Genomic DNA, 72,089 nt, shown 5'->3' on the forward strand with positions numbered 1-72,089 from the left:
CAAGATGGCCAGTCTAGCCACTCAGACCAGGGCACATGCTCTCATGCAATTCTCCTGTCCCTCTTGGACTCTGTGCCTTTTCCTGCAACTAGTCCAGTATGGACGTAAGCTGACACAGCCAGATCTGGCATGGCCCTGCATGAAGCGGGAGATGATATCAAATCAGAGCCTGAGACTGTCTCCCATTCCCCATGCTATAGTCTCACACTATAGAGAGGCCAGCTTCCAAGATGAGACTGTGAAAGCCCATGTTCCTTTGAGCATCCTGGGAACTCAGCAGGGGCCACACAAAGGATTTGGCTTCCTGCCACCCATCACCCATTGAACACCTGCCACATGGCGAACAATGTGTCTGGGTAGGTTTAAGGATGGACTGGGCACAGCTCCCACTCTGAAAAGGTTCAGGCCAGACACGGGTCTTTTAATAACAGCTGTTTGCTACTAGATAGGTGGGCGGTAAGTTTCCTCAGGTCTGCCAGCTCTAGGCAGAGACCCATACAGGCAGGTGGAACTGAGCTGCCCCTATCTGATCTGAGGAACCTGTGAGAAGACAGCTCTGTGCATCGGTCAGAACAGTCAAGGAATCCACCCCAGATGTGGGAAATTCCTCTCTTGTTATCCGTCTTCCATGCCAATAGCAGATCACTAACCACCATATCCAGATGAGGCCTCAGAGCACTCAAGGCAGAGTCCTAGAAATCACCAGCCCCCTTGAGAGAGATGAGCTGAACCATACAGGAAGGCCTTTCTGGGCATGGGAACAAACAAGAATAGACAAACATAAAGGGAGAAGAAATAATCTGGAAGGCTTTCTGGCAAAAGATTCCAGCCAGCTGAACAGACTCTGAACAGAAGGGCTATCCAGGACTGCAGTAGGCAGTCCATATGAAGGCCTACAGTTGGCTTCCAGGCCCAGCCTTGGAATTCCTATATAAGGGCCAGATCTAAGCCTTCTACTGGAACTGCAGAGGCCACACAGCCAAGGACAGTATTGTTGGGATAGCAGGATCTTCTCCTTTATTACCTCTAGGACATGGAGGTAAGTTACTATGTATCCTAGACTGAGGGTCAAATGAACAAGATGTACTCAGGGAGACAGTAAGATATACCCAAGTGTAGACATGGGCTCTTCAAGGGAAAGTTGGAGTTGACTGCCTAGGATAGACAGAATTAACTATCTCTTACTGGCCCAGGACCCTATGGAGATGCTCCAGTTACAGACTTCTAGGTGGACATTCAGACAATTCTAGAAGGATGCTACAAGTTTGGGTCCTAGGGCCGTCCTTTAATGGGACTGGCACATTCAGCGATGTTTCTGAGGTCCACATGCTGGGGATACCAGACCAGAGTCTTGCAGTATGCATCTATCCTGGCCATTCACACAGTTACTGCCCAGATGTCAGTTCATCCACCCACAGCAGCTGAGGCAAGATTTGTGTATCTTCTAACAAGAGGAGAGATTCAGCCATCGCCCCTGAGGAAAGAGTTTTTGGCTGTTCTGCTCTCAGGCTTGGACTTGCCCATTCTTGGATCCCCAGTTCTATGACTTGAGCCCTGTACTCACTCTGGTTCACTGATAAGAGGTCAACTCTTCAGAAGGCTGGTCACTCACCTGGAGACCACAGCTGCTAGGAGTGGGCACTGGGAGGTGCTACAAGTCACTCTAGCCTCCTAAAACATCTCCAGTGCCATGTTTCAACAATGTCTTCCCATGGAGGAAAATGCATGGGTGTGAGAGCTCTGACCCTCTAGCCTGGTCTTGATCAGACAGTACTGTGTTTTCCAATCACTGTCTTCAGCATTAAGGTGAAGAAAGCTTGTGGGAAAATAATAGAGTTTATCTCAAGCAGATCGATCAGCTCCATCTATCTGGCTAGAGCCTCTTAATTCTCCATAATGTCAAAGCAATTTTTGGTTAAGTACACATTCTGTCCCCTACTAAATTAAACTAATAGATCTAGCGGGAAATAAAATCCCAAGTGCATTGAGAATATTAAAAATAAAAAAATAACTCTCTGCAGGTCTAAGGATTTATTTATTTTGGCAAATGCTTAAATAACACACACACACACACACACACACACACTTACACACACACAGGTGGGGTGGCTACAATCCATCCATGGATGCTCAGATCTCCTGGTCACTTCTTGTTCTGATTCTGCCTCTCCCCAGCACCCAGGTTCAAGATCCACTCGGCAATGACTGCAATGCCCCACCCTACATCCCCACAGTACCAAAAGCCATCAAGTGCAGCTTTACAATGTAGACTGTGCTGTCACTTCTATTCCAGCAGCTGAGTCATGAGCCCTCATAGTTGCTCCCTCCCCCTTCCAACTTGGGCACTGTGGGCTTTTACATCTAAGTCTTCTTGTAGGTACTGCTGCTTGCTAGGACCTGTTCTAAAAAGTAAGAGGAGTTTGAAGCTGAGAAAGATGGCAAGCTGGGGACTCTCCTGAGAGATCAGTTCAAGAAGAGCTATCTCCAGCATTGACCTTGTCATTCCCCCCAACTGTGAATAGATCTGCTAATGTTCCCGCTCCTATCTCCAGCGTCCCTGCTACCTCCTTGTCACAAGTCCAAAGCCTGCCCTGTTTCTTAACTCTACTCATGACTTTCTTACTCTGGACTTCTTTCTGTCTCACTTACATCACCAAGTCTCTTGGCCCAGCATGCTTTCTTGGGCAGCCATTCACTTAAGATGGTGATATACCTTAACCAGGCCCACAGAGCATATTTCACTCACACTCTGCATGCAGGCTCAGCTCTGTCAGGAAGCCCACCTAAGGACCTTCAACTTTCCTCTCATGACTACTGCCAGACAGGGGTGTGACTCCATCACATGCTGACCTGTTCCTTGCCAGACTCTCACCCCTGCCACCAGGATCTAGACTATACAGCTCTTGACCTCTCTTTTCTAGGCATAAAAATCCTCACCAGATATTGGTGTGCAAAGCCTGTGATCTCCAAACTCAGGAAGCTGAGGCAGAAGATGGCAAGGTTGAGGCCAGCCTTAGCTATGAGACTCTTGACTTTTTAAAAATTGGGCCAACTGCCTCTGCCCACTCCTACGTCACCACCACCGATAGGCCTCAAGTGTAGAGGCCTTGTGCAAGGCATCTCTATATCTTGTTTTTTGAAATGTTCCCAATACTGGAAAGTAGTGAAGTAGATTCTGCCCAGGACTTCTTTACATAACCCTTCTCTAGAAAGTTGCTAAGCCCAGTAAACTGTGGCTCTGACAGACTCACAGAGATCCCCAGTTCTGTAGACCTGTGGAGGGCCACTGTTACTGAAGAGGGCGATAGCAGGCCAGACCCTGGGGCCTGACAGGTGTGGGTCCCTTCTGTAAACCAGCTGAGCTCAGACTGAAAGCTATTCCTGATTTGCAGAAGATACTAGGACAGTGCCAGGCAGCCTCGGTGACAGCCCATGGTCTGACGAGCATACAAGAACCTCTCTTGTCCCCATGCAAGGCTGGGGGTGTCCTCCTCCTGGAATCTGACACTCCAAGTTGGTCATGAGGCTGGACCGAAGAGAGCAAAAGGAACACAAAATGAAAGCATTTTCACTTGCCTTCCTCCTGGCTCAGAAGCAATGTTCACACACGCACCCACCCTTTCACTTTCCAGCAATCCTTGTGGATACTAACCTGATGTGTATCCTTGCAGTGGGGGAGCCCTCGAGGCCAGACTCCAAGCCTTTCTCCCCTGACACTGATGGCAAATAAATGACTACATTGCCCAAAAATAAAATTCCCCATAAATCTGATATCATGCTTTAGTCTGTCTGGTACCCAGAGTATGCTGGGGTTATTGATAGGAAAGTTTATGGATGGGCTGCATCTTAAAATCAAAACACATTACCCAAAATCAATGTTGCTGCACGTGGCAGTAAAAGGACAGGAAAGGTCAGCCAGGACAAGAATATCGAAGCCTCAACTCCAAGATGGAGCATTAAAATAAATAAACAGTGCGAGTGACTCTAGGAGGCACCGTTGCTAAAGCTGTATTAAAGATATTTTCACAAGCAGCTGGAACAGATCACTGTCCCTAGAACGGAACTAGCAAAGGCTTCGTGCCCAGCTCACAGCTTAGCTGTAGCAGAAATAATGGAGGCAGGTATAAAGGGCACCCAGGGCAGGGCAGGCGGATCTGGCAGGAACAAGCCCAAGGACACAGTCAGTTCAAAGGTCACCAAGAACATTACAGGAGGCCCCAATACTGTGGCCCCCACAGACACTTCAGATCTGGGGAAGGGTGGGGAAGGAATCTGCAATTCTCTTCTCGACTGGTGAAAAATCATGGTGGGGAACTGAGCTTTCCTGAAATGTTCTCACAGATCCATCATCTGTAGCGGGAAAGCACTTCTCTCATACAAACAGTATGCATGCGAGCAAGGCATCTCTGCAGGTGCTGGAGGGACATTTGCAGTGGATAGGGCTAAGTCTCTGTGTCGCCAGAGAGAAGCAACCGCTTAGAGAACACACTGGTGCGGGCTTTAGTACTTTGGCCCACCAAGGACAGGAGAGGAAGAATCGGGCTTTCTTTTCACAGGTAGTAGCCAAACCAGAACAAGGTAGGAAATCCAGAGACACTGCCTATCACCAGGAAACTCCAGCAAAGGAGGCCAAGTGCAATCCTTGGCTCCTGAAGGTGTTCATTACTGACCCTAGCACTGCTGCATGTTCAAGGGAGCAAGGAAGGTCCTGCTCTGCCTTCCACCTACACGGGCAGGCAAGCGGTTTCTTTCAACACAGAGCTGAATGAGCTGAATAGGGAACTCTGTTCCTTCTCAGGAGCTCCAGGTTTCCTTGACATGGAAGAGAGTTGTATATGTTGGAAAGAAAAAAAAAGAAGAAGAAAAGGAAAAGGAAAAGAAAAAGGAACCCAAAGTAAGACAGACCTAGGGTGAAGCCTCACTTGTCCACCTACTAGTTGTGTGATCTCAGGGAAGTTCCACAAGTTCTCTGAGCGTCAACTACCTCACCCAAAACATGTATGCACTGAAACCACATTGTCTAGCTATCCTGTGCTAAAGCCAGAGATGCCCCAGTGACCAATGTAGACAAAAGCTTTACAGACATTAACCAAGGGAGGCAATAAGACATTGAATCATATAAGGGAAGGTGGTTATTTCCAAGGAAAGGAACATAAAGACAAACCAGGAGTGCTGGGGAAGGGGAGCTCCAGACTGCAGAGTAAAATAAGAATTAGAGGTAGGTGGGTCTAGCTATGACAATGCCTTCCTGAGGGAAATCAGAGCATGCACATTAGGAAGTAGAACATCCTAGTCAGATAGCAGAGGGGCAGCAAAGTCCCTAGGGCGGGCCTAGTGTGTTGCATGACATGAGGGAGGACCTTGTCCAGAGAGGAGACAGGGGAAGGACAGAATGGAGGAGAAGGTAAAGATGACGAAGACAATCAGGTGGCCTTGGGAGGCTACTGGTATTTGTCCTGACTGGAGTGGGAGCCACTGTAGGCTTCTGAGTAGGGGAGAGTGATCATATTTAGATTTGATAAGGAACTCTTGGTTGTCATGCTGAGAACTGATGCACAGAATGTGTGCAGCCAGTGTCTGCTGTGTGACAGGCACACAATGGCAGGCAGCTATTACTATTATTCTCCTACTATAGTAACATCAACTCATGACACAGGGCAAGAATTCCCACCAGAAAGAATGGGTGGAAAGAATCCACAGACCGACAGAATGACCAAGGTGTATCTCCCTCTTAGCTGCAGGCATCCCTCCAGCAAGCCTGGTCACTGGCTATAAGTACTTGATGGGATCTGGTACTGGGACAGAAGCTCACTGCCTCTCCACACATGTCATCATATCCCTGCCTGGAATCAATTCTTCAACTGTTCCCTTAGAAACCTGCTATGGTCCTTCTGTGTAGCATGATGCAAGTCTGCCCCCTCCCTTCACAAGCTGAGGACGGCAAGAGGCCTGGAAGGTCTTGCATTCCCAAACCTACAGTGGTTTCTGAGGAGTGGTGGAATGTCCAGGGGGAGGCAGGCCAATGGTGATGATGTGTAGAGGGAACAGGCAATGAGGACCCTGAATGAAGGGTCTACAGGCCTTCTATTCGTAGAGCATCAGTGAGAGACCAGAGGCTGCTCACTGAAAGTGATCCACTGGCCACCTAAGGGGACAGAGGAGACAGAAGGATGCAGTGCCTGTGGTCCTCACTGGTGAGGGCAGAGCGTCTTAAGGGCTACGTGCCTCTTCTATGGAACTGTGTCCCTGCAGTCTTAGACAAGGGTGGCCACGGGAAAATTATTTCCCTTTGATCTTCCCTCTTCACTCGCCCGCCACTAGCTCACTGGCAGAGATACTAGGAGAGCCCCAGCACTCAGGGGAAGTTCACTGGGATGTGCTACCATAACTTAAGATAGAGCCAAGTAATGAGACCAGACCAGACCACTAGCTGGGAAATCCCTTGAGGGGGAGAGAGAGAGAGAGAGAGAGAGAGAGAGAGAGAGAGAGAGAGAGAGAGAGAGAGAGAGAGAGAGAGAGAGACCCAAGGAGAGCTCTAGGGCTCTCCCAAGCCCTTGTGCTTGGACTGAATTATTTCATCCACCCACACACCCCTTAGGAAGGCAGACTGCACTCTCTAGGTGGCTAACGATGTGACCCATTCTAGGTGAAGGCCAGGGAAGGTTCAGGGTCACGGAAGATGCAAGCGTGGGGGATGGGCTCTGGAATGTGTGGCTGTGTACTCCATCTCTGCATGCTTCCACCTCTGGGCACGGGGCGGGGGGAGGGGGGTGCGGCTTTTGCAAAGGGTACAGAATGGAAAGTGGCCAGGAAGAGCTTGCTTGCAAGGACACAGGGACCAGCTCTCTCAGAGCAGGAAGATGGTCCCCACCCAGAAACCTCCGGAGCCCTGAGTCGTGCCGGGAGCTCCCCATTTCACCCCACCCGCACCGCCTCTGCTGTCACTCACGGCCACTGCCTGCTGGCTCCCTGGTGCGCTCCGCGCCACAGGCACCTGCTCGCCGGGCGCTGGACGCTCAGTTCTTGCTCCCACACTGCGGACTCCTAGTCTTCACTGTCACTTGGCCTTGCTGCTGGCCGGACACAGCACTCCGCCCTTCTCGCAGTTCCCAGGAGCCCACCCACCCGTCATGGCCCGGGTCTGGACCAAAGAGTGCTGTGGCTCGTGGCCCAAACCTGGGTAAGGAGTTTAGGCACTGGGGTCTGCGGAGAGGATGGGGGGGGGGCACACAGAAAGCAGGGTGGAGCAGCTGACTCCAGAGATCGACACTGGGAAGAAGCCAGGAGTTTGGGTGGGAGGACCCCCCCCTAAGCAAAGCAGACGCGGGGTGGGGCTGCGCTGCAGCTAGAGAGACGGTGGTCGCTCCGAGTGACCCCGCGGCGGTGGGGGCTGGGGGAAAGACGAGGTAGGGGCGGGGAGGATTCGGAGGGAAGGGCGGGGGTGATGCTGTGGAGGAGGCTGCTCGCCACCCAGCCACTGACCGCCCCCTTCATTCCTCTCCCCTCCCCCCTCTCCCCGCCTCTCTTGGGCTGCGGGTCGGCCACGCCGGACCCGCTCTCCCTGCGCTGCGCTACGGTCGGACGCCAGGTCTTCGCGCCGCGGCTGAGCGCCCACTCGCCTTGCGGAGTGAGCGGCGGAGAAACCGGTGGGGGCGGCGGCGGGAGAGCTCCGCGGGAGTCGGAGGAGGTGGCAGTCGGGAGCCCAGCCAGAAGGAGACCAGGAGGCAGACTCTGGTGCCTCTCAGGCGCTCACTTCCTTCTCCAAGGATGGATAGTGGCACAGTCCGGCCGTTGCCCGGCCCGCGGGCCAGAGACTGAACTGCAGATCCCCATTCTCCTGTGGACCACCGGACTGAAGGAGGTACCGACCGAAGGATCCTTCTGGAGGGACCAGGTCTCCTGCGTCCCCCGCGTAGCGCCCCCCGCCGGAGCCGCGCCGGGCCAGCCGGCAAGGAAGCCGGGCTGATTGGCGGCCGCCGGCGGCCAAGGGAGGGGGCGCCGTGCGGGGCCATGGCAGGCTCCGAGGCGTCCTAGCCGGAGCTCGAGCCGGAGCCAAGCCCAAGCTGCTGCCGCCGCCGCCTCTCCGCGCCGGGCCCCCGCCGCCGCCGCAACCCTGCGGGAGATGGAACAGCGGAACCGGCTCGGCGCCCTCGGATACCTGCTACCTCTGCTACTGCACAGCCTGCTGCTCTTCGTCGCCGACGGTGAGCGCGGGAACTTCGCAGCCGCGATGGGCTCAGGGGACCCTTTGCTAAGGCCATGGAAGTCTGCCAGTTGGTCACAGCGGAGGAGGAAAGGAAGCAGCAAGCTTTACGGTCGCAAGTGATCTGGGTGTACAAGCCAGGCTGGGAGTGGGTAGGAGCACCAGCGCAGATAAGGGTCGCCTCAGCTGTGGCATCTGCTTAGGGAGTCCTTCCGCCCTGTCCCCGCTAAACAGGGGAGGCCTGCAGCAAGCGAGAGTTGGCGCGTCCCAGCCCGACTCCAGTGCTGCGGCCCTACCTCCCCAGCACACTGTGCAACCTGAAGGGGAGCAGCCTGCAGCAAGTGGCGGGTCCCCGCTGCCACCTTTGCAGCTGCTCCCTGAACTTTGCTGATGCCTCCGGTCCAGGGTCGCTTAGGAGCTGGGGACAGGAGTGGGGGTGATCCCAAGGCCAGATAGCAGGAGACCTACCACCTCAGCCTCGGGTTGCCCCAAGCCCTTCCAACACCCCCCTCTGCCCCCCCGCCTATCAGCTGGTCACGCCTCTCTCTCCCGCCCCCAGCCACATTCACGGAAGTCCCCAAAGATGTAACCGTGCGGGAAGGTGACGATATCGAAATGCCCTGCGCGTTCAGGGCAAGCGGAGCCACCTCGTACTCACTGGAGATTCAGTGGTGGTACCTCAAGGAGCCACCCCGGGAGCTGTTACACGAGCTGGCGCTCAGCGTGCCGGGCGCCCGGAGCAAGGTAATCCGCTGCCCTTCGCTGCACCCTACTTCTTCCAGTGAGGGGTACCTTCACAGGACATTGCCCTGTTGTCCAGCCACCTCCCATCCTCTGCACCTCCATAGCATTGTTAAAGTAACCGGATGGCCCCAGATCCTATAGGTTCTTTTCCACGGTTTTTCCTTCTCACCCAGCCCCTGAAAACCCACACTTGGTCCAATTTTCCTGCTCATGCTTACTAGTTTTGGGACTATACCCTGATGGGTGCTGGCTTGAGAAAAAGGATCATTTGGTCTGGCAGGCTTTCTTCTGCCACTCTGAGGTCTTAAGGCCAAGTAGTTCAGTTCCTTCAGATTGCATTTAAGTGGTAGAGAACAGGGTACTAGAGCAGCATCCTAGCCAGCAGGTCACCCACCTCTAGCTTCCATAGGGTTTGAGGGACTGCCCCACCCTCGGTGGCTGGAAAACCTTACAGTCTGACCCATAGCCCACACCAGCAATTACACACTTACCTACCTACATTGTCCCCAGAATCCCACTCGGAGTTCCTATTCTCGTCCTCCTCTGGCACATATCCACATACCCGGCTGTCAGGGCCTCCACGATGTTGGACCCTCTATCCAGTGTTTCCGTTCCAAGTGGAGGATTTAGAGGAAGTGAGTGCGAAAAGAGGTTCCCTATGCATCCCCTTGGCCGTCCAGCATTCCTGCTCTCCCAAGCAGACAGGTGTGTATCAGGGTAGCCACTCCTTAGTCAATGGTTTTAGCCAGGAAACCTACTTCTCTCTTGGTGCACTGCAGGAATCCTAATTTGGTGCCCTTCACCATGCCACAGCCCAGGCAGTTCAACTCCCAGCCCACCTGCAGAAAGTATCTTTGTCAAACACAGGTCAGAGTTTACCGTGTACAAAAATGTCAACAGCTTGGTTTCAAAATCAATCAATTAATATCTCTCTCTCTCTCTCTCTCTCTCTCTCTCTCTCTCTCTCTCTCTCTCTCTCTCTCCCTCTCCCTCTCCCTCTCCCTCTCCCTCTCCCTCTCCCTCTCTCTGTCCCTCCCTCCCGTTCTCCCTTGCTCCCTTCCTCTCTCCATCATTCCCTCCTTCTATTCCTCCCTCTTCCTCCCCCCTCCTTTCCCCCCTTCTCTCTCTCTCTCTTCATTTTAGGTAACAAATAAGGATGCAACTAAAATCAGCGTAAGTGTGGAGACCAGCGTGGGCCGTGGGAGACCCCTTCTGGCCGCTTCGCTCCCCGCAGCTCCCTCCCCTTAGAAAGCTTCGACTGATGAGCCATGCACAGCTCTACCACCACTGGGGTGTATTGTGGGCTCCTTGGTGTATCTGGGCGCCATCGGTCGCTGGTAGAGGGATTAGGCTGTCTTTTGTGTAAAAGAAGGGTCCCACAACCGGCAGGATACTCGCCAGTAAAACTCAACTTCCTCTGCACCAGCGCTTAGGGCCCTGGAGCACATCCGCCCTTACCTTCTCTGCTCTAGAGAGCCCGTGGCTCTTCCCACCCCCTTCTGCCCCACCCCGCACACCTGCTAGGCTTGCCAGGAGCACTCTCCACTCAGCCATCTCCTCCTCCTCCAGTGACATTGTTATATGCTTCTGGGGTGGTTGTCTTCTGCAGTCAAGGGGTATGGGTTTGGAAGGCTGGAGCGTGGAAATGGCAGGGCCTGAAAAACAAAGCCTCTTCGAGGGTCCTGTTTAGAGGTGAGGGCTTGTCCTGGTGTTTGGTGGCGCGAGTTTGCTTAAGATTTGCACCATGCCTGAGGTTGTTGGGGCTATTAACAAATGGTCAGTTCTAAAGGACAGGGCAGGACATGTGTAGTTGTGCATGTTGTAGGGAAGATGGACACATCCCAGGTGCTCTGGGCTCTAAATAAACGTGAGTGGGATTTCTGGTATATGTAGGATAACCACAGAGCAGTTAGCTTAGGCTTTGAGGTATAGGAAGGATGTGGATAATTAGCCTCATATAGCCCCAATCTGACATTTCTTGCCAGTAGTGGAAAGTTACATTCCGTAGGGGCAATAAGCAAGAGTAAATGTGAGCTGAGATGGCTGAGAAATTGGGACCCAACACAGTGCACTCTACAACAAGGCGTCCAGGCAGACCTGAGAGCCACGTGCCTCTATCAAGAGGCATTGGTGTTTAGGAAATGTTGGGATGGAATGGCAAATCGGTACAGTGATAGTGGAGCTAAAAGCCCAGTTACCAAAGGTGTGCTGCTCAATGGTCAGACCTCTAACAGGGCTGTCTTGCAGACCGTGCGTGTCCAGGGCAATGACATCTCACACCGGCTTCGGCTGTCCGCCGTACGATTGCAGGACGAAGGTGTTTATGAGTGTCGCGTTTCGGACTACAGCGACGATGACACTCAGGAGCACAAGGCCCAGGCATTGCTGCGTGTGCTATCGCGCTTCACGCCGCCCAACATGCAAGCTGCAGAGGCAGTGTCCCACATTCAGAGCAGCGGCCCGCGTCGCCACGGAGCCTCCAGTGCTGTCAGCTCTAACAACGCAGGCGCTGCTCTCCTCACCACCTCTGAAACCAGCCACGACGACAAGAACCCACTTCCTGCGAGTCCTCCCTCTGGATCAGGAGTTCCCGAGGCCGCCGCCGCCGCTGCCGCCTCCGCGACCCACAAAGCCACCACAATGGCTTCTGCAGCTGCTGCTTCCTCATCAGCGTCCCCGCCATCCGGGCAGGCTGTCCTTCTGCGCCAGAGGCACGGCTCAGGTAAGAGCAGTCCCTGAGGGGTCTTGAGTGCAAGGGAGAGGGAGGGGAGCAGCCTAGTGCATCAGGCAGCAAATCTCATTGTACCTGCGGTTGTGTGCACCAGGAGTAGCTTTTCTGCTGCTCCTTTCTTGTGTTATCTGGGCTTTTTCCCAATTGTGGTTCTAAAGGGGTTGGAGCAACCTACTAAGTGTATTCGTAACTCAGCAGGCTGCCCTGCTTGGCACCGAGACGTGTTGTGAGGCATCCTCTCTTGGACAGCCTTGAGAACTGAACTCCCGGATACTCAAGTTTGGACAGATATTCCCCAGGTGGGGTACTCCTTTTGAAAGAGGATGAAAACAGTGATAACAGGCTGTTGTCCCTCTTTGCTGATTGGTGACTTTGAACTGTCATATAAGGTTCAGGAAGTTTGGCTGTGTAGTCGGACTTAGCCTTTGCTATGTGGTCTCTAGGTGTGGCTTTACACAAGCTGTAAATTTTGTGCGTACCTCAGAGTTCCAGTGCTCCTTGGTTCTGGAGGGGGACAGAGTTGGGGAATGCAGCCCTGTAACACAGTTATGAACGCACATGGAGGCTGATACCTATTTACCTAGGAAGCTCAAGACTAGGGAGGCAAAGAGAGGAGGGGAGGGGTAGGGGTTGGGGATTTAGCTCAGTGGTAGAGCGCTTGCCTAGCAAGCACAAGGCCCTGGGTTCGGTCCCCAGCTCCGAAAAGAAAAAAAAATAACAAGAGAGGAGGGGATTATTAGAATACAAGACCAGAAAAGTGAATTGCTACCCTGGTAACAAGACCCTGGGGGTGTTTACATAGCAGTAACAAGGAGTTTAGAATGCCGAGAAAAAGTAGAAACTTCTGTGCCAAATAGCTTTTTTCTCAGGATACTCCCACTCTTCAACCCAACTCAGAAGAACACTATCTTCCACATTCACTCCGTGTCTGATTTTAAATAATTCACCCCCTGCCCCAAACCCCCTCCTCAATATTGTATGATGCATATTTCCTATGAAAGAATTCTCTACTGGGATTACAACCTGGAAGTCTAGGGGAGTCACGCATAGCACTGATGGGATTGGGCATACTGTCATGGCGCCCACTTGGCTGTTCTCAAAGTGCATCCACTGCTGCTAAGAAAAACGGTTCTTGGACTGTCCTCACTAAGTCCAAGGTGACAGGCCTCACATCATCATGTATCTTAACCTCTTGCTGACCCTTAAACATTTGAACATTTGGAAGTAGCTGGTCGATTCTGAGGATCATTTCAACCTGGTTTCTTCCTTAGTTACTCCCTGCTGTGGGAGTATAGCACTGTATCCTCCCCTGCTTGGGAGACAGCATTGGGTATCTCCCTTATGAGAACTTGTGCTGTGTTTACTTCCCCTATTTAAGAAACTGCACTGTATCTCTCCCATGGGAGTTTGTTCTCTCTCTCTCTCTCTCTCTCTCTCTCTCTCTCCCCCCCTCCCTCTCTTTCTCTGTCTCCCTCCCTCCCTCTCCTCTCCTCTCCTTCTCTCCCTCCTTTCCTCCCTCTCCCTTTCCTTCTCCCTCTCCCTCCCTTGCCCCCCCCCACCCTGTGACAGTAGCTCATTCTGTTTCTCCCCTGTGGGAGCCAGTTCTGTGTCTTCCCTGTGGGAGTGCACTGTGTGTCTCTCCCCTAAGAAACTTAACTGTGCTTCTATCCTCTGATTTGGAAGACTTTTGTCCCTCATAGTTCCATGGAACTACAAGACACCACACCACCCGACCCCAGCCAATCCATGAGAAAGATGGGCCAGCTCTAAACAAACCCAAGATCTCCCACCTAACATGGGACTTTATTCCATCCGTATTAACTTAAGACAATGTTAGTGTTGTGTGGGGAAAAAAAAAAAGGGCAGAATGTCAGTAGCTCAGCACATTCCAGATTTATGGTCTTGTTTGTATCACATCTTGTCCTAGGGTGGGAACCTCATAGCTCTGTTCACACAGTCATTCATAGACTCTGGATGATGGACTGTACCAGCTCCAGCAAGTGTTTCCAAGTCTCTGGGAAGCAAATATAGCAGTATATAAGAAAAGATATATAGAGATGACCTTTTGACCCAGTTTTAAGAGGGAATGGAACCCTAAGGCTATGAAGCATGTGCAAAACCACAATGAATTCATTTATTCCTCACGTATTTAGAACAACTCTCTCTGTAACATTTGGAGAGACTGAAGAAGGTGTCACCGAAAGCATTCTGTAATGCATTTTCTCTGAGAAAAGTCACTCAGGAATGGCAAGGTGGGTTTCTAAGGTCCAAGCCTAGAGGTGGCAGACATCATGTCTACCTTCATTCAGTGACCACCACACGGTCCCACAAAGATGCAGGAGTTTGGGGGGAATGTACCAGTCCTCGTGACAACTGCTTTCCAGCTCTGTCTCTCTGCAATGGAAGAGGGCACACATTTGGAAGGAACTGTTTCTAAGTAGCACACAGTTGGTATATTAGGAAAATATTAACTCATAATATACTATGATTGGCTGCTGATTAGAGAAAAGACCCCTTTGCCCTTTCCTCTTGGAAAGTAAGAAATAAGGTTGTGGGACAGATTGGAGTGGACCAACTGAAATGTCCTCCAGAGCAGAGGCGAAACAGATAACCCAGAAGCCCAGATAAGAGTTATATCTTTGCCATCTGAGAATTTGTGTGTGACTTTAGGTAAGTGATTTAGCATCTCTGTAAAATAAAGTGTGCTAGTCTGATGTTTTGATTGCTGTGGCAAACAGATTGATTTAAGAAATAACTTGGCTCACGGTTTCAGACATTGCAGTTTGGACTCTTCATTGCTTCTGGACTACAGTGAGGCAGACCAAGATGGTGGAGTACATGTAGAGAGAGCACAGTGTGGGAAGTTCTGTGCATACATGGTTATCATAACCACTGTCTTCTTAGCTGTTTAGAATGGAGAGGAAAGGAGGAGAAAATGAACAAACTGACAAGCTGGAGGGGCCTTAAGAGATAAATGAATGGTACTACTGGGGTTTATTGGAGGCTTTAGCTAGGAAGTAATATGTACCAGAGATTTCTGAGAGTAGAAGAGGCTACACCCATGACATTGTAATGAGACCAAGGACATGAGTTCATCCTGGTCAAAACTCCTCTTCTTTTGGCTCGTGTCTGGGCACTTGAGAACCAAGCATGGCTAATCAAACTTCCAGTCCCTGTGCTAGCCACTGGAGTTGGATGAGCAAGTGAAGATGCCCCAGGACTTTCTACCCGATAACAGAATTCACTGTTAAGATGTAACAGTACTATATCTTAAATGATATAGGGTCCTGGCATCAGAACTCTTACAGCACAGTCACCAGAGCTGTCACAGCAGATGGGGTCTTGAATGTCTGTCAGTCACAGGGTCCCTACATGCCATAGAGGACAGGATGGCAGCCAGGTTGAAATTTCTGTTTATCTTTCTTGTGGGGAACAGTAGCAATTACTGACATTCATAAAGCACAGGGAGCTGGGGTCCCTGCAAGGGGAGACAGTGCTGCCCCATTGCATGGGATATGGTGACTCGATATTTTTAATACCTAGTGACTTTCATCAGCTCCTATACAAGACAAGAAGAGGCATATTTCAGACAAAGCTCTGATTTCTCCCTAACCCCCACCCCTTGAAAATGAAAGGTGATCAGATGGGTCATCAAGCTTAGTGTTGCCCCCATCCCTAAAGCCTCTCTACGAAAGTCTTAGGAGAGCCACTTAGTTGTGACTAGCTGTGTATTCCATTTTGAGCCTAGAGAAGTGAGACATGTGGTCTATGTACTACAAACACACCTAACAGCTTTGATCCCAAGGAGGGACGGTTGAAATATTCAGACCGTATGCAGGGTGGGTATTAACCTTTCTGCAAGACTTGCCTGAGTTCACTGCCAGCTGGGTCTTAGGAATTCCCCAGGGAGGCAGCAGGCTGAGGAATATCTCAGAGCCTCCAATGGCAAGGGATTACAGCATGTTCTGGGCCTCTTCCCAGTGCACAGTTCTAAGCCAGAGTGGCCCATTGCTCTCGGTTAATGAGCAGGCATGTTTGTAATGTTTCTCAATTGGGAGGCCGGTGGAGCAGGTGTCACAGTCAAGCAGAGTCACTGTTGGGCTTTGGAAAACAGTGTTTATGAAGGTAGAGGCAGGGTTAGGCCAGCTAGCAGAGAAAGATTGCAAGTCCCCAGGGACAGCAGCAACAGGAGGTGCTAGTGTCCCTGGGATGCAGAACAAGGGAAAGATAAGATTGGCAAAAGCCAGAGTAGCTGGACAAGGTTCCCAGATCAAATCTGTAGTGGCAAAATCTCAATGGAGGGAATCAGTTGACTTACCATGACCCAGCAAGGAATTGATGCCCCTCTTGCATGTTCATAATATGGCCTCTTATTAGCGAAACCCCTTTGAAAGCCAATGACAAGGGCATCTGGAGAAGCTGTTCCGAGAGGTCAGCCACAGGGCTTGGAGCAAAACGAAGAAGGGTAAATGGAGGACCCAGAGGCAATGGAAGGGTTACCCCAGCCTTTTCAGATTAGCAGCTTCAAGAGTGGCCCAAGTCACCTCCACGTGGTCCCATAGGCAGTTAATCCTAAAAGACCTTCAGATGCCCGTACTTGTGAAGTGAGCTACTTCAGTACTGTCAGGAACGAGTAACAGAGCATTTTGCTCAAACCATTGCCTCTTTCCTACTCCTCAGCCTGGAAAGGAAACCTTTTCTCACTGCTCTGTGCTCAGCATGGCCTTCTAAGCATTTGCACTAAAAATTTGTTTCAATTTTTTATTTGATTCATGTTTCATGTTTTGTTAATAATCATGAGTTGGATTAGCAAAGCAGAGTAGACAGGAGGGGTGGTGTCTCTTTTTCACTGGGTGAGGCAACCTGATTACGCATGTGAATACTGATCCATTGTCATGAACACTTTGTTGCTGGTTGCCACTGAAGGTTGTGGGAGACAGTATCAGCATATCTTCTAAAGACTTCTAATGGAGGAAAGGCATCATGGAACTCAGCACAGCCTCATAAAACAAATATAGTTTGCAACAGAAAGACTCGTTTTTGCACAAGGTTCCCTTCTGGAGGGACCTTGGGGTCTGATTGTGATGAGCGATATCCTCAGAGCTTCAGTTTCAAGGAGAAGCACCACGACCCCTGCTGGGTGTATCTGGATGCAGAGAACTAGCTGCTCCCAGTATTTCAATTAATGGTTAGACAACAGCCAAGGCCATGGTTGTGACTCTGGTGTTTGTGTGGAAGAGTTGTTGTTTCTGCTGGGAGCTATTGGGAGGGGGTGGGGAAATCCTTGGGTGTTGCCATGGCAACCATAAAACCATGACCAGAAGGGGCTTCAGATGTGAAAATACTCTCTCTGCCTCAACCTATGCCCTGGGTAGATGACAAAGCTGACACAGTGGTGCCAGACCCATGATAGAGACTCAAAATGCCACCAAATCCCCAGTCACAAGAGAAAAGCCAGAAACCCTGGCCTGAGGAGGACCTTTAGACCATTGCTGTAAATAATCTGCTCATCCCTAAAGCTCTGATGTGCTATAAGAACTTCAGTTTGGGCAGGAGGAAATCAGCCTGGCAAAGGGTGCCCTCAGAAGAGGGAGGGAATCACTGAACACCCTGAGGGAGAAAAATAAAAAAAAAGGAAAGGACCCTGTGAAAGAAGTTGTGGAGAGTCACAGCTGACAAGAGACATCTACATATTCCCAAAGCATGGTGACATCTTATAAGTGATGGGAGACTCACTTTCTCTCAGCCACTGGGATTCTGCCCAGCCCAGCCTCATGCTTCCTTTGAGTGGGGACCAGAAATGGCAGCCATGGACTGTTGACACAATCAGGAGAAGTTCCCTGTAGGCAGATTCTTTCCAGGCTTGAGTCAGTTAGGGATGGTGTCCTCTTAGCTTAGGTGATGCCCTGACGTGTCCTAGATTCTCCCATAGTTCCCCACCCAGATTCCTGGGGTGGACTATGTAGGCTGCTTGAATTGGAATGGTATTGTCCTTCACATCCACACATAAGCAGCCAGTCAGCTCACAGCCCAGCCTTTCTCTCTTGGCATCACAGATCCCAAGAAAGAGCAGCTTCTCCTGCAGTGTAATGATTATTCAGTTATATCTGTCTTTTACTGAGCATGTGTGCCTGCCACTGTCTGCTCTACTGTCAGCAGCAGTTCTCTCTCTTACTGGCTTCCTTCATCCCCAAGAACACGGTTCTTCTGCCAGTTTGTTGCTGGAGTTCAGACCCTTTCATCCACAGTAATGGCAGCCCCCAAGAGAAGAGCCAAGCACCAGACTTTCTAAATGTCACCAGGAGCCAAACCACGAAGGAACCTCTCATTAAACACACCGGGAGCGCATTTTTAAAGCTCTGAATGTTAAGGATTCTCCAAGCATCCGCAGGGATAAATGAGGTCAAGTGCTTCTGTAATATGATATTGATTAGTCCTGCTCCATTCGTACAGTGGCAAGGCCTTGCTTATGGTCTAAACCCTGCAGCTTTATGGGGATGCTAGCTAGGCTTTAAGATATTTTTTGCACCACAATGTGGTGGTGGTGGTGGTGGTGGTGGTGGTGGTGGTGGTGGTGGTGGTGGTGGTGGTAGTGATGGTAGTGGTGGTGGTATTATCTGTTCTGTTCTCTGGTGCTCTGATGATGTTTCCCATGGAGCTCTTAAATAAACTCCTCCAGAGAAATAAGAAGTTTCACTTGGTCTTCTGTAATGGCTACAGGGAAGTTGAGAATGAGAAAATTCTATACTTCCTCCCTATTCCTATCTATTTCTTAGGGAGGACCTTCCTTAGAGTGGTACCTCCTGGGAAATGAGTCTGATCGCTTTCATAATGTAAGGAAAGAGGATCATGTAAATACCAACGTGGATCACCCCATTTGGCTCCTCCAAGATTAGGGTTTGGCTGATGTGGAGCATTAAGTGATGGGTCAGACTGAGGGAGGCACTTAGCAAGGGGAAAGCCCTCAGTAACTGTTGTGGCATGAGGCTGAAGCCTCCCTATGGCATCCATGCAATGGCCCCTGAGACATAGACCTGCCCCCAACAACATGCTCAGATGGAGACTAATCTTTGAAATGATTGAATTTTCTGTTCTGTCATTATCACCATCTAGGATGAATCATCAAAGTTACTTTAGACAGGCTAAAATTGGCTGAGTTTGCTCCTCTGCTAGTGGACTTTCTCTTAGGTGTCTGTTCACAATAAGAAGCTGTGCCAGTGACTTTTCTCATCACCATCCCAAATTGGACAACAGCATCTGAAAGGAAGGAAGCATCATTCATGTTCAGAGTTTTAGAGGGTTCAGTCAGTCAAGGCAGGGAAGGTGTTGTAGCTGAGGGATCTATTTGTGGCGGCAGTGGATTCTCACACAGGAAGGAAAGAGATTTGATGGGAAGTAGGGCTGGGCTATATAATCCTCCAAGGCCTGATCTCACTGGCTTACCACCTTGAGCTATGCCTCCCATCCCACGGGTTCCATTCCTCAACCTCCAGACAGTGTCACCAGTTGATAACCAAGTTGAGAACATTTCACATCAAACCATAATGGAAGCCAAAGTGGACATTTCAGAAGCTCTTCCCTACTCCATGCTCAAGGGTCCTTCTCCATCCATACCAGAAGTGGCCAGTCATAGAGTCAGAGGACTGCCTCAATGTTCCAACTACTCAGGAGTTTTTGAAGACTGATTATTACCGGACATGTCTTACTAGCATCAGACTTCCCATCCCATGCTCTTTGGGAGTGGGGGCGGGGAAAAGACTTGGATCAGTCGGTTCTTTTGCATGTTGTCCATGATGCTCATCTTGCTTATCCTAGTGGAAGACTCAAAGCACAAACCCAGGAAATGCTAGGACAGCTCGGAGGGAGCGGCATCCACTACCACACGTGACCATTTCATTGGTTCCCCTGACATTTTAATCATTCCCATTTCTTCAGCAACATGTTTCCTTGATATACCCACTTTTGTGGACTGGAATCATGGCTTCATCACTGCTATGAGCAGGTTTCTTCTCTGTTATCCTTCGTGTAGAACCAGGTCCTAGGCTGGAGGGCAGCCGACTGCATCAGAGGAAGTCATCTGTTAATATTCACAATGAGAAACAAGGAAGGATTTATTTTTGGCTCAGTTTCAGAGGCACTGTTTCATGTTCTGGTTTGAATGAAAATAACCCTATAGGCTCAAATATTTAAATACTTGATCCCCAGTTGGTAGTGCTGATTGGGTAGATCTGGGGGTGTGGTCTTGCTAGAGAAACTATGTCACCGGGAGTGGGTGTTGTGGTTCCAAAGCTGTGCTCCAATCTTTCTTAGTTCATGTTCTGACTCCTGCTTATGAATTGGGATATGGACTCTCAGCTTCTGATCTCAGCATCTAGATGCTGCTGCTTTGTTGCCTCCAATTTACCATCGTGGATCATAATCCTCTAGAACCATAAGCCCAAATAAACTCTTTTATAAGTTGTTTCAGTTATGGTATTTTAGCACAGTCATAGAAAAATAACTAAAAATAACTAATGGGTGGGTGTAGAAGCAGAGAAAAGGGGGGATTCTTGTATTCAGATAGGATATTTTTACTCAGCTGGGATTCTTCTCTGCTTATCTCATGGAGACCTTCAGCACACCCACAATTATGATGGGTCTTCTTCTCCTAATCAATCCCCTTTGGAACTGCTCTCGAAGACACATCCAGAGGTTAGAATCAGAAACTTTCAAATGCTGTCAGCAGTGAAGATCAGCCAACATGGGATATTTACAGAGCACCAAGTCCAGCACATAGGAAATACTAGGAGACGTTGGCTTTTGTCATCGTAAGTTTGTGTGAGAATGGCAGTGAGTATCTAGATCACCTAAAATGCTTGAAAGGAACCCCAATGTGAGACTTACCTTATGAGCTTCCCTTCCCTCCTATACACCAGGTAAACTTCATGAAGCTAATGCCATATTAAAGAAAGACCATTAGGAAGACCTTTAGCAGGTAAAAATGTTGGAGACAAGGCTTGATGTTCAGGGGGACAGTTCAAGGGAGAGGCCCTCAGAGATGCAGAAATAAGGATCTCAGTCCTAGAAAGGGCTATGGGAGTGCAGTGAGCTGACTTCTGCATGTTATCCATTCTTGTCATCAGCAGAGTGGGGATGGTGGCTCGAGCTCTGATGACCTTGGAAGACCCTCAAGGAGGAGTAATTCAGGAATGTGCCTGGAAGGGCTTTGTAAGCTAGGCCAGAAGGAAGTTCAACCCCTTTTCTCCAGGCATTCTCCTTTCAAGCACATTATTAATGCTTGCTGTGTTTGAAATTAACACTTGACTTTCTTTGGAGAGTTAAAGATGAGTTGGTGGGGGTACCTGACCAAGCCTTATAAAGGGTTAATTTGGCTCTGAAAAGAAAGCAAAAAGTCAGAAAGAGCTCACTGGTTAAATAAGATCAAACTGTAAGATTTTAGGTTTTTGTATTTTGGGGTTTTTTTTTTGTTCGTTTGTTTGTTTGTTTTTGCTCTTCTCTGAAGGTCATGCAGTCAGAGAAAACAGAGTAGAAGGCAGGGTCCTTTGGAGATTGTGGCTCCAGCCAGTGTGGAGACAGAGCTAGGCAATGCAGCTCAGAGAAAACAGTGCCAAGAGAGAGGACAGTGTGTGGACTAGTTAGAGCAATAGGTAGATGGATGTCTGCACGAGAGGTTGAGTGAGTGGATGGAAAAGCAGACAGATGGCAGGTAAGCCGACGAAAGGATATGTAAATGGGTGCACATGAGATAATGTGGTCATGAGGATGGATGAGTGGATGGAATGATGGCTAGGAGGATGAAATTGGTGGGAAGGGATGATGATGATAATGGTGTGTGTGTGTGTGTGTGTGTGTGTGTGTGTAGACAGATGGGTGAGCAGGAAGGTGGATGGATGGGTACATGGATGGAAACATGAATGGATGAATGGTTAAGTGTATCAGGACTGGACAGAAAAATTAGTAGGTAGTAAAACATGTGAATGAGTAGAGGGAAGATTTATATTTTTTCTTGCCTCAATAAAATACCGAACACAACAATTTAATTAAAGAAATTTCCATTTTGGGCTCACAGTTTCAAAAGTTTGGACTTGTGGGTCCAAAGTGAGACAGAACACTGTGGTAGGAGCATATGTTGGAGCACAACTGCTCACCTCGTGTCAGCCAGGAAGCAAAGAGGCAACTAAGAACTAGGCATAATATATAGTCCCCCCCAAACAACCCTCTAGTAGCTTAACTCCAGCCAGGGCCCAACCCCAAAAATGTCCATAGCCTCCCAATAATACCATCAAATTAGGAATCCATCAATGGAGTAACCCACTGTTGAGATCAGAGCCCTCACAATCTAGTCACCTCTCCATGAATAGATCTACCAGTTGAGGACCAAGCCTTTTCACCCATTGGGGCAGAAACATTTCAAATCCAAAAGGGGGATGTGGTTGTCTCCACGAGGACAGATGAGTGGGCTGAAAATGGATGGAAAAAGTAGCTGCTGGGTAGGCAGGAAGAAGGATGTTGGAAAGGGTGTGTAGCTGGTTGAAAGGGGCTAGATAAAAGGGCAAGTGGACCTGTGAATAAATGATGGATGGGAAGATGGATGATTTGGGGACCAGGTAAACCTTGCTCAATGGGTGCGTTGGGGCTGGCGACATGTCTGGGTGTGGAATTTCTGGCAAACATACCATGAGAGATGCCTTGGAAAGAAAGGTCCCAGGCAGTGGTAGGACCAGAATGCCATGTCAGTCCATGTTCTGTGTCTACCTCTGAACCACTAAATACAGTAGATAGAGCTGAGGCACAGCCAGTCCACAGGTCACCACCAGTTTTCTGGAACAGATGTCATGTACCCTCCAGTGACTGGACACTAAGTTATCTGGGGAACAGAGCCTGGCCTCAGGCTTCTTGATGATCATCAAATTATACTGTAGGTTTTTTCTTCTCAGACATATATCTAGTCTCTAGGCAAATGGATGAACTGCACTTGCTTTAAAAATTAATGTAACAAGAAAATACACAAGGGCATATTTCATGGGGTGTTCTATTTTAGAGTCATATTTTAATGCATGACACATTCTGGGCAGTTCCTTGGCACTGATTTTATTTAATGAACACATGTTATACAATTTTCCAAGCACTATCCCTCTGCAATTAAAATGCATTAGCCATTTTGGCCAAATTGCATTTCTAAAGGTAAAGTTCTCGGTGAGAAATAGTGTTCAGGTATCCTTGAGGCAGAAGACAGACGGGAGTTGTAAATAGGAAGACAGACCTGGTAAGGCTGATTGTTCCGGTCACTGATTGCTGTTCTCTACCCTGTGACCAATACCACATTAGGTGATTATCAGTCCTGGCTCTAAGGCGAAGTGTAGGGAGGCTGGGGGTAAGGACCTCTGCTGTTGCTTAGCAGCCTGGATTGAGCAAGCATTGAGAACCTACTCATTTTGTGCCTGACTCTTAGATAGTCTGACTAAAGGGCCATGAAACAGGAGACAAGAACACCAGACAACTTGAATGGAAATGGGCTTCAGGGAGGATTAGACACTCTTCTCCATCACCCTAGCTCTACTCTGTAGTCAGTGAAATGAGCACGTAAGCACGCCAGAGTCCACAAGTGCACATTTCACATTGGGAAATAGACTCAGGTCACCTAGAGCAGGTGTTCCCAGATCGTTCCCTGAAACCCTATAAACTGTGGTGCACCGCCAACTTCCATTAGTTTTATTTTTAATAAGCATATTTATGTTTGCATGTTTGTTTACTGTAGTGCTGGGATCTAGAGCCTACATTCAGGGTAAGCATTGTGCCACTGAACTCCACCCCTAGCCTTGCACTGGGGTTTTCTAGGCGGGTGCTCTACCATTGAGGTGCATCAGTCTCTTGCCAGCCTTCTGGTTGTTGTGTTTTGCTTTCATGTAGTAATTAGTTTGAGAAAAACAATTCTACTACTTCAGTATATTAAATACAACTGATATGACCCAAATTACATTTAAAATGTGTGCACAAATTAAAATTATATATAATTTATATATATATATCAGGAAATAGACAAAACCTACAAATATATTACACATGTCAATACTTGACGTTCTATTGAAGGGACTTGGAACAGCTTGTAATAAGGCATGTTGCATGATAGGTCACATTAAAGAAAGAAATGAGTGGAAGAAGTTGAAATGAGTCTGAGGAAATTGTGCGAGAGACAGATCTGAGTCCCATTCAGATCCATATTCATGTCAGGTTACTGAGACTGGCTCCCTGAGGATGTAGGAAGTGTTATTAGCCCTAGGTGGAGGCTGTGTATGGGGCATCCAGCCATTCTGCACATTTGGGGAGAATGAAAGTGTTTAACCATCTGCCCTGCAAACACTGGATCTCACGCTGCAGGCAGCATGCAAAGAATCAGGGAGACACACAGCTGAGTCATAGTCTCCCCTCTTTCTGGCTCAGCCTCTGGCATAAGACATAGATGTCGGGAAGTAAATACACCCACAGCTGCCCACTCGCAGCCTAGAGGAAACTGAATTTGTGCTAGAGTCCCTGGGACAAGGGGAGTCTATAACCTGCAACCCAAAAGGAAGTCCTGGGAGCGGGGAGTCAGGTGAGTGTGGGGCACAGAGGATGGAACTAGAATGAGACTGTATCCGGATGAGAGCTGATACAGTGAGAAGCTGTGCAAGGGGGCAGTACAGCAGCAATGCCCAACAAAGGGGAGAGAGTTTTGGAATATTCTTATGGGGCCTCTGGGCTCAGCAGGAGGAGGTAGGTATTTTCTAGAGTCTAAAGGGTGATCTGACAATGAGAAAGTCATTCCTGAGAGGCTGGATGGGGCAAAAAGAAATGAGTGCATACAATTAGTCTCCTTATGGGAATCTACTTTGATCCACGCAAAGGAAGGAGGGGGCGGGTGAAAAACTGTCTCCTGGAGAGGATTCAGAAGTTCTAGCCAGCTAGAGAGCCTGGAATTCACAGATACCAGGAAACTAGTGGCTATAACCCTCTACTGGCATTCTGCAGCTGTGCAATGTTAGTTAAGTCACTAATTCTAGGACTTACCCATAAAAGGAAAAAAAATGGGTTCCACTTACTAAGGCCACTGTGAGTGGGCCAAAGGAGAGAATTCTCACAAAGGGCAGAGTAAATTTCTAAGCACTAAGAATACTGTGGGTGCCTATTAGCATTGCATGGTCCCAAAGAGTATCAAATCAAAACAGATTGGGTGTGGGATCTCTCCAGATGAGGACTGGACCCCTCACAGAAAGGCAGCCCCAGCATGCTCAGCTGCTGAGCTGGTGGTTGGCCACTGCGCATAGCCACCTGGCTATGAAGAAAGTGACTGTTTTGAAATAAATACGCTGGCAAAGGCCCATCAACTGAGTTGGCCATCAGAGAAAGTGTGTTATATGAATGTGTGACGATGCCACAATAAAGCCAGAGGGCTTGGCTCAGTGATAGACTCCACCAGTGAGAGAGGGGCTAGGGTGTGGATTGATGGGTAGAACACCTGCCTAGAAGCCACAGTGAGGGGCCGCAGTTATGGTTCAGTACTAGTGCTCCAGCCTTGAATCCCTAGTCAGGGACTGGAAGTTTGGTTTATTGGTAGAGCACCTGCCTGGGCTACATGTGGCTCAGTGGTGGAGCAGCTGCCTAAAATCCCCAGTGAGGGACTTAGGTGTGACTCAGTGTTGAAGAACTTACCTAGAATGCACCAGAGAGGGGCTGGGGGTATGGTTCAATGGTAGAACACCTGCCTAGAAGCCCCATGTGAGGGGCTGCTGTGTAGCTTAGTGGTAAAGCACTAGGTTCCAATACCGACAATGCAGAAAATGTTAAATGAAACCCATTATTCTGTAAAATTAGCATGAAACAAGAAAACAATGGAAATATGTTAGAATTCAGGAGGAAACACCTCCCAACTCCTGTCCTGGAAGTCAGGCTGGGCTCCCCTTGTCACAAGTAGGGGAAATGACATGACATTCTGTTCTTTGACTCTAAGAGAGGCATAGGTGGTGGCTGTAGTCCACTGTGTAGATAGAAGATATGCAGCCTGAGAGGCCTTCATCTGTATTAAATAAAGACAGAGTACTTTTCATTAAACTTGGGCCTCCAGCAGACAGTTAGTGGTACCTTGATGTAAGGGATAGCCCATGAACTGTCAGGAGTAGCCTGGCACTAGGCACTGCCCACTGTTTATATGAAACTCAAAGTTAACTGTGTAACCTATAATTTATCTGGAAACCTCGAACTTTAGGCAAGTTATTTCTCCTAATTGAATTTTAGTTTCTCCATTCTAAAATTAGTGTGTGTGTGTGTGTGTGTGTGTGTGTGTGTGTGTGTGTGTTACACATCTATAGTCCCACTACTCAGAAGGTTGATATAGAAGGATTATCAGACTAATCTGAGCTACCCAATAAGCTCCAGGCCATGTAGATAGTAGAGATATTAGTGCTTGGCTTCCTGTGCATTAGTGATTGAGGCTGACTCCCTGGCAGAGGCAGCATGCACTCAAGACCTAAAGTATGGATCAGTCCACGAGAAGCAGAAACATTGGTTAATTCATTGGTTGCCTCACTTTGAGTGCTGGCAAGGACAATGGACCAGTGTACATGGCTGGAAGTATGATAATATTGGGATGATTAAAAGAGGTTCTCATGGTGGCACCGAAGTGGTATTTTTTTCCTCTGTAGTGGGGATCTGATCAAGGCTCTGCACCATAGGATGGCTTCTCCAGGTATGCATGAAGCAATTAGGGCACTGGTGGCAATGAAGTGAGGAAAATGTTTCAGAAACCCAAGACCATTAAGCTGTGGCAGAGAAACAGTTCAACCCCATAGTTGTACTGTGCATGTTTCACTCACCTATGATAAGTTTGGGCACTAAATAAAAATGTTCATGAGTTGAAGGTTTGGTCCCCAGGTGGTGACATTGTTGGGAGGTGACTGCACTACAGTCCAACTCTACCAACTCCACCAGTCTAACTGCATCGCTGCCAGCTCCATTGCTCAATTCATAGCTGAATGATTTGTTAGGAAGAGGAAGATCATGGCAGGAGGGAGTCGGTCACTGAGGGTGTGGCATTGAAGGGTATATTTCATTTCACCCAGCACCCTTCTTTGCTCTTTGTTTCTGGCTGCTATGAGGTGAGAGGCATCCCCTACCCCATTGTGCCCTTCTGCCATGATGTTCTACCTCCCCACAGCCTCAAAGCAATGAGCCAGCAGACCGTGGACTGACACCTCTGAAACCACGAGCCAAGGAAATCCTCCCCTCTGTGAGTTGGTTTATTCAGGTATTTTTGTCACGGTAATAAAAAGTGACTCGAATACTCTAGAAGCAGCTTGCCTCCATCCACTGAGTAGGGTGGGGGGCTAGGGGAACTGACTGAAGCAGGAAGCCACCAGCCAAGGGCACAGGCCCACATCTCAATCACAGTCTATGTCTCCAGGTCCCATGCCATTTTGTTTTCTAAAAGATATGTACTTCCTTTAAGACACAACAGCATTAGTTAGGTGCTTCTAGCTTTTGCCATTTACCAGCATATATTAATTTTATAGCAGAAATGAATTCCACCCAAACAAACTCCCTTAGTGCTCAATTATTCCTCACTGGCTCCCTTTGGATAAATATCCATGAAGAGGCTTTAATTAAAATGTCAAAAGGGGAGGCCGCTTTGCATGGTGCCATCTTCCCACTCGGCAGCAAGTTGGACTCATGCAGAGTCCATCAGTGGAACTGAGAACTGGGCATGCCAGGAGGGTCAGCTCCAGGTCAGGAAAGGGGGCTGAACCTGCCCACCACACAGCTGAGCGCAGACCTAGTAGGATCTGAGCCAGACTCCTTCTGGGTTCTGAGCCAGAGCTGGCTCAGACTCTGTGAACTTGGACATTAACGAATGGCAGGGTGTTAGGATGTACTGTGACTGAGGAAGGATATACAGGAACCCATGCACAGAGGCAAGGGTGGTGGCTTGCAGCTCACCTGGGCCCAGGTTGGTAGTCATGAGGTCAAAGACTTGCAGATTCCTGCTGAGAAGGGCAGTCAGACTCAATGGAAAAGTAGGGGCAGGAGTGCTGGTACCTAGGCATTGCCAAAATTGGTATGCTTATAATAGGAGTCTCCTAATTTTCATGTCAGATTAGAATTTACCTTCTGTTGAAGACTCTAAGCACATTGATCTCCATCTCTCTACAACCCGGGCTCGGCCCTCATGTGGCTATGTGCCTCACTTTGTTAATAGGTTCTCCAGAAAATAGGGTTTTTGACCAGAGAGGCCAGAAGTGTGGGAGTAAGAGATTGTGATGAAGACTGAAGGCCAGTCCCCTCAAGTGACAGCCTGCCTTAGCAGCAGCCAAGGTTTCTGGATGAAACATGACATTGACCTTGACCAGGATGCTGCCCGTGCCCTTTTCTTCTTCTTTGGCAGTAGAGGGGTTGGTCTGCTGCTCTCAGAGAGAGCAGAGGTACAGCGAGGAGTGACAGGGTCCTCAGGCAGGTCTTAGAAAAGGAGGGATCTCTCTTTAGCATTGAATGGAGGTTCAAGTTCACGTGCTAGGCTTTTGTTTCATCTACAGAGGCTGCAAAAGAAGAAAGCGATCCAATTGAGTATGAGCGCTTAAGGACCCTCATCTAGCAGACTTGGCTTGGGTCCCAAAGTTTTCTAGCCAAGAAATCTTTGTTCAAAAGACAGGTTAGATCTCCCAAAGTGCATAGCAGCCTTTAGTGGCCATAGTATGCTCAGTAGAAGGGGGCAGGGAGCAGCTGCAAATATACCCTCCAGGGGTTCTCAGGAAATCACAGCCAGGTTCAAGGCTAGAATGACTTTGCCTATGAGAGATTGGGCAGTACCAACCTTTGGACCAGCATTCCTGCTGCCTGCACTATATGTGTGCACATTCTGCAGAGCTCTGCAGAGGGAGACACAAATAGTCAAAGCCTGCAGTTCCAGCCTGCAAAATGAGCTTCAGCCCACTCAGGCCACCCGAGCCAGAATCAGTTTGCTGACCTAAAAATATCATAACTCTGCTTATACTTCTCGGGGCTGGAAAAAAAGAAAGGAAAAGTGCAGTGTTCGAGCAACTCTGAAAAGCCCCTAGCTCATACAATGTGTGTGAGCTGTTGAGCAGATCAGCCTTCCCCAGCCCTACCATAGCTCTCAGCCTGCAGAGACAGGGGGTTGGGCCAAGACGTTCCTTAGTTCCATACAGACCTGATGCCCCAGGCTCACATGTGGGTACCAGTGCCACACCCACAAGGTTCCCTGTTAGGCAGTCTTGTATCACTGTGACAAAATAGCCAATACAAACAACTTAAAAGGAGGGATTTTTACTCTGCTCCATTTCCAAGTCTTCTGTCCATGGCTCTGTTGTTTGGAGCCTACAATGAGGCACAGCGTTATGATGGGGGCACATGGTAGTGTGAGACTATTCAACTCATGGTGGGCAGAAAGGGGTGAGCACAAGGCACTACAAGTGACCTGATTCCCTCCAACTAAGTCCTGACCAAAAAGTTTCCGAGACCTTACAAAATGACACGGTTACCTGTGAACAAAGCTTTCATTCCATGTTGGGGATACCTCAGATCACAACTGTACACCACCAGGAGAGCTTCTTTCCCAGGATTAGATTCTACACAGAGAGCAGAGCATGGATCAAGAGGAAGCTCCGACACAGCCTCCTCCTTTTCTTTATTAAGATATTAAATGACTTCAACAATTCTGGGCACTTTTCTGACAGGTCTATAGAGATCTTTTGTTGCTGGATAAATAGAAAGGAGGAACTTCCCATAGAAAGGCTGCTTAAACTGAGACGCATGCGCGTGCGTGTGTCTTTGTGTCTGTGTGTGTATGTATGTGTGTGTGCATGTGTGTATGTGTGTGTGCGTGTGTTTATGTGTGTGTGTGTATGTGTGTGTGTATGTGTGTGTGTGAGGATGTGTGTGTGTATGTGTGTGTGAGGATGTGTGTGTGAGGATGTGTGTGTGTGTATGTGTGTGTGAGGATGTGTGTGTGAGGATGTGTGTGTGAGGATGTGTGTGTGTGAGAATATGTGCGTGCGTGTGTGTATGTGTGTGTGTGAGTGTGTGAGGATGTGTGTGTGTATGTGTGTAAGGATGAGTGTATGTGTATGTGAGGATGTGTGTGTGTGCATGCACGTGTGCACTCGCCCATATTCACCATATTTTCTTTTTTTTTCATTATTACATTAATTTATTATCTGCACCTCCCAATCATCCTCTGTCTCCTTACTTCCTTTTCCTCTCTATCTTCCTCTTCCTTCTTTTCCCTTCCTCCTCTTCCCCTTCCACAAATGTGGTGTCAGGTCTCAGGGTGTCACCCAGGCTGACCTGGAACTTTCAATCCTTCTGCCTAAGTGTTGAGATTATGTGCTACCACACCTGATTCAGAGTCTCTTTTAAACGGCTCCAGAGTATCTCTTGTCCTTCTCACTACCTAAATGATAAACATTAATTTCTCAGCTGATACCTTCATCTTAAGCCAAAGACACTTCAGCTTCATTAAGAACTATCAAGGTAGCAGCACTGGTTTGAGTTGAAGATGAATCAGCCAGACTGATTCCCAGGGCTTTCCTCACCCTCCCAGGCTGCCTGAGTCTCCAGCTTTATTATGACTAATATGCTTGTGTGCACCCCAGCACTGTGCCTGGTTCTCTTCTGAAAGGGAGGATACAGATGAAGAGGCTGCTAGCATCTGATCGGTTCAGCATTTCAGCCTCATGTCCTAGGAGTGTCAGAAGAGACTAGCGAGTCCATCCCAGCTGAGCCAAACACACCTATCCAGCACCGTGTACCTGTGCTCTACAAGGTCAAGCAAAGTTGCATTTGTCAGACAGCAGTGAACAGTTTTGGCTGCATCTGGAAGTCTGGGAGGTAGAGACTCAGGCCCCAGATGCAGAGTAGACCTATGCTAGACATCACGACAGGAAATCTCCCTTGAAGAACATGACCCCGTGGTCATTAAGATCCAGGGGTGTTTTAAAACTAAGTAGATGAGGAGAGAGTTTGCTTACATTGAAAAAGTTCCCTCTGGGGAAGGCATTCACAAAATTAGTTCTTCAATTCTCTTGAGCTAAGACTGTGCTTGTAAAAGTTTGTTCTTGGAGTTGGTTCTCTCCTTTCCACCTTTACATGGCTGTGGGAATTGAACTCAGGCCACCAGGCTTTCAAGCATGCTTAGGCATCTTTCCAGCCTTAAAATGTTATGTATATTTATTTATGTATTACTGGGGATCAAATCTAGGTCCTTGTACATTTGGATAAGTGCTATCCCTCTGAGATATAGTCCTAGATCCTGTTTTTTGTTTGTTTGGAGACAAGGTCCCATGCTGTAGCTCAACTGGATCCTCCTACCTGAACCCCAAGTATTAGGGTTGCAGGGGTGTCCAACACTCCTGTCTTACACTGGCCTTTTCTGAAACTTTTGCTTGGGTGGCAGTGACTATTTGGGTCTCCTTTGTTTATGTGTTGTATGGTTTTTTTTTTGTTTTGTTTTTTTTTTTTTTTTTTGCTGTGACAGAGGACCTTAAAAACTCAGTGACTTTGCTGTGACAACATAGGAATTTACACAGCTTACTCTGCTGGGCTCATCTAGGCAGTTGGTGCCAATTCACTTGGGTCTTGATTGGTCTAGGGGGACCTCATCTAGGACATCCCATGAGCCTTATCCTTCAGCAGGGTGACTCAGGCTTAGACAGTTCATTCTAAAGGTTCACAACCCTCTGTACACTTTTGTTTATCTCACCCCATGATATTCCACTGTCTACAACAGGAGGTGTGTGTGTGTGTGTGTGTGTGTGTCGGGGGGTGACACTATCACAGGATGTGCATGCTGGAGACTGGAAAGGCTTTTGGTGGCCATTTCTCTAGCTTATTTCTATCATATTGCTTAACCTAGAGCTTGGTCTAGTGACGCCAGCCACACACATACTAATTTTCTGGTATATGCTACAAGAACAAGAGGGGTTAAGGAGGCTGTCTAGGGTCACACCACCAGTTATCAAGAAGGATACGTTTAGGAACCCAACTGCAGCCACCAAGCAGATATCCAGATTGGAGACCCTACAGACCTTGATTGCTACTTTCCATAGGCTATACCCTATGCAGCCACCATGTGATTCTCCTGTCCCCGATGCTCCCATCGTTGTCTCAGCACAGAGTAGAAAGCTGTTTTTTCCATAATGGTGTTTGAACTCAGGCCTCTGTGAATACTATGGACCACGAAGCTATGCTTTTAGCCTGGAAACTTTCTATCTTGAGCATGCAAGACTGTAAGAGTGACAGTGACAGCTAACAGGGTACTTGGAAGAGAGTTTAAATCTCTTTTCCCTACCTGGGCCCCAAGTTCCACCCAGCCAACCATCCCCTGCCTGGCATACACGCCCATGGGCTACTTCTCTGGCTACTGAATACATTGATGGTTTGAAATTCTGTGTACAACTGCACCAGCTTTTAGACACCCCTCATGTTTGTTTCTGTCACCTCTAGGGTTTGTAAGAATGTAAAGATCAAAATCTGGATATTGGAAGGCTCACAGGATGTCTGGTCTCCAAAGCTCTATACACCCAAGAAGCACAGCTGTCCCCTGTTGTTCTATTTGCACCATTGTTTTCCATTAGCCATCCATCAACTCACCCATCCCTGTATCTGTCTTCCTAACAGTGTGTGACAATGAGGAGGTAGAGAGGAGGACTGTAGTCTTCAGAGCAATCGATGCACTGTGATTCTCTCTGTTGGTGATGATCAGAGGCAGTGGCCAGATCATGGGAGGGCAGGATGGAAACTGTGTGGGAAACTAAGGTCTGAAGACCAGTATGTCTGAATGGGGTCCTTTCCTGTACTTGTCAACTGGGGTCAGGGTTGTGCACGGAAATAGAAGCTCTGGAGAGACTGGACACAGAAAGAGACTGCTTTCTCCTCACTCCATAGTGTGAGCCAGTTCCAATCTGTATATGAGCAGCTAGAGTCATGGAGAATCTGACTGGAATCTGTTCAGCTCCTCTCATAGGGAGGATGACACGTTCAGTTGCACACAGAGCAAGATGGATTAGTGAGTAGGGGAAATGGTTTGGACAAGAGAATAATATTACAGGATCCAATTATATCATGCCTAGGTATGCACCTGGTGGCCAGCTGACCACACACACATAGCCATGTTTACTACACTAGCCACAACCACCAAGATACAGTAATCAGCCTCAGTGCTCCGGAGGTGACTAGGTAAAGAAAATGGAATTATATATACAAATTCATTCAGATGGAATTATGATATTTTCAGGAAAGTAGTTGCAACTGGCAACCATTGTGTTAAGCAAAATAAGCGAGACTCAGTAAAACAAGTATTATGTCTTTCTAGATTTTTAAATCTCTACCCCCTCTGTGTGTGTGTGTGTGTGTGTGTGTGTGTGTGTGTGTCCATTTGTGATGAAAATAGAAGGAGCACTAGTTAGAGGAGACCAGCAATAATGAAGACTAGGGTGGGATGGGATAATAGGGCTGTATCAAAGCAAAGTCTGATGAAAAACATGTATGGAGAAGTTAGGATGAAAACTATAATTTTGGATGATAATTAAATGAATGAATGTCATCATCACCTCCTCTTCCTCCCCCCACCTATAATTCAAGACTCAGGGAACATCTCAGAAAAGACCAGAGGACCAGAATGCCTGCTGAGATTATGTCTTCTATACGTAACAAGGAATCGTACCTAAACACAACCTTCACAGTGGCAACACCAGATGACATAGTAACAGAGATCGGGGCAAACTCATAAAGTCTCAGCCTTAAATGAAGAGCTATAATCAATTTATAAAGAGAAACCACTCTTCTCCAAGGATGAGCTCTTTAACAGCTATCCGATCCCACGTGTTCAACCCTAAACATATCACGTTTGAGCAACACAAAATCAGCAGGACACACAGACACACCACATGCAGAAAGGGATAGTGATAGTTGAGGAAGGCATGAATTTGAGGTAGCTAGTTGGACTACCCTGGAGGATTGGGAGGGAGAGAAGGGAAGGGTGGAAATGTTATAAATGTAATTCTCATATATTAGTTTCTATTTAAAAAAAACCCTAATATCAGGACCTGAAAAGAAAGGAAAAGATTGGCAGTACTTTTACACATTATGATCAAGAGTACTACTGCACACTCAGACCCAGCCTTGCTGAGGAAGCCCCTCCTCTAACGTCATGGAGACAAGTGGACCCAGCTGCCCAGGCAGCAGCTTTGCTAAGTCTCCACTGTCTGTACATCTGGTGTTCTCCAGTGGAAGAGCCTCCCACAGCCCTCCAAGGTGCACAGTTGCTGCTCAAACAGACTGCTGGGAGTCCAGGGGAAATTTATAGAGTAGCAGTCAGCATTTGTGTCACTTCCATCATTGGTAGCTCCAGCACCAAGGCAGAAGAGCAGAGAATCCCAGGAGAAGCAGTGCATTTTGCAGCTCAGGGACCAGGGGCTCTTGGAGACACTTTCCCTGGCCACAGAGGGAGGACTTTCCAACATCTGGATATTTTGAGAACAGGTGAAGAGCCAAGAAGTGGCCCAGAGGAGAAATGATGAACACGTGCATGGAGTTATTGTACAGAGGAAGGCCTAGGTATTGAAGAAAGATGTGGATATGGGGCCATGTTTGTTGGATCTTGAATATTAACCCATTCCAGGCTGTGATTCCTGAGCTCCATACTTTAAGGAGTGGCTTGAAAGCATGGTTATGGAAGGAAGCCTCCAACCGTTTAAGACAGGACTTGGGTGGATGCTGAGCTGGGCCATTTAGGGAAGGAGGTTGGAGAGGAGACATGGAGGTTGGAACGGTGTGTAGATGTGGCATCGTCATAGAAGAAGTAGGGAGGCGAGCCTTTGTGTCAAGGGTACTTTGAACAATTGTGCTGGGGACCAAAGAAGCGGGTTCTCTTTAGTAAAATAGGGCACTGTGACTTGGACTTTTGAACTACAGTTTAGCACATCTGCCTCAGGGCAAAGGCACTTACGTCTGACAACAATCTGTTCCATCTTTTAAACCGAAACAGAAAAACAAAGCAGCCTCTAGCTTCCTATTGTATTTTCAGAAGCCCAGGAAAGCCTCCCTCTGTCCTGGACTGCCTTGGGGACCCAGGTTCTTAGGATTCAGGTTGACTGTCTGTTTTTTCTTCACCCGCAGGTACCGGCCCAGGCTACAGTGCAGACCCTCTGCTGTCTCTGCTCTTGTTAGCACTACATAAGTTCCTGCACCCTCTTCTGGGGCACTGACAGCCGTAGCGCCTCAGCAGGCAACCTGGGAGGACACCTTGCCACATGGACACAGGGACTAAGGGAAGCATGAAGAAGTCCATGCAAAACTAAATAAATCATATTTTTGGGGAAGTAACACAGATCTAGAAGACTTAAAATTATGCATCAAGTTTCCAAATAGGATGGGGTGCAGGCCGTGCGGTGTGCATGGGGCGCCAAGTTCTTCACGGCAATGTATTTTTCTTTCCTCCACATTCCCTCCGAATCTTCATTTTGCACGAACTGTTAAGCAGGCACTGAGGATAGTATGTAAAAAATGTTGGGTCAAAGCCTTTCTGACAAAGTAAAATATTTTTAGGAGACTATTGTGTTTAGAAAAAAAATTTTTTTTGAATTTACATTTTCTTTGGGGGATTTTTCCTTTTTTATTAAATTATTTCTTTGGAGACACTTTGATTAAAAAGAAACATCATAGTTCAAATTCACTGTCAATAATATTTATTTTTAAATAAAAATTGGAAACAAGGATATACAGTTGTTTATAAACTGTATTGTATATTGCTGAATAATAGTTGGATTAAAAGAGAAAACTTTTCAATAGACTTTCTACAGCCATGTATGACGGACTGTCGAGCTTCAGTGCCTGTTGCAGCCAGACACTGTGACCTCCTTTTCTCAGACAGCATCTGATTGGCCCCTGGCATGGAGGGCAGCTCAGGACACCTGACTGGGCCATGGAGAGCATCTGCCCAGCCTGTCAAGGGACAGTGGGCTTCCTAGAGGCAGGGATGAATACTGCTACTGCAGTCAAAGCTACTGTATGAGTCAAGAACCAGCCTTCCCCTCTGGCCTTCAGTAGATCTGCCATGCACTTATCTGCTGTGAGCTTATAGACCACCCTGTACTGCTCCTACCTTTACTGATCCTCAAAAAGGGAGTTTGGATAGATGGCTAGTCTCCTGTACTTGCTTACCTTGAACCTACAGATGGCTTCTAGCCTCTGATATGTGAGTTTGGGATAGGCTGCCTATATCAGAGATACTAATAGGCCCTAGTAGCTAGTTATTCTTCATTTCATGACAACTCCATTAAATACCCAGACTTGTGGTTTGTTTAAAATATAGCCAGACTCTTATAACTATTGTTTGTTTAAGGGATTTTGTTTTAGTTTTGGATTGGTTTATTTGAATGCCATGTTTTTCTTTAATGAGATCGAATGCAATAACCTAGGCTCTCCTGAAATTCCTACGTAGCACAGGGCATTCCTGAGTTTATAAGCCTCTTCTTCCGCCTCAGTCTCCTAAATTCTGGGAGGATGAGTGTGAGGCACTGTGTCTGACTTAACCTATGTTTTCAGGATGGGTGGTAGTCAGCGTTGCTCACCAAATGCTTCCTTTCTTCTCTGACTAAGTATGTGTTATGACTACGCTTTCTATCATCTAAGGGCTGATGGGCCCACTGGAAGAACAGGTTAAAGACACTTGGTTGCCGATGCAAGGCTTTCTGAATCACTCTCTTTCAGTATGACAAAAGGAACATTTAAAATAGCAAGAGCCTTCTGCTCTTCTTCCCCCCCCCCCCCCCCGCCGATACAGGACACTAGTGACTCATAAGAAGGACTGATTGACACAATCCTTGAGGAGGAATGAACCTTACTTATCTTGATGCAGTGATTTTTGGGGGGGGACTGCTTGTTACAATAGCACAACCCTACCCATCTTGACTAGTTCAGTAGTTAGATGATCAATTGCTCAGCTAAGAAAAAAAAAGGTAAATCTTACGTTTGGAAAAATCCCACATGTGCAAAGATCTTGGCATGAAACTGGTGCCCTTGGTTCTATATGAAAAAAAAATCCTTAGGACCACTGTTTCTGTTGAATGCATAAGGGTATTCCGTGTTTCCTTTCTACTGATCAGTACCAATTGAGCTGTAAATTTAATCATGTTTCCTGGTGGAAGGTGATTCTATACAGAAAAGCGCTGGGCTAATATCACTGTATGTCTTAGTACTCTGCTCAAAAGGCACTTCCCAGATGCCTGGTTGAGGGGAGACACGTTTTGGAGAAAGGCTGGTATGTCAGGTGACCAGGGTAGGGACTACAGTGCTGAAAATCTGCCCCATCAACAAAGCCAGATCCTGCTGCACAGGTGAAGTAGGCTTGTTCCACTCTTGTGTACTGGGAATGAGAAGGAAATGTAGGTGACCTGAGTATGTGGTGGTGCACATATTTTAATTCAAGAAGCATGAGGAAGGAGAATCTCTGTGAGCTCAGGACAAGCTTAGTCTGTCCACATAGAGAATATTGGGACAGTCAGAATCTCCCTGTGAGACCCTGTTTCAAACAAAAAAAAAAAAAAAAAAAAAAACAACTAACCAAACAAACAAACAAAAACTCAAACAAACCCAAAAGCTAAAAATGGCACCTGGAACACAGAGGGACAGATACTTCATCTCCTTGCATGGAGGACAGACTGGACACTTGGCCAAGGCTATAGTGGAGAAAACAGAAGCAATTGCCAGGTGTTCCAAAAACTAGCAAGAACATCAAGGAAGTGAATGTCTAACCCCTTAGCATGTACTATACTCCAACAACAGGACAAATGGAGCTCACACAGAAGCTCTGAACCAAGCAGGGAGCAAGAGTAAAGCCCCTGGAGGAGGGCCCTGTGCATTGGTTACTAACATCCTGCTGGGTCACTGTGAGCACAGAGGGAGAAGTGTGCACCTGCAGATTCACAATGCAGACTGTGGGCTGTGTCATTCTTGTAGCTCTCCAGGAAGACAGAATCACAGCCTGTACTGAAACAGACATTCTGCACACAAACCCGGAAAGGTGAGCATATACCCAAATTGGAAAATCGTAACAGTTATGACCCAAACTCCCTTTCCTTTTCATATTTGATTTTTTGACACAGACAGGAGTCAGCAGGATTCAAGGACAAGTGGACATTTCTATACAACAACCACACATTGGGTTATGGGGTGCTGTGGTTCCAGTCTGTAAGCAGCACCCAATCTGCTTACGGGACTGGAGCTCTGTAGGTCAGTGTGACAATTACTTCACAATTATTGCTGGAGGAAGAAAGAGAGCCACAGGATAATCCACTGAGGGAAAGAAAACAAGAGACGGATGGGGAGGTCTCTATGCCTCAGACCTAGGGGAAGCCTTGAATTCTGCAGTCCTGATGAAGATGGCATGCTGGTATCTTCCAAAGGGCAAACTTACTCCTATTCTTAGGCAGTAATCAGTCTTTAACAGCATATCCTTGATGGGGACAGACAGATATTCTTGGCATTTCACAAGATGTGATATGATCAAATACAGTAACACTCTGAATTCTAATCTTACCCTGAGTCCATGCTCCTTGTGACAGCTCTGCCCCAGGAGGATGCAGCGTTTGCCTAATCCACCCAAGATGGACCTTGGTTTGAGTACAATGAGCAGGGCCACTTGGGGCTGGCTGTGCTCAGGGGTTAAGGAGATTCTGATGCTTCTGGACGAGGCCCAGGCCCTGTGGCTTTACTAGGAACCCTCTGAACATCACATTTACTGACAGTGAGCACTTCCATCCCACCAGCATTTTTGGTTACAAACTGCTTTACATAGACAAGATATGGCAAGAGGTTCAGCATATCCACATAGTTCATTCAAGTATTTACTTTGTGCTCATGTACACATATACACAGGGAAATTTTAGACAGCCCAGATGTCCAGACAATCCAACCAAGCATAAAAGAATGAATGCTCTTTCCCTATCATAAAGCCTTTATAAGAGACCTGCCCCATTTTGCTCCTGCAAAAACAACAGGAAACAAAATACTGAAACACTGGCAGTAGTGAGCTCTTTCAAATGACAGAGTCCCGCTCGCACCAAAACCACTTCAGGTAAAAGAAAACATGACTTTGCACCTAGACTAATCTACCAGCAACTATTGAAAAACATGCAAACAAACCAACAAAACTCAATGAGTTCAATGTTGCCTGTACTCATCGCATTCAAAGGATTGGATAAAAAAACAACTCAGCAGCAAACACACATGGCGTTCAGGAGAGTGAGGCAGGGCATCTAAATTTTTAGGTAAGGCTAAGCTATATAATAGGGCTCTGCCTGTATCAGAAACATAAAAGAGAAAAGAAAGAATTTTGGAGTTAGGAGGGCTTGCTTGTGAGTGAATAGTTGTTGTTGTTTTTGTTGTTGTTGTTTTTGTTGATGATGATGATGATGATGATGATGATGTTTGTTGTTTTTGAAAGAGAACTAAGCTGGCCTAAAACTTGAAATGGTCCTTCTGACTCAGCTTCCTGAGTACTGGGATTATAGGTTTGAATTTACATGTCCAGCTAGAGGAGAGTTTGACTTCATGAGACCAAAAGGTGTTTATCCAAAGCCACTACAAACAAAGTTAAGAGTAGCTGGGATCTGTGGAACATAGTTGTAATCTCATCACTTCAGAGGCAGAGACAAGATGATCAACATAAATTCCTGACCAATCGGATCTACCTAGAGAGATCTATTCTAACTGAGGCTACACTGTGATATACTGTCTCAACATACCTAATTTTTTAAAACTCAGAAGAGATTTGTAAGCATCTCCATCAAAAACTAGGATTAGGTAAAATGAATTCCTAAAAGTTAATAAGGAAGAAAAGGAGGGACAGGATATTAAGGTGGCCCAGTAATTATCTGTATTTTCCACCAAACTCAACAGCCAAAGTTCAATCCTCAGGACCCACATGGTAAAAGGAGAAAACATACGCCTGCAAGTTGTCCTCTTCTACTGTATTCACACGCACGCATGCACACGTGCACACACACCACACCACACCACACTCTTAGTAAGGAATATAAAAACCAATGGGAAAATAGATAAAACATATGAACCACCATGTCATGCAAGTAAAACCATGCCCAGTAAACATATAAAAGTACTCACTCTGAATAGTGATCTTGAAAAGCCAAAACCACAAAGTCTATGCTCGTTTATTTACCTAAATTTTAAAATTGTGACCGTGCCCACTGCTAGAGTGCACATGGATCCACAAGATCACTCAAGGATCCAATGTGGCATGACTTGGTACAATCATAACAGAGAGAACGTGGATGCGGATTATTAAAATTGAATGTTTAGATACACTCTAACCCAGTTTCCATGTCTGGGTGTCAAACTTTGCATATGTCCACCGGAATCTTGGAGAGCTTTCTTCATATAATCTGGAAAGAACTTCCTGTAAGCAGGACAGTGGACAGGTGTTGTAGAATATTCTCATGATGGGATATCACATGGGCCAGAGTGAAGGAGCCACAAACAACAAGGTTTCAATCTGTGAGCCCAAGCATCTGTTAACATGAAAAAAACGGGTAAAATCCAAACACTGCATATAGTGCAATGCCCTTTGGGAAAAAAAAATCAAAACTGAGCCAAAGATGATAGACACCTGACATGTGATGAATGGAAGAAAGGAAAAGATTGATGGATACAGATGATACACACACACACACACACACACACACACACACACACACACACACACACACTACATACATATACATACATACATGTTAAATAATGCTACATATATTAGTGATAGTAGATAGATAATTGATCGATAAGCCAGATACAGAGATGATAGATAGATAAAGGATAGAAAAATAGGCATTTAAAGATGGGTGGATAGGTCCATGATTAATAGATGTGTGTGAGAGAGATGATGGATGATAGAGAAAGATACAGATAAAGAGAGGGGTGATGGGCTGGCTATATGGCTCAGTGGATAAAGTTACTTGTCACCAGGCCTGATGACCAGAGTTCCATGGTAGAAGGAAAAAAAACTCACAAAAGTTGTCCTTCGATCAATAAATGTGTGCCACACACACAAGTTAAATATAATAAAATATTTTTCAAGAAAACATGTGACTAAGATAAGACTGTCTCAATAAGCAAGTGGTGATGACAGCCGCCTGGGCCTGAGAGAGTGAGGGTGATGTAAGGCCCAGGGGTGGATAAAGGTGAAAATCAAGACCTTAGGTTTTAGACTGAGAGGCGTTACTTACTGAATTATCAAAAATTATAAAGTGAATGAATAGGATCATAGGCAGAACAACAGCATCAGCAGATCACAAACATGGCAGCTAGTGATCCATCTTGTCTCTACAGACAAACATAAAACAAATAAAGAAAATAACTTCTATGTTGCCCCATGAGTCACACATAGTAATAAGCCTGCACAACCAAGACAAATTCACCTCCAATTTCATCTCCCACCTATTCCTGCAAACTGGACGTTCTCACTCCATGTCTGGTTCACAGAACAATTTGTTTGGCTTGCTGTGAGGAGTTTTATAACTGTCTTACCATACCAGGCACTCTCACATAGAATCCCAACTCTACCTCATAATACATAAGGACATGGGATCTATATTCCTACTTGGTGACAGAGACTGTCTCCCTGCTTCCCTTAAAGCCTGCCACCCAGGTGGCCACCCACTTGCCTCACAAAGTCACACAGTCTCAGCACCTGTGAGAATGAGAGCTTGCAGTTTGACCAGTTCCCATTTCGCCTTTCCCCGCACAATTACTGCCTGTGGCCTCTAGTAGCTTTCCAGTGCAAGGGACAGGGCAGCCTTATCAGAGTGCTCCTCCAAGTGGAGGCTAAAAGCTTAAGTTAACTTCTAGTCTGAACCAGGTTATTGACCAAAATATGTGTCCTGTTTCCGCATTTAAGATGATATCCACAAAGTTAATCTGGTTGACAGATGACCTAGGTTTCCTTTCTCGTTGAAAATGTTGACTTAATTTTTTTTCCACTGGTAATTCTTTGGGTAAATTACAGTATACAATTTTTTCCTGTTTGGCTTCAGGAAAAAAAGAGTCTGCAGTGAGCATGTTTACAACATAATCTCCTGAGGTATCCAGCTGGTGAACTGCCCGTGGGCAGTCCAACATTTTCCTGTTCTCTAAATTCCAAAAAGACTAGGCAATGGCTATCCAAACTGCTGTGGCTTCCCCGGCCCTCAGCTTCTTCCACTGCCACCTCCTGCAGTTTCTTCAAACCCCAAGCTAATGGATTGGTGCTTTTAACCATAAAAGTCCAGACTCATGTTTCAGAATGCTAATTCCTATTAAATAGGATGCCAATTTTCCAAGCAAGTCTCTCCTTGATCAGCAAAATCTGATTCCATTGGACTGATTGATAGTGTTTTGAACTGTCAACACTTTCTGACTAGGGAATGTGGATGGAGAGTTGGCAGTTGGGCAGTGTTGCACGGTGGGGCACTCCTGGGCTGGTGGAAGTCAGGAGAGTACAAATGCACAAATAATTAATTCAAATCAATATAGCAAGGGTTTCAGGCTGAGAGGTATTCAATTATGCTCTTCAAAGAGAGAAAATGCCTGATCTTCAGCTGGTCTGCTCCATGCTGCAAATAATAGAGCATTTTTAATTTGTGCAGCAGGGATGTTAATCTTTTACCATGTAATTCCGTCCTTGGGGAATGCCATAAATATGTAGCACTACATTCAGGAGACTCCCTGAGGAGGCTCTCAATCAACCAGCAAGCCTTTTCCCATGGGCTTTTCATGTCAGTCTCTTAATATACAATTAGGAAAGACATGATTGGCTAATAAATGATAGCTGATGGATGAATGCATGGATTGACAGGTGTTTGGGTAGATTGATAGCTCAATTAATTGATGGCTGGAGAGCATAGCTGGCTGGATGCACAATGCACCAATGGATGATGGGTAGAGGGATAGATGGATGAATAGGTAGCTAGGTGGGGTGAGTAGTTGGATTAATGAGTGGGGGTGGGTTGGCGTAAATAGGTGGTTAGGTGGGTGAGTGGAAGAAGGAACAGTGAAGTGGAAACTTAAGGGTTCTGTGGAAAGTCAGTTATGTTTGATGATGCTTCACTGGGGAAAACACATGAAGGAATGTTTTCCCGAAGTAGACACAGGTGAAAGGCTAACTCAGACTTATGAAGGAACGTTTGCATGAAGCAGACACAGGAGAAAGGATGTGCTGCTAAAGCAATCACATGAAAGCATACATGATGGTGATGAAGGATTCTTTGCTTAATGACCACATGCATTGGTCCGCCCCACATTGCATAGTTGAGTTCATTAGTACTCCATAGATAGAAACACACTGAAAAACTTCTGTTGGTGTGCTACAGTTTCTTGCTGATTGGAAGAGTGATGTCAGCTGGGACAGACTCAGGAGCTTAGACAAGACACATGGTGAGATAAGACCTTCAGAGGACATGTGATATTTGGAGGGAGTATAAAAAATTCTTGAGGGACAATGATGGAGGCTAAGCTTGACTTGTTTACATAGCTAAATGATTAGTCTCAGGTCTTTGTTGATCTTCACTTCAGCTAGAAAGACACAGAGCCGAGAAGTTCTCCTGACATCCCTGCTGGTCCAAATCCCTTCTTCCTAGCTGTTCTTGCTAGGTTTTACCACCTTTGCTATCCTGTCACTACTGAACTAGACTGTTGGTGTATCCATGAAGTGTTTGTGAGTGGATCGAGCTGCTGCTGCTGCTGCTAATCTGTGAACTGAACTGCTGATTTCCAGACAACACAGTTGGGAGTTGCTCCAAAGAACCTTTCTAAACAGGACAACTTCCCCCATATCCTTTCTTTTTCACTCTCTCTGGTGGGTGGCGGGCTAAAAGGGAGGTTAAAGCATTTAAGAATCATCATTAAAGGGGACCATTAAAAAATTAAAATTACAAGACAGAGGTAGAGACAGAAAAATTTCAGATTGTGAGACAACCTCAACACACCCCAACTCTTGCAAATAGTTAATGATCTCTAGGTCTTACTTGAACCAGTAGCACAAATAAATCTACAGAATGATTGATTCCCCTCTCAAAGGGTTCACTTCACAGTTCTTAATAGCAATCTTCCACAACAGATTTTAAATAAGACTTCAATTCCAAAAGAGAAATTTTTTTTCTTGGACTGGAGTGTTGGTTAATGGTAGAATAGGTGCCTGATTTACACAATTCTCTGGCTTCCAACCCCGCACTTCGAAGAAAAATAGAAAGTTATGTTTTGCAGGCAGATGGGATCATATGCCTGGTTGAGGTTCACCTATTCTGTAAAAAGATTTGTTATTTCTGTAATAAGATCAACACAATGAAATCACTTTAAAAACATTTTCACACACCCCAAATATGACTTGTAACGATACCCCTCTCCACCTGCTGTCAGAAAGTGTGGAAGACACTTTCTAGAAACAGCACTTTCAATCTCACCTCCTGGATGGCTCAGTGTGTCAACGTGTAAATTTTGTAAGTGGAAAGGCTGAGGCATTATCTGGGATGGGTGATCATTTACCATACTGTATATTCAAAATCTTGTCCAAGAATGACAGGGATAGCAGCCATGAGGGACGTGGGCATAAAAAGCCATGGCGAGCTGGGGCAGAGCGACGGGCATTCATCTATCACACAGATGATGACTTCCTGAACAGGAAACATTGCTGACTATGAGCCAAGCCTCCTCCCTCAACCCCAGGATGAAAGAAGCTGGGGATCTATGAAGAGAAATAAACAGTTTCTAGAATTCAAGTTGAACTGCAACATAGTTAACAAGTTTAGAATGGAATTCAGGAGAATTAATTTACTGTGATGGGGTCCCTGGGGAGGAAGAATAGCAGTGCTCACCCAGAGAGTGAGCAAAAGCATTATTTGATATGATGGGCCATGGCAAGCCACCTTCCTCTCCCTATTTGGAGAGTTCTGTTAGACACACAGGCAGCCAGCTTTCCCTACAAGCAAAGCTGCTGTCACTTGGGCAAAACCCAATGCTTTTTCACAAGTGTTTGTCACCAAAAGTGGAGCCTTATGGATTGCTTTCTGAGGTGTCTTGACATATGGAGACAAAGCCCAGAAAATCTTGGGTTGTCTGAGCCAAAGGCAGACTGTGTAGGAGTCTCAGAACCAGATCAAGAACATGAATAAACTGCTGGGCAAGAGAGAGAGGTGGGGGAGAAGGAGGAGGAGGAGGAGGGAGGGAGGGAAGGAGAGAGAGAGAGAGAGAGAGAGAGAGAGAGAGAGAGAGAGAGAGAGAGAGGTGACATGCAGCATATGCCCAATTGAGTCAGCCAAGAGAATTGTGTGTGCTGAATGGTGGTTCCAGAATCTTGGGAGACACAGTGTCATGTGAACCACAGGGTAACTGTCATGGTGGAAACAGATGTGTGGTAATGAGGGCATGCCACAGATCAGAAGCAAAAAGAAAGATTCTAAAATAAATGCCAGCTCTTCTCCCTGCCAGAGCCAGGCTGTTCTGTGCACAGGCACCCATGAGAGACAACTGAATAAGGATGCTGTGTGGAGATTCTACAAAGAACCAGAGCAATCCAGGTCTCAATTTTTGTTGATTGTGTGGAAAACTTGAATGAGTCAAGTAAATGAGATATTTTCTATTTCCTTTTTAAATTTTATGAGTCAGGGACAAGGAAAATGATCCATCAAGTAGGAAGTATTTTCAGCAATTGGTTTTTCTTTATTAAGCAGATGTATGGTGACTGAATGCTAAAGTAACACTTGTTAGAGATTAGAAACCAGAGAATGAAATTCATAAAACCATGGAACAAGTCAGGAGTCTCTGTCCTGGCTTGTTTCTAAGCTGTCTAGTCATCACACTATTCTTTTAAATAAAAGGGAAGGCTAGGTGTGGTGGCAAATGCCTCTAGTTCCAGTATCAAGGACTCTGAGGCAGGAGGATGGTTGTGAGTTCAAGGATAGCATGAGATACATATACATAGCAAGATTATGTCTCAGAAAATATTCAAAGGAGAAATTTAGATGGAAGGTCATATGAAAATGACCTTGTGATAAGAACTGATGCCTTCAGGGCATCCACAAAACTCCTGAAGTCTACAAGAGCCCATGGTAGGTAGAGACTAGTACTTGAGGTGTTCTACCACTGTAGCAGATATTTCTTGTACCCTGTATGACTTTCTCTCAGACAGCTATGACTGTAATCTTGTTGGAATGGAAGCTTCTAGAGCACTGAGCAGCACTCCTGTACAAAAGAAAGATTACTCAGACATACTTAGTGTCTCTCTTTTTCTCTCCAGGGTCTCCTCTAAGACACCAACCCCACCAGCCGAAGAGAGGGCCACATTAGAAGTAAGAGTGGCATCTTGGAGCTTCCTTGTATTCTTCCTTTCAGTGTGCAGCTAAGCCCACGTTGGCATCTTTCAAGAGCGAGCTGGACAACCTATCTGTTAGTAGCTCTTCCTTTTCCAAGATAATGATCTCTGCTCTTTTGGAATCACCCCCCTCCAATACTATCCTTGTTCTAGGACAAGGATCTTTGCAGGGTTTAGTGTCCTGCAACATTTCTCATTCGCTGTGATAACAGGTTGGTGTTTTCTTAAGTAATTATCATGGTATCATGTTCTTCAGCTAAGTCAGAAATTGGTCCACAATGAGGGAGTTGGTGTGAATATACCTCTACTTTGCCCATCTCAGGGACAAGTACCCATAAAAGAATGAGTTACCAGAATGAATGAAACATCTTGTAACCACTCTCTGGAGACTGTCCTTCTCTAAGGCCCTGACTGTGGCCTCTTCAACCGGACTCACTCAACATCCTTAGTGTTACATCCAGGAACTCCTGACTCTGATTCTATTAGCAGATATTCTTCCTAGTTTAGGATAGTCAGAGTCAGGCTCTGTACAGGGACCGTGGACCGCAGACAGCAACTAACAGTTATATTGGTCTCTATCAGGACTGTAGCAACTTCATGACAGCCAACAGTGAAATTTCATCTGTTATAAGATGGGGTAGTATCCAGAGACAAATTCTGGCTGCCTACTAGGATCTGAGTGTATAGGACCCTTTCCTATTTCGGATGTAAAATCCTAGCTCTTCAGGTTATGGTTTCAATGGGGTCCCTGTGGAGTGAATAGATCATGAGAGCTCTCTTAAGATTTTTTCACCTCTGTAGAAGTGATTCCAGAGAGAGAGTTGTACTCCTTGTTCTATGTGATGGTGCGACTGATGAGTCAGTAACAGGTTCACCAGAAACTAAATCTTCCACTGTCTTTTTATTGCATCTTCCAGATACTGGAAGGTGAGGAATCAGTTGCTTTTTTGTAAGCTGACTAGACTTGATAGATGTTCTCAAGATCGATCATTTGCTCTAACTATTCAGATAGGCTAAAACAACATCATCGCTACGTTTTCTAAGGTGTGTTTTGGGGATGAGGGAGCAGAGAGATGGCTGTGAAGTTGTGGTCACTTATTAATTTTCCAAAGGGACCTGAGTTAAGTTCCCAGTACCTATCTTGGCAGCTCTAGGGGATATGACACCTCTGCACCTTAGGCACCCACACTCATAGGCACATACTCATACAGATGCACACTCATGATTACAAACTAAAATGATTTTTAAAAAAAGACTTTTGTCTAACATTTAAAAACAACTTTTGTTACATTCATTTGCCGGGGGTTACACACCACAAGTATGTGGAGGTCAGAGAACAACTTGTGGGTGTGGGTTTTCACTCTCTCCCAAGTGAGTCCCAGGGACAGGTCGTCAGGCTTGGTGGAAGGTATCTTAACCCGCTGAGCCATCTTGTTTGTCCATTGCCACTATTCTAAACCGCATCCCTATAAATCCTCTGTGTCCCTTGGTTCTCTTTGTTCAGGGTCTCACAGGCCAGGTCAGGTAACCTAGCTTAAAGAAAGCATGCTTTCCCCTCTCCCCACAACTCTCTTCCTCTCTTTTGCCCTCCTTCCCTCTCCATTTCTTCTTTTCTAGTCCACTTTACCATAACAAAGGCACCAGCTCCACCTACTGGTTGTCATAAGGAAACCCTGTGATACCTGCTTGGCCTGAAAGGTGCTCTAATGTGCACCCATCCTAGTAGTCCTTCTCAAGCCTCTCCACACACGTACCTCTCAGGAAGATTGCAGTGAGAGGTGCTTCCCAGGGTTAGCCTGGGAACTTGCATCTCTGACAGATCTCAGGAATTACTAATGTAGCCATTGCAAATGCTCAGTTGCAAAGTATTACAAGATTCACTAATAACATACTTAGCCCCTCTTCAGGCTTCCCGAGTAGGCTACCCACGCCTCCTCATGTTCATCAAGAGAACCTATTTGCTTAACAGCAAAGATTAAAAGGAAGACTTTGCTCTTAGTAGATGTGATAAGGAGTGAGTTGTCAATGACATTTTGATGAGTTTTTTTTTCTTTTTAACACAGGGACATTTAACACAGCCTGCAAACCCAACCATTAAACTTGCAGCCAAGTAATTACTTTCAGCAAGTAATGATCAAATGAGATCAAATCAGATCTTAGCCCTGAGATTCACCCCAGCATTTGCCAGAGAGCATGATGGGAACATTACTGGTTAATTAAAAGATGCCTTTCTGCATCTGGACACAGTACTACTGGCTCAGACACTTCGGTTGGTCACATCAGAGTGGGCTACTTGAGCTGTCCCCTCCTTGTCAAGAAAGTTATTAGATTTCCACCCTGGGTTCCCAGCCTCCGATATATCTCGCCCCTCTTCATCCTATATCTTGCGATGGGCTCCTGTCCATAGTCACACCCATGCCATACATACTGCATACTCCCTTCAACCCTTACTCCTCACCTGCTCTGTTCTACTCTGCTATTCACAACTTCCACTCCACCAGCCCTATACTCCCCTATTTCAATGCCCTTCTGAGTCCTTCTCATCTTACTAATCAAGGGACCTGCTCAATCTAGTCTCAGGGTATGAGCAGCATCCATTTGGAGCAGCAGCGCAATTTCAACTGAGTCTGGAAAAAAAACCATGAGGCTGGCAAATGGTAAGAGAGAATTTGTCTGTTCCTTCTACCATCAGAAGCAGACATGGGGCTTAGGGAGAGGCACACAGTATTGTATTTTAGAGAAGAGATGTCACATCAAAGCAGAACAGCCCTGATATTGATTATCCTGCATACCATTGGGCCTTTATGCCTAATCTCTGTATATGTTTCTTCTGGGAAAATAAGCTTACAATACCACCTACATCCAGAACAGGAACACAGGCAGATCCTATGAACTCCCTGAGTTTAATTATCATGTAAGCTTGACTGTGGCATCTTTCTCAGTATCCATATTTCTCAGTAGCTGCATTTCTCAGTAGCCTCACTGCAAACCAGGTAGGAGTGCAGCTTCAGAAAAGGGAGCCATGCACTCCTGAGGTGCCTCCCCTGAACTCAGCACCTTCCCAGGGCAAGATTAATGATAAATAACAGAAATAGAACTCACGTGGCTGAGGAGTTCAGGCATGGCTGGATTTGGGCAGAGTCATTTTATCAAGATTGATTTTCTTCCATCCTGCACTTGCTTTCCTTGAAGCGAATTGCTTCTAGACATATTCCTTTCTATGTGGCTCCAGAATCATCTCCCTATGGTTCAGCAGAAGTCAAAGAGACCACCTTAAAGTGGAAACTTAAGGGTTCTTTGGGAAGTCAATTGGATGGTGTTTTGCTAGGGCAAACATGTGAAGGAACATTTCATTACAGTGGGCACAGATGTGAAAAGCTAAGGAACAATTTACTGAAGCAGACATAGGAGAGAGGATGTTCTGCTAAAGCAAGCAGGTGAAAGGATATGCAATGAAGGATACTTTGCTGATAACATGCATGTATTCATTCACCTTACATTGTGTAGTTGAGCTCAATCATTTGTCAGGATGCCATAGAGAAAAAAATGCGCCAAAAATTTTCTGGTGGTTTGCTGCAAGACCCATGCTGAGACAAGGCACGTAGAGGACACATAATGTTTGGAGAGAGAAAGAGAGAGAGAGAGGCACACTTACTTGGCTTGCTGGTACAGCTAGCTGCACAATACTTGTGGGTCTCGAGTCTTTGTTTCTCTGAGAGAAGCACAGCCAAGAACTTCTGGTGTTCCTACTGGTCCAAGACAAGGCTGAGGCCTGGCTACCTCTGCTAGGCCATGTCACCACTGTTGCTAACCCAATACTATCAAACTGGACTGCTTGTGTATTCATGAAGTGTTGGCGAGTGGATCAAGCTGCTGCCGCCTGAAAACCTGTGTTTGGATTTCCAAACACAGAGACGAGTTGCTCCAAAGAACCTTTCTAAACAGGTCTACTTCCCCCATATCCTTTCTTTTCTACTAATTCTGGCGGGAGGTGAGCTACAAGTGAGGTTAAAACATTTAAGAACTATCATCGGGGTAAAAAATGCTTGAAAAAGTTAAAGTTATCTGACCTCTTCCCTGAAGTTCTACCTTAAGCCTTGGTGTTGGCACAATGGTACATGCTATTGTTTGAATGTGAAATGGTTCCTAAAAGTTCATGTTCTGAATGTTTGTCCCCCAATTGATTGTGCTATTTGGGGAGGCCATGGAATACTCACTAGGTGAAGCCTGGATGGCCATTGGCCTTACTTAACTGGTAATTCCATTCTTACTCTAAGTCCTATACTGCAATGAAGCCAGAGACATAGGCTCATGCTGTCTTCAAGTCTATCCTTTGTCTTAGTTACTTTTCTATTGCTGTGAAAACAGCATGACTGAAGCAATTTATAAAAGATAATGTTTAAAAGAATGTTTCAGTGGGTTAGAATATGTGATAGCAAAGGAATACCTGACAGTTTGAATCTTGACCCACCACTATGAGGCAGAGAGCAAACACTGGGAATAATAGCACCCGAGTTCAGTTCTCAGTACCGACATGATAGCTTCCACCTGTTTGTAACTCCAGTTTCATGGGATTTGACACCCTCTTTGGACTTCTGTGGGAACCCCAGGCACACCTGTGGTACATAGACAATATATTCAGGCAAAACATTCACATACATAAAATGAAAATAAAAATAGTTTTGCTTTAGTTAGAAATGGGGCTTAGGTTAATGCTCAATGAATAATATGTTTGAGTCACAATCATGAGACCTGCAGTCTCCCAGAACCTACATTTAAAAAGTCTAGATGTGATGGTACATAATTGTAGTTCCAGGGCTAGGTAAAATGAGATGCATGAAAACATACTGGGCATGGAAACAAACACCTATAAGCCCAGCATGGACAGAAGACCCAGAAGGATGCTGAGAGCTCAATATCTGGCCAGCTTAGCCAAAATAAGGAGTTTCTAGTTCAATAAAAAACCCTGTTTCAGAGGAAAAAAAGGAGAGAGCAATAAAGGAAGACACCTGATAAACTCCTTTGGCCTATAGGTGTACACGAACCTACACACACACATACTTACATGCAAAATATGTAGAAACAAGGTAAACAGCTCCTGAGGATAAACAGTCAAGGTCGACCTCTAGCTTCTTCTCACCTCTCTCTCTCTCTCTCTCTCTCTCTCTCTCTCTCTCTCTCTCTCCCCCTCCCTCGCTCTCTCCCTCCCTCTCCCTCTCTCCCTCTCTCATACACATAATGCATATGTACACACACACACACACACACACACACACACACACACACACACACAGTAGCAACAGCAATAAAATAAACCACATTCCAGCCTGGAGAATATTGCTTTATTTGCCTTTGTTATTATTCTCACAGAGTCTCAAAGTATTTTAATAAATAACCTGGCCTCTAAGCCACCCTGAGAAGGGAAAACTGAAATTTGGCATTTTTTGTTTATTTGTTTATTTTGTTTTTTGCTTTAAGTCAACCTCTTTTCTCCAAAGAGTCAAACTGGTTGGATAACCCTGTAATGACAGAGCTACTAACTGATTGATTTTAACTTTTCCACTCTTCATTCAGTTGCTCCAATCTTCAGCAAGATGCACATGTCACCATAGTACATGTAACATCAGGATCATCTCAGATGGACCTTATAACTTGTTCCCAAGAATGTCCATCCCAAAGGGCATAAAACTGGGGCTTAAGGAAAGAATGCTTCCCCCTAGAGGGTCCAAGTCAATGACTGGGTCACTATGCATAAGCCCACTTGTATGGCCTTCACAGGGCACAGTATTGCTTAATTAAGTCACATCCTATTGTGTGAGACTAAGCACAGAGTAGTCATGAGTTTCACTCCATGCAGAGGACCCAGCCTCATCTAGGCAACGGAAGACAGTATGGTCAATGGAAGAAAGAAAAGTCAAGCCAGGCTCTACACACACCAACTCTTAGTGTAAATTAGGTCTCTGAACTCCACCTAGGAATCCCTGATGTCAGCTTCTCATGAATTAATAAAGTCATTTGTTTGAACCTACTGATACAGCCACTTTTACTGCCAAAATGATAAAATAACTGAGGCTTTGCTTTTTTATGGAAAAAAAAGTTGAGCATTAGCAGTTCCATGTGCTTAACCTAATACAAAACACCCTAAAAGATAATTCCTCCAATAACACTAAAGATATGACTCCATCACCACAGCCATTTCAGAAGAAAAGGTACAGTAACCATCCAGGGTAAACGTCATCATCTCAGGAATCACAATATTAGAATTAATAACGCACTCACCAGCCAGGATCACTGGATCAGTTTTGCGGAGTTAAGTAGACACGCCTCATATTTTTTCCTATCTTGTCAAAGAAATGTCAGGAAAGCACATGGTAGGGCAATTTACATGAAAATCCTGTGCTCCTGGAATAGGACTCCAATCATGCATAAGCTTGACCCAGTGTCCTGGCCCCAAGAGAAAGAAGGTGGTAGTTGTTACAAGGCAGCTGTTATCTGTTTCTCAGTAAGGCATGGAAAAGTGATGGAATACATGATCTGCCTATAGAATCTACCCTGTCCCATTGCATAATGATGAACATAATGGGTATGGAGAGAGAGAGAAAGAGAGAGAGAGAGAGAGAGAGAGAGAGAGAGAGAGAGAGAGAGAAACACAGGAGGGGCTGCTGGATGCAGTTCACAGCAGAAACAAGAAACATGCAGGCTGCACAGAAGTGATGAATCACTTCCCACAACTGTCCTGAGAGAATCCTTTGCAATACTAAGAAATAGAAACATGTATGTTTAGTCTTTCTTGGCACTGTGTTCAATATTTAAGCAAAGCATTTTCAAGAAGGGGCACGACAGAACATCATCTTTGCCATATCATTTCTAATTTCATTATTGTTTAATTGCAGATGGATAGTGTGTAACTTCAAGACTGTAATGCTTGCAGGCGATGGGGGTTGTTGGAAATGATTTAACTCTCCATGCAAAGCTAACAGTTGGGAAACTAGCCTAAAAAAAAAACTAACCTTACTAGATAGTCCATGTCTTTCCCATCTAGATAGGCAGCAGAGAACAAAGGCCTCCTGGATCACATCTCATGCTTCTCTCAGCAGCCGAAGTCTCATGGAGAGTATTGCTGTAGGACTGAGACTTATCTTTATGAGCCCCAGAGTGCAATGATGAACCTGGCTTCATTCCCAGCTGCAGGAAAGCCAGGGTATAGTGAGGGGGAAATGAACATGTCCAAAAAGTCACATGTTCACTGTGTAGTTAAATAAAAAACTACAGCATTTGTACTGGATTGCACATAGAAAAGGTGGTACCACCTGATCACGAAGAAAACTGACATTAGCCAGATCACCCATGGTTGGCAGAATTGGGTGATCCAAAGTGGCTTAAGGCAAAAGAGAATGTGTAGAGCTGAATTCTATGGCAGCTGGTTTACTGCAATGAGGTGGGCCTCATTGCACCCTGGGCCTGTTCGATACACAGTTAGCAGGTTGGTGGCACACTCTCCAGATCAATAAAAATTCCTGAGTTGAGTCATCATGGTTCCACTTGACCAATGCTGGATCCTGTATTCATGCTGAGCCAATCACCAGGCTCGGAGAGCAGATGTGCTTATTTAGGTGATGCAGAGGATGAGAGCTGTGGGAGGGAGGCACAGATGAAAATCAGAGGGATAGATACTTAGCAAACAGTTCTAATTAGCTTCTCCTCAACCTTTGAGCTTGCTGCTCCTCCCTGCTTGCTTCAGATGGACCCATAATTCCATCTCAAGAATCCGACTGGAACAAATTTCTTCATTAAATAAGCTTCATTTAGGGACTAGATGCCTCAGGCCCTAGAACATATGCACTTTTGCTTTAGCTGCGCCCAATTTAGGTCAGCCAAATAGACTGTTCTTTACTTTTAAAAGAAAACTGGAGCACAGGATCAATGAAGAACAAGGAAAGCTTCTTTGTGAAGTTTCAAAGTAAAGAAGTCACAAGAGCAGTCTTGGAAGGCACATGTGTATTCCCTCGCCACTTTCCAGAGTGGCTTTTTAGATAGGACACAGCAACATCCCTGCAGAAGACTCTGCTCTCCCTACTGCCTAGGCTTGACAGAATAGTACCTACCAGAGTGTCTGGCTTGATAAGGAGAAAGAAAAGAAAGAACATTTTGGAGAATGTTCCCTACACATGTCCCTATTCCTACAATAACTAGCTTCCAAAATAGTCTCCTACAATCCCCACCTCCTGTCATTATCACCTCTCATGATGAGTAGCACTGGGGCTGTGTCACCAATAAAGTATTTCAGCAATAATGCTGGCTTTGGAGGGTAGGTCATACGATACTATGGTCTCTCTCTTCCATTCTTTCACATTCTGACCCTGAAAAAATCCAGGTGTGAGGTTGTGAAGACATTCCAAAAGTCTCTGTAGAGCTGGCGTATAGTTCCGTGGAGCAGCACTCTCATAGAGTACACAGAGCCATAGCTTCCATTTCTAGCGCTGCATATACATGCATGCACATACAGATGTATACAGATCGAGGCACAAATAGCAAGGAACCAAGGCTCTTGCCTTCACGTATATGCATGGACCATCCTGAGAGGTGTTGCTTCATAGCCAAGCTTTTAGATAATGAATGCCTGGACTGATACTAGATTTCTTTGTGAGAATCCTGAACCATTCAAGAAAGCCACGTTCAAGTTCCTGAACCATAGAAATGAAGATAATACCTGTGCAGATAGCCACTGGATGGTAATATACAATAGAGAGGTAGGTAGAGAGATAAAAAGTAGACTAAATAAGGCTCACTGACTTCTATTGCAGGCAGACAGGTCTAATCCCATTATCACCTATTTAATGATTACAAGGCTTGCTGGTCTTTAGCATCCAGATCCCATGCAATGTGTGTAAGGTGGATGAAGTCAGGAACTAGATTGTAGTCACTCTCTTTTTCTTCCTACACCCTCAATCCTTCATATGCTGTATACGCCCAACACTGAGCAGAATTTTACAACATGCTGGCCTTAAACTTACTATGCAGCTCAAGCTGACCTAATAATCTCCATTTTCTTGCTTCAGCCTCCTCAGTGCTAGGATTATGGGAAATGTACCACTATGCTGAATTTTATGTCTATTTTTCTATACGGGAAAACTGGAAAGCCCAAAGGTATTCCCTTCTTTCAGGAATAATTACATTGCTCCATTCATGGTAAGATGTAGCCCTCTGATAAACAGAAATCAGGCCAAGACTTCAGCTCATTCAGGTTTTCTACAAAGGTCATGGTTACTTGAAAATCAGTCTTCATGTCAATAAATCTATTTCAGGAAATGTGTCCATCAAGCAGTGGAAAGTGGAAGGGCCTGCATTGATGAAAAGTATACCACACTCAAGATATTGAGTTTTAAGGGATTCTTAGTCTAAAAGAGAATGCATCTCAAAGGGCAGGGACATTTAAGCAATTTTAGTGAGTAGATCTGAAGTGATTTGTGAGGAAGAAAAGACAGCTTGAGCTGTGAAGGCATCATGTACAATGAAGCAGGCCACATGAGTGACCACAGGAAGTTTATCATGCTAGCATGAAGTGTGGGAGAGGTGACAAGGGTAGAGGTCAGAGGCCATGTAGACTTGGAAAATGGTGCATTTGGTCTTTCGCCTCTCTGCTTATCTTGAAACGATGCACTTCTGGCCTTTGTTATGGATGAACTTTTCAAGGATATCTACATAGTGAACTACATAGTGAACAGTCTTGGAAAAGAGAAGGATGTCCTCCCTCAGCAGAAAGGGCAGGTGTGCTGTTTGCCCATTATAAACAGAAAAAGAGTTTCCAGTCAGTGACTTGAAATTGTCAGCTTTGCATCTGTGACAATTACCTTAGAAAGCAGCTTAAAGAGAATACACGGTTTGGATCCATGATTATCTGGCTCTGTTATTTATAGACTCATGGAGGTGGCGTACCATGTAGCTATGGGGTGGGGGTAGGGGAACAGAGCTGCTCACTTCACAGAAGCTAGGAAGCAGAAGGCAGCATATTTATGCTACTCAGCTCTTTCTTTCCTCACCTTTGTCCCATCTGGGTTGCCGGCGCAGTAGATAAATGGCACTTCCAACTTTGAGGGCAGATCTTTCTCTCTTTCAGTCAATTGACTGGAAAGGCCATCACAGGCACATTTAGAGTTTTATTTTACTGCTCTTCTAGGTGAAGCTGATTATCACAGTTAAATATTACACTAAGGAAAAGTCCAAGAAAAAAGTCACATGCTTGGCTACTGGTAATACTGCGAGAATATGCCTTTTACCTCTGACCAAGTAGACTTGTGTTTTCTGTCAATATCCAGGAAACGATGGTGCTAAGCTGTTTACTGGGAAACAGGGGAGATCTTTATATCCCACTTAGATGAATTCCAGGTTCTATCCAGCTAGTTCTTGAGGAGGAAAATTACATATACCATTAGCCATAGATAAGTATCAGTGGGCACATAGGAGACCGTTGATAAGTAATTGTTAAGTTTTTAGTACTTCAAGACACACAGAAATAGCTTTATGAAAATAGTTAAATTTTTCTGATAATGTCAACCTATAGCCTAAAAGCTGCATGCATCGCAAGATAGATAAGGATATAACTTAACACATTTTTAGATAATACCACATTACAATGTCAAAGGGTTTGAATGTTACTGGTAGAAGAAAGAGCCTGTTGTGTCTAACCAAAGTACAAACTTGTGATGATTTCAAGCTATATTACTCCTTGAATAAGAAATGACACACAACTCTAAAAGCTTAGGTTCACAGCTGGTAGTGCTATCCTCAAAGATTCTAGAAACTTCAGTGAGTGGAGCCTCACTGAGGCAGTAGTCACTGGAAGAGAGTCCATGGGATATCTTTTTTTCTGATCTCTTCTTGTTCCTCTCTTGCTGCTCACATGTTTTAACATCCTCATTCTGCACACATTCCAGTTTTCATGCTGTCCTGCCTAGGTATTTGGGGACCATGACCACAGACTGTACCCTTTGAAACAATAAGTCAAAATATATCCTTCTTCCCCTAAATGGTCTCTGCAACAGAGGCCACAATAATAATGAATAGAAGAATGGCCACACTTTCCTTCCACCTAGAGCTAGATGCCTCCTGCTAGTCCAGAACGTTCTTCTGCAGCTAAGCAAGCTAATATTTTAGTTGTCTCGGGCTATCATAGGAATATACTGTGGACTAGCAGACTTAAACAACAGACATGTAGACTCTTGTGTGTTTGGGGGATGGAAGCTAAAAGTCAGGAAGCTAGAATGGTGCTTTTTGTTCACCTGCAATTGCCTTCTCACTGTCCTCCATTGGGAGTGAGGCTAACACTATGGTGTCTCTATTTATAAGGGCATGAATCACATAAGATGGTCATACCCTCATTAGTTTTTATAAGTATAACTTTCTTACAAGATCCCACATCTAAATCTATCACATTGTGGGTAAGTGTTTCAACATATGAACAAGAAATGTACAATAACAGGCAGCCCGGATTGTAGCCCCAAGAAGTTCCCTAAACATCTGCACCCTTAAATGCTCAACTGAAGGGGAGCTTGAATACTAGTTTGTTCAGCCTCTGGCCACTCAGAATTATCAGAGTCAATGACTGTTTTTTCAATCTAAAGGTGCAGAGACAATAAACTATTCGCCCCTTTTCTCTACCACCCAATGTACCCAGAAGTCAAACTGGCCAAGTCATCACTACACCTTGGCAGTTACCTAAACTCAATTTCTTTTGCAAAGACAGAGCCTGGCACTACAGAATAAATTTTGCTGAAAACTTCCATACGTTGTTTCAGAGCCAAATGGCCAGCTGGAAAATCGAGAAGTTAGGCTGCCCCACAGTAAGGGATCATAAGATATCTTCTCACTACAGCTCAACCACAGACAAATTTAGTGAAGAGATTAGCTACCAAGGGACTTCCCCAGCTTAGTGTCTGAAAACCCAGAAAGCTCCACCATACAAGATTGGAGAGAAGCAATGGCCATGTTGGGCTGGACTCTGTGAGACATGATAGATACTGCCTACAGAGGCAAGGCCTCTGCAGAACATATTAGCGTCTGGATACTCTCCAGCTCCGCAGTGCAGGAGTTGAGAGCAGCAGAACATGCGACAGCTTGGAGTTGTTGCCCAGATTCCTGTTTCTACAATGACAAAGCTGAGATAGAGACTGAGAGACACAAAATAGGAACAAACAGCAAGTATCCTTACCCCTGATACTCTAGGGAAGATACAGGACCATGTCCCACAAATGAGAAGCCTGGAAAGGCAAAGAGGATGGCAGTGCAAAGAACCTGTGGGACACAAAAGATAAAATACAAAAAAAGGTAACTTGACACTCATAAAGCAGCCCAGACTTTTTCTACCCTTAAGAAAACAACAAATGTAGTGACGAGGAGGGAGAGAATACTTCTCTCCCTGCTTTAGATCTGTAAACAAAGAAAAGAAAAAAAGAAAAGAAAAAAAGAAACCTACAGAAGCAGAGACAGCAAAATATAGCTTTAAGTGGCAGCCTCTCAAGTTGTGTGAAGCACATGCTGGGCAACCAGTCAGTGCTTTGGACCTACCTCACTATTGTGTGGGGGCAAGGGCCGAACAGATCAGAGAGAACTGTCACGAACTCACTCTGCTAAAAAGAATAGAAAAAAAAATGTTTTCACTACATCTCCAAATTCTCAAGTACTTTTGCCATGGGCTGAGAGGAGATCCAGACAGCCACTCAATCATGTTCATGTCCCACAGGAACTTTATAGAGCCAGAAAACTCAAGCTAAGACCTGGCTGCTGGCAGCCCAGGCCATATGAGATGAAAATAGCCAATGTAAAGGCAAACACAGGTAGGTGTGGGAAGCCCTATCAAAGTCTGGAACTGAAGTACACTGGGGGAAAGCAGAACCACCAAGAATGCTTACACAATAGTAGCTAGTTCAGTGGCAAGTGCTTTGAGGTGATGCTGAAGTGACAAGTCAGGGCAAGGAAACTAAGGGAGGACAGACCCTGGGACTCAGGTAAGTGTTTGTCCTATCAACAAAGACAAATTCCTAAGAGAACTCATAGATGGGAGAGACATTTTCTGATGCTGTGAGCAAAAAAGAGATTTTGACACATGGTATATTGTTACCTTAACTTTTAAAGAACTTTTTGGAATAGGGTTACACTAAGTATTGTTGGCCTAGAATTTGCTATGTAGTCATGGATGACCTCAAACTCGTAGAGATCCTTCTGCCTCTGCCTCCTAAGTGCCAGGATTGAAGGTGCATGTCATCATATTTGTTTTACTTTATTTTTATTTCATGTTGTTATTTAAAAAATTTACTGTTGTCTAATTATTTAATAGTCTTTATATTGTACACTTGGGAGTTAGGTGATGGTTCTGTATCTGCACTGGCATGGTTGCATTTTGTAAACTCTGACACATGTACCTCTTACCTGTACTTTACTATTCCTTTTTCTTTTCTCGCCATCCCTTTATCTATGTGATCAACATATAGTTTTCTACAGTTTTAATAGTCATTGAAGTCTCTCCACAATTTTTCCTGATTCCCCTTCCCTTTTTGTTTTTCTCCAATACAGAATCTCTGTTTCTCTTATACTAATTTAAAGTTTTGCTCAGTATTTCTTTTCATTCCTACCCCTTGTAACTAATATTGTAATATACACCATATTATGATGATTTCATTTCTCCTCAAAAATGATTGTAGGAAAAGCAATTAATTTTTTCCTGCTCTATTTTGATAGCTGGGGTATCTATCAATTCTGTTTGCTTATGAGGTTAATATTCTATTCTCAAAGTGTCCTGGATGTGCTGACTTCAATTGTATCATCCATTGACCTACACCAGTGGTCCATAGAGGAGGACCTTAATATCTTAAACCTAACATAACCAAGTCCTACTTGAACATTTCAAAAACTTTAACAGAAGAATGTGGGTAAGTTATTTAAAAGTCCAATTAATGACCTAACCCAGATGGCAAACCTCAATGTAAAGATGCACATATGAAAAACCAGGCAGTACATCTCCTAGAAACAAATCAGTAATAGATATGATTGGAGTAAAGGTTAAATGCTAGGCTAAAAATTAAAAAGAATAACAGGAAAAATGATCTAAAAAGTAAAGACATCACAACTTTCCTCTGAAAAGACTTAAAAAGAAAAGACAATCAGCTGACTGAAAGCTAGTGACAGAGTACAGGACTCATGAGACAGAGGACACAGAGGCACAAGAGTATGAAAAGAGTAAAACCAAAATCTTGGAAAGGAAAATCTCAAGATACCACAGTGCATACCTCACAGATAGAATGGAGGATAGACTATGAAGATGTAAACATGGAAAATAATTAAAATAATTATAAATAAAGATACAATGCCAAGAAGAGAGTACACATGGTCTGAAGAGTACCTAAAAGGAGCAATTTACAGAACCATGGGCGTGGTATAAGGAGAAAAGAAAAGACATGGAAATTACATTCAGTACAATGAAATTTTCCTTAAAATATGTAAAGAGATGTCCAAAACAGACATAAGATGCAAGAAGAAGGTTGAACACTGAGGACCCAGGAAGAACGTCCTTTGATTATTATATCTAAAATATTAAATATAAAAAACAATAAAAAGATAATAAAAGTTACATGAGACAAATGTCAAGTCACACACACACAGATGACTAGCAGAAGAATAGATTTCTCAACAAAAACTTTAAAAAATTAGGGCAGCATCTCAAACACATGGGCACTGGAAAAAATTTCCTGAACAAAAAACCAATGGCTTATACTCTAAGATCAAGAATCAACAAATGGGATCTCATAAAACTGCAAAGCTTCTGTAAGGCAAAGGACACTGTGGTTAGGACCAAACGGCAACCAACAGATTGGGAAAAGATCTTTACCAATCCTACAACTGATAGAGGCCGTATATCCAAAATATACAAAGAACTCAAGAAGTTAGACCACAGGGAGTCAAATAACCCTATTAAAAAATGGGGTTCAGAGCTAAACAAACAATTCACAGCTGAGGAATGCCGAATGGCTGAGAAACACCTAAAGAAATGTTCAACATCTTTAGTCATAAGGGAAATGCAAATCAAAACAACCCTGAGATTTCCCCTCACACCAGTGAGAATGGCTAAGATCAAAAACTCAGGTGACAGCAGATGCTGGCGAGGATGTGGAGAAAGAGGAACACTCCTCCATTGTTGGTAGGATTGCAGACTGGTAAAACCATTCTGGAAATCAGTCTGGAGGTTCCTCAGAAAATTGGACATTGAACTGCCTGAGGATCCAGCTATACCTCTCTTGGGCATATACCCAAAAGATGCCTCAACATACAAAAGAGACACGTGCTCCACTATTTTCATCGCAGCCTTATTTATAATAGCCAGAAACTGGAAAGAACCCAGATGTCCTTCAACAGAGGAATGGATACAGAAAATGTGGTACATCTACACAATGGAATATTACTCAGCTATCAAAAACAACGAGTTTATGAAATTCGTAGGCAAATGGTTGGAACTGGAAAATATCATCCTGAGTGAGCTAACCCATTCACAGAAAAATACACATGGTATGTACTCATTGATAAGTGGCTATTAGCCCAAATGCTTGAATTACCCTAGATGCCTAGAACACATGAAACTCAAGACAGATGATCAAAATGTGAATGCTTCACTCCTTCTTTAAAAGGGGAACAAGAATACCCTTGGCAGGGAATAGAGAGGCAAAGATTAAAACAGACACAGAAGGAACACCCATTCAGAGCCTGCCCCACATGTGGCCCATACATATACAGCCACCCAATTAGACAAGATGGATTAAGCAAAGAAGTACAGGCAGACAGGAGCCGGATGTAGATCTCTCCTGAGAGACACAGCCAGAATACAGCAAATACAGAGGCGAATGCCAGCAGCAAACCACTGAACTGAGAACAGGACCCCCATTGAAGGAATCAGAGAAAGAACTTGAAAGCTTGAAGGGGCTCGAGACAACAATGCCAAGCAACCAGAGCTTCCAGGGACTAAGCCACTACCTAAAGAGTATACATGGACTGACCCTGGACTCTGACCTCATAGGTAGCATTGAATATCCTAGTAAGATCACCAGTGTAAGGGGAAGCCCTGGGTCCTGCTAAGACTGAACCCCCAGTGAACATGATTGTTGGGGGGAGGGCGGCAATGGGGGGAGGATGGGGAGGGGAACACCCATAAAGAAGGGGAGGGGGAGGGGCTAGGGGGATGTTGGCCCGTAAACCGGGAAAGGGAACAACACTCGAAATGTAAATAAGAAATACTCAAGTTAATAAAAAAAAAAAACTTTAGAAGCTAGAAAGATGTGGAGTAATAATGCATTTCAAACTCTTCAACAAATAGAATGAAAACACAGATTTAAAATATATTAATCATTCCATTTGTTTACATCTCAAATGATATTCCACTTACTCCTTCACCCCCCCCCATACCACAACCGTCTCTCCCCCATCCCTTTTGCCTGATGTGGGTGCTCCCCCCCAACACACCCACCCTCTCCTACCCTACCACTCAAGCATCCCCGTACACTGGGGCATCAAACCTCCAGAGGACCAAAGGCCTCCCCTCTCATTGATGTCAGACAAGGCCATCTTCTGTTACATATGTATCTGGAGCCATGTATCCTTCCCTGTACACTCCTTGCTTGGTAGTCTAATCCCTTGGAGCACTGGGTGGTCTAGTCAGCCAATACTGTTATTCCTATAGGGTTTCAATATCCCTCTTTTCCTCCAGTCCTTCTGACAGCTTCCCCACTGGGATCTCCGAGCTCAGTTTTATGATTTACTCCAAGTATCCACATTTGCATTGGTCAGTTGCTGGCTGAATCTCCCAAGGAACAGCCATACCTGGTTCCTGTCAGCGGGTGCCTCTTGGCAACAGCAACAGTGTTGGCTTTGGTGTCTGCAGAGAAGATGGATCCCCAGGGGAGGTAGTCCCTAGATGGCCCTTCCTTCAGTCTCTGCTCTATTTTTGTCCCTGTTCTTCCTTTGGACAGGAACATTTATGGGTTAAAAACTTTGAGATTGTTAGGTGGCCCCATATTTTGACCAGGGGCTGTGCCTATCTACTGAAGGTGGTCTACAGGTTCTATCTCCCCTTCTCTGAGCATTTCAGCTAAAGTCGTCTCTGATGGATACTGGGAGCCTGTTGTTTCCCTGGAATCTGGGACCCTCAAGTTCCTCATCCCCAGTTCCTCATCCCTCACTGCTCCATATTTTTATTTGATTTCCTGACCCTCTCTTCCTCTCTCCTGTTGTCCCCTCCAGTACCTGAAACTGCTACTCTTTTTTTCCTCCCCCTCCTCTTTCCCTCCTAGGTCCCCCTTCCCTCCACCTCCCTCGATCACTCCCCCATTCAATGCAGGCCTGAAGTATCCACACCCTGGTCTTCCTTCTTCCTAAGTTTCATATGGTCTGTGGATTGTACCCTGGACATTGTGAGCTTTTGGGCCAATATCCACATATCAGTGAGTACATACCATCTGTGTTGTTTTGTGTCTAGGTTACCTCACTCATGATGATATTTTCTAGTCACATCCATTTGCCTGAGATTTTCATGAAGTCATTGTCTTTAATAGCTGAGTAGTACTCCATTGTGTAAGTGTACATTTTCTGTATCCATGCTTCTATTGAGAGACAGAGATTCTGTTATTCAGAAAAGCTATGCTTGAAAATTAAATTGTCCATTATCTATCTCAGGTCTTGCTCCTCAATCCAGGGGAGATTTGTGGGATGCCAAGAGTGTCTTGCCTCCCCATGGAAACCTTCAGGGGCCCCAAAATGAACCAGGTTGGAACCATGCCAAAATACCCTAATTGGATTGCTCTGCCTCCCCAGCTGGTCTGCCTGGGATGGCCTGCAGAGTTGGATCATCCTGACAAACTAGCTGGGTCTGACTGTGACACAGCCTGCAAGGTAGGGTCCACCCTCAACACAGCATGCAGAATGGGGTCTGCCTGGGGCACATCCCATAGAGTAGGGTACCCTGACCACCACTCTCTGGCCCACAGCTCCATCCATCTTCCAGAGAAGACCCACTACCATAAGGATCATTCAGATAAGACCAGGGAAAAACATATGCCACAGGGACAGTGGAAGAACACAATCAACAAGTCCCCGAGTAATGTGGTACCTACCATTAGAGCTCATCAATTGTGCAACATAAATATTGAATATCCTAATGAAACTGAACCATGAGAAGAGTATCTTAAATCCAATATTATAAAATGATAAAAGTCTTTAAAGAGGACATGAATAAACCTGTTAAGAAAATAAAGGAAATCTCATGCAACTAGGTAGAGGCATTAAAAGAGGGAGAAAATAAATATAAAGGAATAGAGGAAAATAAAATCAAATAGGAGAGGGATATGAATACAACTCTCCAAGACCTGATAAGGGAAATAGACACAATAAGAAAAAAACAAACTGAAGCAATCCTGGAGATGGAAACCTAGGAGGGAGAACAGGAACTTCAGACTTAAGCATACCAAAAAGAATACAGGACATGAAAGAGAATTCAAGTGCAGGAGATATTATACAAAGAAATCAATATATCAGTCAAAGAAAATACAACATCTAAAAAGGTCACCACACAAAACATCTAGGAGATTTGGGACATTATGAAAAGACTAAACCTAAGAATAATAGGAATAGAAGAAGAAAAAGATTTCCAGCTCAAGGGCCCAGAAAACATCTTCAACAAAATCATAGAAGAAAAGTTCTGAACCAAAAGAAGTAAATGCCTATAAAGGTACAAAAAGCTTACAGAACACCCATAATATTGGACCATAAAGGAAAATCTTCCCAGAACATAATAATCAAAACACTAAATTACAGAACAAAGAAAGATTTTTAACCTTCCAGTGTCTCACAGCTCTCAGACCCAAAACCTGCCTGAAGAGAGTTAGTCTGCCAGGAGCATTCTCACCCCCAAAATCACAGACTCACAGGGTCACAGACTGGACAAGCTCCAGTCAGAGAGAGCAAGACCAACTAACATCAGAAATAACCAAATGGGAGAGCTGAGTGCAAGAACCTAAGCAACAGAAATCAAGACTTGGCATCATCAGAACCCAGTTTTCCTACTAGAGCAAACACTGGATGTCCCAACACACCAGAAAAGCAAGATTTATATTTAAATTCACATCTCATGATGATGATAGTGAATTTTAAGAAGGATATAAATAACTCCCTTAAAGAAATACAGGAGAACACAGGTAAACAAATAGAAGTCCTTAAAGAGGTGGGCACTCCTGAGGCTGCAGAGCGGAAGAGACCACCAACACTGCTCACCCCTGCCCACATCCCTGGCCCAAGAGGAAACTGTATAAGGCCTCTGGGCTCCCGTGGGGGAGGGCCCAGGAGCGGCAGGACTTCTGCGCCTGAGACACCGCCGGAACCTGAAAGAAACAGACCGGATAAACAGTTCTCTGCACCCAAATCCCGTGGGAGGGAGAGCTAAACCTTCAGAGAGGCAGACAAGCCTGGGAAACCAGAAGAGACTGCTCCCTGCACACACATCTCGGACGCCAGAGGAAAAAGCCAAAGACCATCTGGAACCCTGGTGCACTGAAGCTCCCGGAAGGGGCGGCACAGGTCTTCCTGGTTGCTGCCGCTGCAGAGAGCCCCTGGGCAGCACCCCACGAGCGAACCTGAGCCTCGGGACCACAGGTAAGACCGAATTTTCTGCTGCAAGAAAGCTGCCTGGTGAACTCAAGACACAGGCCCACAGGAACAGCTGAAGACCTGTAGAGAGGAAAAACTACACGCCGGAAAGCAGAACACACTGTCCCCATAACTGACTGAAAGAGAGGAAAACAGGTCTACAGCACTCCTGACACACAGGCTTATAGGTCAGTCTAGCCACTGTCAGAAATAGCAGAACAAAGTAACACTAGAGATAATCTGATGGCGAGAGGCAAGCGCAGGAACCCAAGCAACAGAAACCAAGACTGCATGCCATCATCGGAGCCCAATTCTCCCGCCAAAACAAACATGGAATATCCAAACACACCAGAAAAGCAAGATCTAGTTTCAAAATCATATTTGATCATGATGCTGGAGGACTTCAAGAAAGACATGAACACACTTAGGGAAACACAGGAAATCATTAATAAACAAGTAGAGGCCTACAGAGAGGAATGGCAAAAATCCCTGAAAGAATTCCAGGAAAACACAATCAAACAGATGAAGGAATTAAAAATGGAAATAGAAGCAATCAAGAAAGAACACATGGAAACAACCCTGGATATAGAAAACCAAAAGAAGAGACAAGGAGCTGTAGATACAAGCTTCACCAACAGAATACAAGAGATGGAAGAGAGAATCTCAGGAGCAGAAGATTCCATAGAAATCATTGACTCAACTGTCAAAGATAATGTAAAGCGGAAAAAGCTACTGGTCCAAAACATACAGGAAATCCAGGACTCAATGAGAAGATCAAACCTAAGGATAATAGGTATAGAAGAGAGTGAAGACTACCAGCTCAAAGGACCAGTAAATATCTTCAACAAAATCATAGAAGAAAACTTCCCTAACCTAAAAAAAGAGATACCCATAGGCATACAAGAAGCCTACAGAACTCCAAATAGATTGGACCAGAAAAGAAACACCTCCCGTCACATAATTGTCAAAACACCAAACGCACAAAATAAAGAAAGAATATTAAAAGCAGTAAGGGAAAAAGGTCAAGTAACATATAAAGGGAGACCTATCAGAATCACACCAGACTTCTCGCCAGAAACTATGAAGGCCAGAAGATCCTGGACTGATGTCATACAGACCCTAAGAGAACACAAATGCCAGCCCAGGTTACTGTATCCAGCAAAACTCTCAATTAACATTGATGGAGAAACCAAGATATTCCATGACAAAACCAAATTTACACAATATCTTTCTACAAATCCAGCACTACAAAGGATAATAAATGGTAAAGCCCAACATAAGGAGGCAAGCTATACCCTAGAAGAAGCAAGAAACTAATCGTCTTGGCAACAAAACAAAGAGAATGAAAGCACACAAACATAACCTCACATCCAAATATGAATATAAAGGGAAACAATAATCACTATTCCTTAATATCTCTCAATATCAATGGCCTCAACTCCCCAATAAAAAGACATAGATTCACAAACTGGATACGCAACGAGGACCCTGCATTCTGCTGCCTACAGGAAACACACCTCAGAGACAAAGACAGACACTACCTCAGAGTGAAAGGCTGGAAAACAACTTTCCAAGCAAATGGTCAGAAGAAGCAAGCTGGAGTAGCCATTCTAATATCAAATAAAATCAATTTCCAACTAAAAGTCATCAAAAAAGATAAGGAAGGACACTTCATATTCATCAAAGGAAAAATCCACCAAGATGAACTCTCAATCCTAAATATCTATGCCCCAAATACAAGGGCACCTACATATGTAAAAGAAACCTTACTAAAGCTCAAAACACACATTGCACCTCACACAATAATAGTGGGAGATTTCAACACCCCACTCTCATCAATGGACAGATCATGGAAACAGAAATTAAACAGTGATGTCGACAGACTAAGAGAAGTCATGAGCCAATTGGACTTAACGGATATTTATAGAACATTCTATCCTAAAGCAAAAGGATATACCTTCTTCTCAGCTCCTCATGGTACTTTCTCCAAAATTGACCATATAATTGGTCAAAAAACGGGCCTCAACAGGTACAGAAAGATAGAAATAATCCCATGCGTGCTATCGGACCACCACGGCCTAAAACTGGTCTTCAATAACAATAAGGGAAGAATGCCCACATATACGTGGAAATTGAACAATGCTCTACTCAATGATAACCTGGTCAAGGAAGAAATAAAGAAAGAAATTAAAAACTTTTTAGAATTTAATGAAAATGAAGATACAACATACTCAAACTTATGGGACACAATGAAAGCTGTGCTAAGAGGAAAACTCATAGCGCTGAGTGCCTGCAGAAAGAAACAGGAAAGAGCATATGTCAGCAGCTTGACAGCACACCTAAAAGCTCTAGAACAAAAAGAAGCAAATACACCCAGGAGGAGTAGAAGGCAGGAAATAATCAAACTCAGAGCTGAAATCAACCAAGTAGAAACAAAAAGGACCATAGAAAGAATCAACAGGACCAAAAGTTGGTTCTTTGAGAAAATCAACAAGATAGATAAACCCTTAGCCAGACTAACGAGAGGACACAGAGAGTGCGTCCAAATTAACAAAATCAGAAATGAAAAGGGAGACATAACTACAGATTCAGAGGAAATTCAAAAAATCATCAGATCTTACTATAAAAACCTATATTCAACAAAATTTGAAAATCTTCAGGAAATGGACAATTTCCTAGACAGATACCAGGTATCAAAGTTAAATCAGGAACAGATAAACCAGTTAAACAACCCCATAATTCCTAAGGAAATAGAAGCAGTCATTAAAGGTCTCCCAACCAAAAAGAGCCCAGGTCCAGATGGGTTTAGTGCAGAATTCTATCAAACCTTCATAGAAGACCTCATACCAATATTATCCAAACTATTCCACAAAATTGAAACAGATGGAGCCCTACCGAATTCCTTCTACGAATCTACAATTACTCTTATACCTAAACCACACAAAGACACAACAAAGAAAGAGAACTTCAGACCAATTTCCCTTATGAATATCGACGCAAAAATACTCAATAAAATTCTGGCAAACCGAATTCAAGAGCACATCAAAACAATCATCCACCATGATCAAGTAGGCTTCATCCCAGGCATGCAGGGATGGTTTAATATACGGAAAACCATCAACGTGATCCATTATATAAACAAACTGAAAGAACAGAACCACATGATCATTTCATTAGATGCTGAGAAAGCATTTGACAAAATTCAACACCCCTTCATGATAAAAGTCCTGGAAAGAATAGGAATTCAAGGCCCATACCTAAACATAGTAAAAGCCATATACAGCAAACCAGTTGCTAACATTAAACTAAATGGAGAGAAACTTGAAGCAATCCCACTAAAATCAGGGACTAGACAAGGCTGCCCACTCTCTCCCTACTTATTCAATATAGTTCTTGAAGTTCTAGCCAGAGCAATCAGACAACAAAAGGAGATCAAAGGGATACAGATCGGAAAAGAAGAGGTCAAAATATCACTATTTGCAGATGATATGATAGTATATTTAAGTGATCCCAAAAGTTCCACCAGAGAACTACTAAAGCTGATAAACAACTTCAGCAAAGTGGCTGGGTATAAAATTAACTCAAATAAATCAGTTGCCTTCCTCTATACAAAAGAGAAACAAGCCGAGAAAGAAATTAGGGAAACGACACCCTTCATAATAGACCCAAATAATATAAAGTACCTCGGTGTGACTTTAACCAAGCAAGTAAAAGATCTGTACAATAAGAACTTCAAGACACTGAAGAAAGAAATTGAAGAAGACCTCAGAAGATGGAAAGATCTCCCATGCTCATGGATTGGCAGGATTAATATAGTAAAAATGGCCATTTTACCAAAAGCAATCTACAGATTCAATGCAATCCCCATCAAAATACCAATCCAATTCTTCAAAGAGTTAGACAGAACAATTTGCAAATTCATCTGGAATAACAAAAAACCCAGGATAGCTAAAGTTATCCTCAACAATAAAAGGACTTCAGGGGGAATCACTATCCCTGAACTCAAGCAGTATTACAGAGCAATAGTGATAAAAACTGCATGGTATTGGTACAGAGACAGACAGATAGACCAATGGAATAGAATTGAAGACCCAGAAATGAACCCACACACCTATGGTCACTTGATTTTTGACAAAGGAGCCAAAACCATCCAATGGAAAAAAGATAGCATTTTCAGCAAATGGTGCTGGTTCAACTGGAGGGCAACATGTAGAAGAATGCAGATCGATCCAGGCTTATCACCCTGTACAAAGCTTAAGTCGAAGTGGATCAAGGACCTCCACATCAAACCAGACACACTCAAACTAATAGAAGAAAAACTAGGGAAGCATCTGGAACACATGGGCACTGGAAAAAATTTCCTGAACAAAACACCAATGGCTTATGCTCTAAGATCAAGAATTGACAAATGGGATCTCATAAAACTGCAAAGCTTCTGTAAGGCAAAGGACACTGTGGTTAGGACAAAACGGCAACCAACAGATTGGGAAAAGATCTTTACCAACCCTACAACAGATAGAGGCCTTATATCCAAAATATACAAAGAACTCAAGAAGTTAGACCGCAGGGAAACAAATAACCCTATTAAAAAATGGGGTTCAGAGCTAAACAAAGAATTCACAGCTGAGGAATGCCGAATGGCTGAGAAACACCTAAAGAAATGTTCAACATCTTTAGTCATAAGGGAAATGCAAATCAAAACAACCCTGAGATTTCACCTCACACCAGTGAGAATGGCTAAGATCAAAAACTCAGGTGACAGCAGATGCTGGCGAGGTTGTGGAGAAAGAGGAACACTCCTCCATTGTTGGTGGGATTGCAGACTGGTAAAACCATTCTGGAAATCAGTCTGGAGGTTCCTCAGAAAATTGGACATTGAACTGCCTGAGGATCCAGCTATACCTCTCTTGGGCATATACCCAAAAGATGCCTCAACATATAAAAGAGACACGTGCTCCACTATGTTCATCGCAGCCTTATTTATAATAGCCAGAAAATGGAAAGAACCCAGATGCCCTTCAACAGAGGAATGGATACAGAAAATGTGGTACATCTACACAATGGAATACTACTCAGCTATCAAAAACAACGAGTTTATGAAATTCGTAGGCAAATGGTTGGAACTGGAAAATATCATCCTGAGTGAACTAACCCAATCACAGAAAGACATACATGGTATGCACTCATTGATAAGGGGCTATTAGCCCAAATGCTTGAATTACCCTAGATCCCTAGAACAAACGAAACTCAAGACGGATGATCAAAATGTGAATGCTTCACTCCTTCTTTAAATGAGGAAAAAGAATACCCTTGGCAGGGAAGGGAGAGGCAAAGATTAAAACAGAGACTGAAGGAACACCCATTCAGAGCCTGTCCCACATTTGGCCCATACATATACAGCCACCCAATTGGACTAGATGGATGAAGCAAAGAAGTGCAGACCGACAGGAGCCGGATGTAGATCGCTCCTGAGAGACACAGCCAGAATACAGCAAATACAGAGGCGAATGCCAGCAGCAAACCACTGAACTGAGAATAGGTCCCCTATTGAAGGAATCAGAGAAAGAACTGGAAGAGCTTGAAGGGGCTCGAGACCCCAAAAGTACAACAATGCCAAGCAACCAGAGCTTCCAGGGACTAAGCCACTACCTAAAGACTATACATGGACTGACCCTGGACTCTGACCCCATAGGTAGCAATGAATATCCTAGTAAGAGCACCAATGGAAGGGGAAGCCCTGGGTCCTGCTAAGACTGAACCCCCAGTGAACTAGTCTATGGGGGGAGGGCGGCAATGGTGGGAGGGTTGGGAGGGGAACACCCATAAGGAAGGGGAGGGGGGAGGGGGATGTTTGCCCGGAAACCGGGAAAGGGAATAACACTCGAAATGTATATAAGAAATACTCAAGTTAATAAAAAAAAAATAAAAAAAAAAATAAAAAAAAAAAAAAAAAAAAACAAAAGAAGTCCTTAAAAAGGAAATACAAAAATCCCTTTAAGAATTCAGGAAAACTTTGGTACCTGGTATCTGTCTAGAAAATTGTCCATTTCCTGCAAATTTTCCAGTTTTGTTGAATATAGGCTTTTGCAGTAGGATCTGATGATTTTTTTTTAATTTCTTCAGATTCTGTTATTATGTCTCCCTTTTCATTTCGGAATTTGTTAATTTGGATACACTCTCTGTGACCTCTGGTAAGTCTGGCTAAGGGTTTATCTATCTCGTTGATTTTCTCAATGAATCAGCTTCTGGTTTTGTTGATTCTTTGTATAATCCTTAAGAAATAGAAACAGTTATTAAAAGTCTCCCAACCAAAAAGAGCCCAGGTCCAG

At 45.0% G+C, this 72,089-nt stretch overlaps 1 protein-coding gene across 4 annotated transcripts; it reads left to right on the forward strand.

The window, feature by feature from the left end:
- The first annotated feature begins 7,012 nt into the window (after window positions 1-7,012).
- Vstm2b (V-set and transmembrane domain containing 2B) lies at window positions 7,013-35,513 on the forward strand. 4 transcript variants are annotated; one of them, XM_087569136.1, is made up of 6 exons: window positions 7,013-7,180; window positions 7,589-8,204; window positions 8,763-8,947; window positions 10,091-10,120; window positions 11,182-11,669; window positions 34,842-35,442. In XM_087569136.1, the coding sequence occupies exons 4-6, from the start codon at window positions 10,104-10,106 to the stop codon at window positions 34,928-34,930; spliced, it is 594 nt and encodes a 197-aa protein (XP_087425262.1). In that variant the 5' UTR covers window positions 7,013-7,180; window positions 7,589-8,204; window positions 8,763-8,947; window positions 10,091-10,103; the 3' UTR covers window positions 34,931-35,442.
- The last annotated feature ends 36,576 nt before the right edge of the window (window positions 35,514-72,089 follow it).

This window comes from Rattus norvegicus, chromosome 1, assembly GCF_021556685.1.
Source record: "Rattus norvegicus strain SHRSP/BbbUtx chromosome 1, alternate assembly SHRSP_T2T, whole genome shotgun sequence".
Taxonomy (NCBI): Eukaryota; Metazoa; Chordata; class Mammalia; order Rodentia; family Muridae; genus Rattus; species Rattus norvegicus.

Bases quoted from the DNA above. Each gene is read 5' to 3' on its own strand.
- Vstm2b (XM_087569131.1), top strand. From the start codon at position 8,123: ATGGAACAGCGGAACCGGCTCGGCGCCCTCGGATACCTGCTACCTCTG. The intron at 8,205-8,762 runs GTGAGCGCGGGA...TCCCGCCCCCAG, and splicing joins GCTGCTCTTCGTCGCCGACG to CCACATTCACGGAAGTCCCC. The intron at 8,948-10,090 runs GTAATCCGCTGC...TCTTCATTTTAG, and splicing joins TGCCGGGCGCCCGGAGCAAG to GTAACAAATAAGGATGCAAC.